At 43.0% G+C, this 72,089-nt stretch overlaps 1 protein-coding gene and 1 long non-coding RNA gene across 3 annotated transcripts; both read left to right on the forward strand.

Annotated features, from left to right (window-relative positions):
* Positions 1-20,755: 20,755 nt before the first annotated feature.
* On the forward strand, positions 20,756-44,825 carry AK2 (adenylate kinase 2). 2 transcript variants are annotated; one of them, XM_072609820.1, is made up of 8 exons: positions 20,756-21,101; positions 32,225-32,350; positions 35,411-35,521; positions 35,674-35,768; positions 40,114-40,186; positions 40,907-41,102; positions 43,416-43,470; positions 43,938-44,825. In XM_072609820.1, the coding sequence occupies exons 1-7, from the start codon at positions 21,000-21,002 to the stop codon at positions 43,442-43,444; spliced, it is 732 nt and encodes a 243-aa protein (XP_072465921.1). In that variant the 5' UTR covers positions 20,756-20,999; the 3' UTR covers positions 43,445-43,470; positions 43,938-44,825. The 2 variants fall into 2 exon arrangements, with proteins under 2 accessions (XP_072465921.1, XP_072465922.1); XM_072609821.1 differs by lacking the exons at positions 43,416-43,470; positions 43,938-44,825 and adding an exon at positions 42,822-43,387.
* Positions 21,114-25,352, forward strand: LOC140504619 (uncharacterized). Its single transcript, XR_011967164.1, has 2 exons — positions 21,114-21,552; positions 21,958-25,352. It is a non-coding gene; the product is annotated as an uncharacterized lncRNA (long non-coding RNA).
* Positions 44,826-72,089: the final 27,264 nt, after the last annotated feature.

Genomic DNA, 72,089 nt, shown 5'->3' on the forward strand with positions numbered 1-72,089 from the left:
TGCTTGGCACATTGTAGACACTTAGTAAATGCTTATTGACTGACTGGTAGCTCTGTAGATGCTTATTGACTGACATGAAATGCTGGGTAATGGATTGGGTAATGGATTAGAGTAAACCTGACCCTTATAATTCAACTCAATTAAACGTTTATTGAGTGCTTACTGTGTGTAAGGCAGAAGTGTCAAATCTGCCTCCTGTAATATTCCTAAGAACACTCTGATTAAAATGTAATTGAGAAATATTTAACAAAATAAATAAAAATACAATAGAATATAGATAATGTTAATCTGTGGTTTTCTAAGTCAGTATTAGAGGGTGGAGGAGAATCCTAATGCAAGATTTAGTGCCTCTATTTCCACTTGAGTCTGATAACACTGATGTAAGGCATAATAGATACAAAGACAAAAGCAAACCATCTCTAACCTCTAACTCAGGTTCCCAAAGTGGTAATACTTCTCCCCAGGGGAGCACTTAAATGATCCAGGGAGGGGTTGCAGTAGCCTCAGGTGCAACTAGGGGGCATTGAATAAAAACAAAGGGTGGTAGAAGCATAAGGAAAGACAAGAAGAGAAGAAATTTTTGAAAAACCATTCCTACATGTTTCATCTCTTGTGTAACAGAGTTAAAGTCATACTAATTACATTATTTTCCAAATAAACACACAAAATGCAAATTATAACCCATCAATGGTTAAGTCTGCTGACAGATCTTAACAAGTAAGTGTTGGCAGGCAAGCCTGTGTTGTGCAATGTCAGGAAGTCCAGCATGCATCATCAGGAAGATGTGCATGTAATAACTTCTTTACGATACAATACTATACCATACATATACAATATGTATACAATACTATACTATACATATACAATATACATATACAATACAATACAATACTACATAGTTACATGACCCAATATTGCATCATAAAAATTTCAAGACAGGAAAAAACCAACAAATTTACAATAAATTATCAAATTTAAGATACATCATTTTTTAAAATATATATTATCTTTTTAAAAACCATTAAAGGGTTAAAGAAAGTTGATTTCCAGGGGAGTGTTGAATACTTTTTTTAAAGGAGGCAGTAGGCCAAATAAGTTTGGGAACCTCTGCTCTAGTAGCTTAAGTTCAACTAAGATGGGGGACAAATAAATAAAGTATCAGGTGCTCTAAAGGTCTTAGAGTGATTAGCTTAAAATACAAATATGTACGTATGTGTGGGTGTGTGGGTGTGTATATATATATGCACACACACACACCCACATATATATATATACACACATTTATATGAAGTTTGATAGCAAAAAAAAAGCATATTCCAGACATGGGAGGACAGCCTGATTACATGAAGGTGTGTGGAGTACTGAAGGTTAGTGATGGAAGAGGTGGCAGGGACCTGGTGGGTGGAGAGGGAAATGAGATTCTAACATTCCCACGCTGCCTTCTGGTGTAACAAACAAAACCCACAAATGCCTCTTCTTGAGTTCTCTGAGCCTAAATCTCAGGCCTTGCCTCTGACCAGATCGCTTTCAAGTCTCATTATGTAGAGTTTTTGCTTTCCACTCTGCTTCTCTCTTAAGTGTCCCCTGACTCTGACTCTTTCTCTCTTGCCAACTGGTCTTCTGAGTTCCTGGTATTATTGCACCAGAGTCCTAGAGCATCTTCTGTTGTGGGACTCCTCTTCCTCCTTCCTTCTTCCTCTTTCCTCGCCCCCCCCCCCCCCCCACTTCCAGAAGGGAGAATCCACACATGGGAGGTCTTGGATCAGCTGAAATAGAAGTTTCAATTCAACACATTTCTTTGCTTTAAAAGTTAGAGAAGTTAGCATATAAGTTGTTCCATCTGGGATCTTCAGCTCACGCTATGGGCAATGAGTTTTTGTCTGAGAGCTAACCTAGGCTTTATCTAGATGTCCTCATCACAGACTCTGCCCCTACCCAAACACTAATTCCTCAGCCCCTGGCATACCAGGTATAGCCACAGCACACAAAATGACCAGTGAAAGAAAGGTCTATCGCAGTGCTCAGTGGTGACTTTTCTGATGGTCTACAAACTGGAAAAGATACAGAGGCACACCCAGGACAGGAAAACTTCCCAAGAAACCTAGACAATGTAGCCATATAACAATAAAATATAATGATTATAAAAGCAACTACTACTTATGCAGTGCTTTAAGATTTGTAAAATGTTTTATATGTTATCTCATTGGATCTCCATAACAACTTCTCAAGGTATTTATTATACCCGTTTTCCATATGAAGAAACTGATGCTAGCTGAGGTCATGTGACCTGTGCAGAGTCACACACAGCTAATAAGTGTCTGAGGCAGGATTTTAGCCCACACCATTCTGACACTCAGTCCTTTGCTCTAACCATTAGACTACCTAGCTGCCTATCCTCCCTGACTTCTGCAGGGTACCTTGTTCTGACCTCACACTTAAAACAACCAAATCTTCCTGAAGGGAGTAAAGATTAAGAGCCCATGGTATACCAGGCACCGTGCTAAACATTTTATAAATATTATCTCATTCGATCCTTGAGACAACTCTGTGAGGCAGGTTCTATTTTGAACTCTATTTAACAGTTGAGGAAACTGAGGCAGACAGGAGTTAAGTAATTTGCCCAAGGTCACACTGCTAGTAAAAGTATCTGAGGCTGGATTTGAACTTATTCCTAACTCCAAGTCCAGCTCTCTATCTGATGTGCCACCTAGCACTAATTTAACAATCTCTTGGTAATGATAACCTCCCTTCTTTCCCCTTCAATACCATAATCAATGCTTCATCTTCTATTTCCATGGCCTGACAAAATGGTAGCTTGTATACTCACAGAGCACTCTCCTGGTTCCCACACGTCACTTCTTTAATTAGAATTCAGACACACGTTTGCTGTATTTTGTTTATGAAAAGCTTTTAAAATGTTGCCAGGACCAAGGATCAATGTTTATTAAATTGATAATTGCACATACCCTGGTATCAGCATCACTAAGAGTGCATTCCATTAGTGAAAACTGCTGTCATGTTTTTATTTGTTCTGTATTCAAGATTTACTCTTCTAGCTAGATTCATGGCTCTCTACATCAACATCAGGGTCTTCATTCTAAGCAGGCTCAAAGATTCAGTGCTAGAGGGGACCTGAAAGGATCAAAACTAAACTTCTCATTTTGCAAATAGAATCTTGATAGGGACCTTAATCAACAAGACAGGATGCTGACATCCCCATCAACTGTACCTGAAGTGATCCTTTGCTTGGGACTTTGAAGGACTCTCCTTCTGAAGATGGGGATACAATGAGAGGCAGTGTGGTATAACTGATAGAACACTGGACCTGGGGTCAAAAGAACAAGGGCTCAGATTCTACCTCAAGACACTTATTATCTAGGTGTCTTCCCTGGCTTCCTTCAAGTCCCAGCTAAAATCCCCCCTTTTATAACAAGACTTTCCCATTTCCCCTCAATGCTAGTATTTTCTCTCTGCTAATTTTCTCCAGTTTATGCTGTCTGTAACTTGTTTATACATAATTGTTTCCAGATTTTCTTCCCAATTTGATTATGAGCTCCTTGAGAGCAGCGAATATGTTTTGTCTTGCTTTGTGTCCCCCAACACTTAGAACATTAGGCACTTTATAAATGTTTACTGTCTGATGACTTCCCTGGGTCTCAGTTTCTGCCATTGTAAAATGAGAGGATTAGATTCAGTGACCTTTAAGGTTCCTTCTACCTGTGATCCTTGACCCATTCATTCCTCTTTGAGAGGACTGAGGTTAGTACTTTTTGATCCATTCAAACTTCATGCCAGAGAATCCCTGCCACCAGTACCAGAGATAAGAACCCAGCACATGGTCCCAGAAATAGAGCAACAACAAGGCACTGAGACAAATATAGAAAAGCAGAGCACTAGATTTTGCCCTGCTCCTCTAAGCTATTTGGATTTTGCAGGTCCAGTGAGGAAAAGGGTACCTTTCCAGCAGCCCTAAATCCATTTCCTTTGGAGGGAGAATCAGAGGTTATTCACAATAGGCAAAGAGGGCTTCCGGATTCTTATTGGTTCCCATGAGTCAAGGGATTTTTAACTCATAGATTTAGAACTAGAAAGGACCTTAGAGACCATCTGGTCCAATGGCCTCTTCAGATAAGGGAACTAAGGACCGGGAAGTTAAGGTTATTTGCCAAAGCTCATATAGATACTAAGTATAAGAAGCAGGATTTGAATCCAGGTCTTCATGATTTCAAATACAGCACTCACTCTACCCCATTAGAAATTCTTTATATTTTCTACATTAAGGGCTACAAGGAATCTTTTATATTGTTTAATATATTCTTTATTATAAAATAGAAGCTGTTGTACTTCTACTATATGTTCTTACCCAGAATGCATACAGAGGCACTGAGGATCCTCTTGTCCATATTAGTCAGTTGTATACTCTGAAGTTCCCAGAGGAGGCTGAATGGGGACAAAATAAGCCAAAGAGAACAAATTCTTGGATGAATTCAAAACATGGAACCCAAACCATGTAGACACAGAGCTTGGGGCTCTGGGCCACAGTTTGATGATGAAACTGAGACACAGAGAGGTCAAGTGACTCGTCAAAAGTCACATACATACTCAGAAGCAAAGCAAAGTTTTGAACTTGAATCCTTTGGCTCCAGATTCAAGGGTTTTAACCCATTTTGATCATGGATATTGATACAAAAACAATTATGATAAGAATAAAATATTTATACATTTGTTTCATTGTTTTTTTCATTATTGCTTCATGATTCAATGGAACCATTTGTTTCATTGGGTGCATCCAATGTTTCATTTTAGATCAATAAGAAACTAACTTTTCTGTCATCAATTTCAACTTCTCTCTCTCTCTTTCTCTCTCTCTCTCTCTCTCTCTCTCTCTCTCTCTCTCTCTCTCATGTGTCTCTGTCTCTCTTTCTTTTACGGCTCTCTGGACTAGCTGAATGCACATAGTATGTGTAAATCACACAAACAGCATACCGGATGGGTTTACTGTGTGTACTTATCTATTATTTCAACTTTTTTCTTCATAGAACTCCTTACAGTATTTTGCCCAACCCCAGGGTTTCATGGAACACAATTTGAGAAATATGGAATGGTCCCTATTGAGCATATATTCCTAAGAAGTTTAATCTCCTTAGATTCAATCTTGATATTCTCACCTGTTGAGATTTTTTTGGACCATGATTCTGGCATTTAATGTGTTAGCTATCCCTCACAACTTTGTGATACCCACAATAGGTATCATCTCTATCTTCATCTATGACCTTCAGAGAAATGTTGGCCAAAGAGACCAAAATCAGATTGTTCCACTAAAACCTCCCTCCAGCTTGACATTGATTTCTTAATCAATCCTGTCTACCAGTATCTCCTTGGAAACTCATGACTGGAATTTAAGAATTTAAGTGATTGATAAGAAAGCTTGATTCTTCACAACTGTATTGCACCCCATCCAAGGTCATGCAGTTATAACAAAAGGTCAGGTGGCAGGGGAGTACAGAGAAGGGAGAGTTAAGGAGCAAGAATCTTTCACAGCAAGAAAGAAAGCAAAATCTCTGGCCTAGGAATTAAAAATCCTAGGTTCTAAACCAGGCTCTCCATCAACTAGCTAAAAATCCCTTCCACACTCTGGGCCTCTAGAGAAAATCATGAAACTGCTGCCCCATTTGACTATAAATTTATGTTTTTTATCCTCAAGTGATGAGACAGCACAATAGATAGAACTCTGAGTCTGGAATCAGAAAGGCCTGAGTTGAAATCTTGTCTTAAACACTCACTAGCTGTGTGACTATGGGAAAATCATTTATTCTCTGTTTCTTTCAGTTTCACCATCTGTAAAATGAGGGTCATAATTTCACCTGTCTCCCAGAGTTATTGTCCAGATCAAATGAGATAATACTTGTAAAGCACTAAGCACCTACTAGGTGGACCCTCACTTCAAAATAACAGTCCTTTTATTTATCTCTGATCAACTCCCTGTCATAGTACCCAGAGCAGATGTTACAAATCTCTCTTCCTCAAGCCCCAGATTGATCCCAAAGTCCTCTATCTCTTATGAGCTGACCTTGCCTCCTACTTGACACTGAGAAGACTAAGGCTGTCCACCATACCATCTTGTTCTCCACACTAGACTTTAGCTCATCCCCTCCTCCTTTCCTCTCATCTCAGAGGAGATTTCCCAATAGAGTGAATTCCTCCACCCTTGATCTCAATCTGACTTCCTTCTGTGTCTTCTGGGAACTTGCTTGATTTATAAGTCAATCTCCCCACCCCAACCTTGTGTGTGTCTGTCTGTCTTTCTCTCACAAAAATATTTATACTCTGAAATCAGCAAACACATCAAATCTTGATTAATTCTTTTATTGATTTTCAAGACCTAAGAAAGTGTTAGTAATGCAGATTGAGCTTTTAAAATGTTTATGTCCAGGGAGGAACCAAGATGGCAGAGTAGAAAGATACACATATGCTAGCTCCTAACCCACAGCCCATAAAATACCTGTAAAGAAGGACTCCCAACAAATTCTGGAGCAGCAGAAGCCACAGAACAATGGAGTGGAGGAGATTTCTGTCCCAGAGAGACCTGAAAAACTGACACGAAAGGTCCATCGTGCACCGGATCCAGAGCAGAGCCCAGCCCTGCCTTGGCCACAGGGCAAGATCTAAGCAGGCTTCAGGGACAGAATCTCCAGCAGCAGCGCAGGTCCCTCCACCCACAGGCACCAAAGGTCAATGAGAGGGTCTTTTCAGCTTGCTGAGAGGGGAGTGGGGTGTCTCCATAACTCAGGCCCCCTCGGGAGGCAGCAGCAGAGGTAGCAGCGGACAGGGGCTCCCAAAGCAGGCAGGAGCTCAGATCCATTGTTGAAGGTCTCCACATAAACCCCTGGAGGGAACTGAGCCCCTTGTGGTGGCCCTGCCCCAACCTGAGCACCTGAACTTAATCTCACACTGAATAGCTGCCCCACCCCCGCCAAAAGCCCTGAGGCTGGGAAGCAGCATTTGAATCTTAGACCCCAAGCACTAGCAGGGTGGATCTGGAGATGAGGTGGGGGTGGAGAGGAAACTCAGAAGTCAAGTAACTGGCTGGGAAAATGCCCAGAAAAGGGGAAAAAAATAAGACCATAGAAGGTTACTTTCTTGGTGAACAGATATCTCCTCCCATCCTTTCAGATGAGGAAGAACAATGCTTACCATCAGGGAAAGACATAGAAGTCAAGGCTTCTGAATCCCAAACATCCACAATAAATATTCAATAGGCTCAGGCCATGGAAGAGCTCAAAAAGGATTTTGAAAATCAAGTTAGAGAGGTGGAGGAAAAACTGGGAAGAGAAATGAGAGAGATGCAAGAAAAGCATGAAAAGCAAGTCAACACCTTGCTAAAGGAGACCCAAAAAAATGCTGAAGAAAATAACACCTTGAAAAATAGGATAACTCAATTGGCAAAAGAGGTTCAAAAAGCCAATGAGGAGAAGAATGCTTTCAAAAGCAGAATTAGCCAAATGGAAAAGGAGATTCAAAAGCTCACTGAAGAAAATAGTCCTTTCAAAATAAGAATGGAACAGATGGAGGCTAATGACTTTATGAGAAACCAAGAAACCACAAAACAAAACCAAAAGAATGAAAAAACGGAAGATAATGTGAACTATCTCCTTGGAAAAACAACTGACCTGGAAAATAGATCCAGGAGAGACAATTTAAAAATTATGGGACTGCCTGAAAGCCATGATCAAAGAAAGAGCCTAGACATCATCTTTCATGAAATTATCAAGGAAAACTGCCCTGAGATTTTAGAACCAGAGGGCAAAATAAGTATTCAAGGAATCCACCAATCACTGCCAGAAAGAGATCCAAAAAAAGAAACTCCTAGGAACATTGTGGCCAAATTCCACAGTTCCCTGGTCAAGGAAAAAATATTGCAAGCAGCTAGAAAGAAACAATTCAAGTATTGTGGAAATGCAATCAGGATAACACAAGATCTAGAAGCTTCTACATTAAGGGATCGAAGGGCATGGAATAGGATATTCCAGAAGTCAACAGAACTAGGACTAAAACTAAGAATCACCTTCCCAGAAAAACTGAGTATAATACTTCAGGGGAAAAAATGGTCTTTCAATGAAATCAAGGACTTTCAAGCATTCTTGATGAAAAGACCAGAGCTGAGAAGGAAATTTGACTTTCAAACACAAGAATGAAGAGAAGCATGAAAAGGTAAACAGCAAAGAGAAGTTAAAAGGACTTACTAAAGTTGAACTGTTTACATTCCTACATGGAAAGACAATATTTGTAACTCTTGAAACTATTCAGTATCTGGGTAGTGGGTGGGATTACACACACACACACACACACACACACACACAACACAGAGTGAATTGAATAGGATTGGATTATATCTTTAAAAAATGAAATTAAGTAGTGAGAGAGAAATATATTGGAAGGAGAAAGGGAGAAATGGAATGGGGCAAATTATCTCTCATAAAAGAGGCAAGTAAAAGACTTTTTAGTGGAGGGGAAAAGAGGGGAGGTGAGAGAAAAACATGAAGTTTACTCTCATCACATTCAACTAAAGGAAGGAATAAAATGCACACTCATTTTGGTATGAAAACCTATCTTACAATACAGGAAAGTGAGGGAGAAGGGGATAAGCAGGGTCGGGGGGATGATGGAAGGGAAGGCAATGGGAGGAGGGAGCAATTTGAAGTCAACACTCTTGGGGAGGGACAGGATCAAAAGAGAGAATAGAAGCAATGGGGGGCAGGATAGGATGGAGGGAAATATAGTTAGTCTTACACAACACGACTATTGTGGAAGTCATTTGCAAAACTACACAGATATGGCCTATATTGAATTGCTTGACTTCCCAAAGGGAATGGGTGGGGAGGGAGGGAGGAAGAGAAGTTGGAACTCAAAGTTTTAGGAACAACTGTCGAGTACTGTTCTTGCTACTAGGAAATAAGAAATACAGGTAATGGGGTATAGAAAGTTATCTGGCCCTACAGGACAAAAGAGAAGATGGGGACAAGGGAAGGGAGGGATGATAGAAGAGAGGGCAGATTGGTGATAGGGGCAATTAGAATGCTCGGTGTTTTGGGGTGGGGGGAGGGGAGAAATGGGGAGAAAATTTGGAACCCAAAATTTTGTGAAAATGAATGTTAAAAGTTAAATAAATAAATTTTTAAAAAAATGTTTATGTCCAGACCTGGTGGTTAAAACATTTACCAGCACACCTCTCTATGGTTCTATAACCATTGCTTGAGCTCAACAGGAGTACAGTATGATAGAGAATTGTCCCTCACTTATAACATAGGAGTATCATTGTGTGGCTAAAAGGGAGGCAGAACAGATATCTCTAACCTTTTTCTGACCACCCTTCTCCAAGGGAACCTTTATTTCCTGCCAGGAGAGAAGGTAGGAGATAAGGGCCAACAGAAGCCTGGCCACCACTCTCCTCAGTGAGAGGAGGTACCAAGCTAGAATAATATCTATCTGTTCTCTTCAACAGTATTAGTCTAAGGGATGTGATTTCTAAGTTTAAGGTAACTTCTGACCACTGAGTGGTATGAGTCTGAAAAGACTCCCTGGAGAAGTGGCACCTAAACCAAGCTCGGAAGGAAAGAAGGGAGTTGCTTCAACAAATGGAGACAGAGATGGAAGTGGGGAAGACAGCATAAGCAAAGGCAAGGAGATAAAAGTGGATGGAATGAAGGCCAAGGATGAAGAGTCTTCCTGTTTGAATAGAAGACAGAATATGAAGGGGAGTAGTATGAGATAAGTTTGAAAATTTATCCCACAGTCCCCTATGGGGAAAAAGTTTAGAAAGGTAGTTTGGGGCCAAGTTATAGAAGGCCTTAAATTCCAGGACCAGGAGTCTTTTTTGGCAAACTATGGGGAGCCACTGAAGGTTTTTGAGTATCTGAGTGACACAGTCAAAGCTGGACTTTAGGAGAATTCCTCAGGCAAGATGTGCAAAATGGAGTGGAAGGAGAAAACACTACTGTAATAGTGTAGGCAAAAATTCTTCCCAATATCTCAATGGCCTTTCAAACTCAACATATCTAGAACTGAATTTATCATCTTCCCCCTATATCTGTTCCTGCTCCCAATTCCCCTATTTCTTTTGAAGGCACCAACATTCTCCCAACCACCTAGGATTCAAACTTCAGAAATATCTTTGAAAAGCTTCTTTTTTTCTTCCTCTCCATCCCTATAATTGAACCAGTTGCCAATTCCTGATGATTCTACCTTCATAATATCTCTGGCAACCATCCCATCCTATCTCTCTCACCCTAGCTCAGGGCCTTATGATCTTTCATGTGGATAATTACAATGATCTCCAAAATGTTCTCATTCCTTCCATCTTTCCTCTCTTTCATTGATTTGTAACCCACAACTCAAAGGCTATTTGAATAAGACTCTCCTCAGTGGTGGAGATTAATTATTAAATGTTCCACATCTATGTAAGGACTAGAGTTGAGAAGAGCAGAAGAGAAGAGACTTCCTGGTCTTCTGTTTCCAGTTTTGAGAGAGCAAACATATGGTTCCAACCTCTCTTCATGTCCCCAAAGGAGAGAAAGACTCTGAGAAGAAATCAACACATAGAAGAGTTTGACATCTCTATCATGTCCCTATCCCCAACTTGCTAGACTAGAGACTTTGGGGAATTTTCTCTGGGGTGAGATCTAAGACTTTCTTGATTGAGTTATTTTGCTTCCAATAGGAGAACCCATTCATTTTGTACTGGCTGATATATATTCTCCTGTGTCAACACTCTCTGATTTCTGTTTGTTATCTACTTGGATAAATGATTTATTCACTATTTGCTATGTATGTTAATTGTAGAACTAGCTTTTAGTGGCAAGGGTGTCAAGCCATTGATATACAGTTTGGGGCACTCCTTCCTCATTAAAGGATAGTGATCAGGAGCACATCTTGAACCTAAAAATGACTTGCCCTAGATAATAATATTTAAGGAAGCAAAAAGATATAATTCTTATCTAGTATCCCCTCTCCCTGGGGAAAGCCAGCCTCTGGCATTAACTTCTTGTTTGCCCTCTAGGCAGGAATTAAAAATTGCCTTGAAGAAGGTTTGAGAGAAGAGACTCTAGAGATAGTGGTTCTTCCCTTGCTGTGAGCAACGTCTAGACAGACCCATGAATACACATAAACCACATGGGCAAAGCAAAACAGCACAAGCCCATGTCACCCCTTTTATATCCTTCACAAAGCTGCAAAATAATCTACCTAATGTACAAGAAGGATCATTTCATCACCACTGAAAACCCTGTAGTGGCCCCTTATTTCTGATAGGATAAAATGCAAACTCCTTGACCTGGAATTTAAGGACTTCTGTCTTCTGGCTCCTTTCTACCTTTCCAGTCTTTTTTCATTCTGATCCCCTTTACACACTCAATGGTCCTACCAAAGTAGACTGATGATCTCATCCTACAAATTACCACCTCCAGGAACTTGCATAGGCAGTTCCCATTAATTGAAACACATTTCTACACTGTCTAGGTGAAATCCTTCTTTTCCTTCAAGGTTCAACTAAGGTAATACCCTTCTACTCCTGATCCCCCCACCAGAAACACAACTCAAAGTGTCACTTCTTCTCAAGATACCTTAAAGTGTTTTTTCTGGACTTCTCTTTTGATCTTACATATTCTATGTTGCATATTGTTTTTCTTGTGTGAACATTATATTCCCCAGTAAATTATGAGTTTCTTGAGATCACTTACTATATATTTGTTCATTTCTTGTTCATTTGTTCATTTTGTTCACCTTACAAAACACAGGACCTTATACATAGTAAGTAATTAGTGAACCCTGGGTTCAAGTCTGATGCATTTACATGAGATTCTCCTCTTTGGCAGAATGATTGTCAAATGCTCAGTGCCTGTATCAAAGGTGGAACTACTGAGAGTTTGGGAGAGGAAAGAGCTCTAGCTTCCAGCTTTGAGAGAGGATGCATGAGGCTCCAAACTCTCTTCAGAGAGAGATCCCTGAAGAGAAAAACTTTGGAAAGAAGCAGACTTATAGAGAAGCCAATGCCCCCACAAGTCTTTGACCTCCATTTTGCTGTACTAGAAACCTTGGGGAATTTTCGTATGAATAGGATTGGGGACTACTGAGACATTTTTCTCCAAAGAAGAGAGCTAATTAACTATGAATTGTCTGATTTATTCTAATCTGCATAATTTCTCTTATTTCTATTAGCTATCAGCTTGGATAAATTGGTTAATTCACTATTTGTGATGGTATGTATAACTAACATTTACCAAGAACAATAATGATAATAACAGTAATAGACAACACTTATAAATCATTTACTATGTGTCAGGCATTCTGCTAAGCACTTTACACTTATTATCATATTTGATTCTCATAAGAACCCGGAGAGATAAGTGCTATCATTATCCCCATTTTACAGATGAGGAAACTGAGGCAAACAGATTAAGCAACTTGCCCAGGGTCACGCAGGGCTTCCCCACGGAGTCTAACTTTGAGCATTTACAGGCAGAGCATGTGTTTTTGCTATTAATGTCATAAGTATTTTCCAGGAAACTGACAGGTTCCATGGAAATCTGCTTTTTACTGCAATGATCTCAAAACAGCAGCTGTTCCTAAAAGACTGTGGGTATTCAGAATGATGAGCAGATGTCTAGATTTAGCCATACTTTCGTTATTTAGAAACCACCTTTCAATTTTAAATTGAACTGAACAGAATTGAATGTCAGAAATGGAAGTTACCTTACAAAAGAGGACACAGAATGTCAGCATTGGAAGGGATATTAGACCATAAATTGTAAAATGACGGAGTTGACAAGATTAAAACATAGAATGCCAGAACTGCAAGCAAGCTTGGGATATAGAGCATTAGAGTGGGGGAGGAGGGGCAGGAGAAAGGGAAGGAGAAGGAAGGTTAGGGGGAGGGGTGCAGTTCATCTCCAACCAGAGACAATCTGTGCTTCCCGATCATCTCCAGTCCATGTTGGCATGAAGGTCATTAATCTCATCCTCCTCTTCTTTCTCCTCTTGGATTCTACCCCTAAAACTACCCAAGCCTCTGGAAATTGAGCTTCCACCATATCTTACCCAGATCCAGGACGTCCTGGACATTTCTAAACATGCCTTCACGTACACTCACCCCATGCTATTTTCCAGCTATCTTTTATGTATTTTCTTCCCTAGTTAGACTGTAATCTCCTTAAGGTCAGAGTCTGTCTTATGTAGCATATGCTCTGGAGTCACTCACTCAATCTCCAACTCAGACTAGAAGACTGGGTCCCCAGAACTCATCCAGTATATCCCTCAAGGCTTTTGGGGTTAACTATGAGGGGTTGGGGTGTGTCTTTCTAATGCTCTATAGTACATAGGCCCCCATAAGTATGATTCCTCCCATGATTATAAATTAACACTAATTATTAAGTGAGACAATTTTGTTGCTACTGCTATAGTTCAGATGTTTTCAGTCTTCTACAATTCTTCATGATCCCATTTGGGGTTTGATTGGCAAAGATACTGGAGTACTTTGCCATTTCCTTCCCCAGCTTATTTTATGGATGAGGAAATTGAGGCAAACAGCATTAAGTGACTTGTCCAAGGTCACACAGCTAGTAAGTGTCTGAGACCAAATTGGAACTCAGGAAGATAAGGATTCTAGGTTGGGCATTCTATTCACTGTGACATTTAGCTGTCCCCAGACTTAATTAGCTTTTTAGAAAAGGGTATTTTATGAAGATAGTGTAGCAGGAACAGTTAGCATAAAACATTCCCCAAAAGTCTATGACATATTTTCCCATAAGTACATACAGAGTCCAGGGGAAGGTTTAAAGGGCATACTTTGGCAAAAGAATAACTTACCATTTCTGGAAATCCTTCTGTTAGAATCTTCAAGATTGGTATTTTCTTATTGCTAACATTTATATAAAGCTTTACTGTTTGCAACGTGCTTGACAAATATTTTACAAATTTCACAAATGAGAAAATTGAGGCAGACAGAAATTACTTGACTCACTCAGGGTCACACACCTATTAAGTATCTGAGGCTAGATTTGAACTCAGGTCTCCCTGACTAGATTTAGCATTTCATCACCAGGTGTGTAACTTTTCTGTTAGGCTCTTTGTGGAGGCTCGAATCTGCTTTCCTCATCAAAACATTTGTCCTTGACTCCAGATACCAACACTTCCATCAGTCATTCCAGGGATGTTGCAAGGACACTGAAGAAAAAATCCAAGTCCTTCACACACTGAAATTCACAAGGCCCCTTTGGCCATGGCATGAAGCGTAGCCCAAAACCTAGGCCAAGGCCTGGGGTCTGACGTTCTGCTGTTCTCCCCACATCCCAACTGAAACCTTCTCAGGGGTTTAACTAGGACATCTCTCTGATGCCAGGCACTGGCATCTCTGTGTCTAGCTACCTTGATCTTTCTAATCAGTCCTCAGGGGACATGACCAAGACCCTCAGTCAACCCAAACAGACCTCCCACAGTACCAAGGGAGGTGTCCAGGCCACGTTCTCATCTAGTGAAAAGCTGAGATGTGTTCTTATCTGATAAGTATATCTTTTCATTTGTTTTAGGTGGAGTGAGGTGATTTTATGGATTGATTCACCCTACCCTCCACCCTTCCATCTGTATAATAGAATTTCAGAGTGGGAAGGGATCTCAATGACCTCAGTCTGGACCTACAGAAGAATGCCCAGGACAACATGTCTGAAAAGCAGCCATTCAGCCTTTCTATAAAACTCTTCTCCCCCCTCCCTGAGGAAAGCCCACCACCTCCTGAGGCCCTTCTGCTTGGGAATGAGTTCCAAGTTTTTCCTTATCAAGCAAGAATTTGCCTTCCTGCAACTCCCACTCGCTCCTAATTCTGTTCTCTTGGCCACATGGAACAAGTCAAATCTCCCATCTGCCATGACAGCCCTCCTACTATTGGGCCATTTTCCCTAATGTCATGCATAAACTCGCCTCTTTGTTGCTTCCACCCATTGCTCTGGGTCCCACCCTTTGGGGCCAAATGGAAGAAGTCCATTCCCTCCTCCATGACAGCCCTTCAAATACCTGAAGATAGTCATCATTTTACAAGTCTGCCCTTCTCCAGGTTATAAAAATCCCCCATTCTTTCAATTAATCCTTATTTGGCATGGATTGAAGGGCATCTACCATCCCGGGTATTCTCCTGTGGGTACTCTCCATCTTCTCATCATCCTTCTTAAGCTATGGCACCTAGAACTGAACATAATACTACAGATAGTTGTAGGACTTATAGCTGGAAGAGATCTCAGAGATAATCTAGTCCAACTCGTAATAAGAAATAAGGGAAACTGAGGCACAGAAGACAGAGAATTGTCAAAGACCACACAGTAAAACCTAGAGATCACTTACCTCATCAGTTCCCTAAATGCAGTCTGCTGATGCCTAGGGGCCCCTGAGACCCTTTCAGAGGGTCCATGAGGTCAAAAACATTTTCATAAAAATACTAAGACATTGTTTGTCTCTAAAAATACTCCCTTTTCCAACTACAATTCTGTGTAAGGCCAGATTTGCTTCATATATTTCAACCAAAACAAAATATCCCAAAAGATTGAATGCAGAAGCAAATATGAGAATCCAATTGTCTTCCAGTTAAACCAGATGTTAAGGAGATATTCCAAAATATGTAAAATAATGCCACATTAAATTTTTTTGTTTTGAAAAATGCACTTCTTTTTCACAAAAACATATTAACATGTCATGGATTTGTTACTGTTCTTTTCAATGAATTAGTAAGTATTTTCAAAATGTATACGTTTTAATTTCTAATAGAGTAGTTATCAATAGATATAATCCATAACATTTGGGGTTCTCAATAATTTTTAAGAATGTAAAGGGTTCCGGAAATCAAAAAGTTTGAGAACCTCCAATTTAGCCCAGTCCCCTCACTTGACAAACTGACACATAGAGACAGGAAAGGACTTGACCAGTAAACTAGTGACCAGGAGCTGAGCCTAGAACTCAGATTCTCTGACTCCATATCAGCGAGTCTACAAAGCATTATTAAGGGCTCACTTTGTGTCAGTCACTGGGTCAAATACTGGAGATATATTGAAAGGCAAACAGAGTCCCAGCCCTGAGGGCACTCACATTCTAATGGGGGAGAAATATTTAAATAATTTAATAAGTACAAGATATATACAGAGAAGATGGAACATAATGGGAGAGAAGGGACTTGCAGAGGTTGGGAATGAGGAAAGACCTCCCGCAGACTCTGCTTTAGGGCAGAATTTGCAGAATCTTAGAGCTAGAATCATCATAAGATCAAAGTATTTAAAGATGGAAGCAACTTCAGAGATCATCTAGCCTTCTTCATGATCTACCTTCCCATTTTACAAAGGAGGAAACAGAGGCCCAGGGAAGTTGTGATTTACCCAAAGTCACACATATGGTAAGCAACAGAGCTGAGATTCATGCCCCTCTTCTCTGCCTACCACTTTTACTTTTTTCCCAGTGCCCCAACCAGATTTCCTCTGGGAAGGCAGTGGCTTAGTTTGGATTGCCTAAATACAATAGCTCCTTTAAGTCTTGAGTCTCCTTTATCAAAGGCTGTGTGATATATCCTTAAGAACAGTGAATCTGGAATCAGACAGCCTGGGTTTAAGCCTTAATGCTGTCACTCACTGGATTTGCAACTTGGGCCAAATTCCTTTTTCTCTTTGAGCCTCAGTTTCCTCATCTGCATAATGAGGGGATCGGATCTATATAACCCTTCTATCTCTGATGGCCTCATATTATGATACTGTGAATTCCAGTGGTCAAAACTACTCAGCAGCTTGGCCACCTTCCAATTCCAGGACATCCATCTTCCCCGGACCATGCCTTACCCACTGAACAATCAATTTAACAGGGTGCGGACGCTGTGTATGCTACAGCTTCTTGGAGTCACAGGTGAGAGTTGGGTGGAACAGGTAAAAACCAAATGGGAAAGCATCCCTGAAAAAGGCTCTGCAGCCATCATACCAAAGGTACTGGTCCTCCCTGAACACATCTTACACCCCTCTCGTGCCTTCCCAGGCACCAATGGAGTGAAATAGGGCTGTGTGCTTGCTCCCATGCTTTTAGCATGATGTTTTCAGTCATGTTGTCAAATGCTTTCAAGGAGGATGAACACAGAATCAAGGTCAGCTCCTGCACTAATGGTAAATTCTTCGATTTGAAAAGGCTACAAGCCAAAATCAAAGTGAAGGGAGTGTTGGTGCATGATTTTCTGTTGGCAGATGACTGTGCACTCAATGCAGTCTCTAAAGCTGAGATGTAACAAAGTATGGATCAATTCTCTGCTGCCTGTGCTAATTTTGGCCTAATAATTAACACCAAGAAAGCACAGATGCTCCATTAGCCACCACCTCTCTATCCATACGTGGAACCATCAGTTACAACAAATGGAGAAGTTTTAAATGCTGTAGATAAGTTCACCTACCTTGGCAGTATACTTTCCAGGAATGTACACATTGACAATGAGGTTGATGCATGCATTGCCAGAGCCAGCTCAGTGTTTGGGAGGCTCTGAAGAAAAGTTTGGGAAAGAAGAGGTATTAGACTGACTACCAAACTGAAGGTCTACAGAGATGTTTTGCTGACCTCATTGTTGTATGCCTGTGAAACATGGACAGTCTACCAGCACCATGCCAGGAAATTGAAGTGCTTCCATTTGAACTGTCTTAGGAAGATTCTGAGAATCACCTGGCAAGATAAGATACCAGACACTCAAACTAAACTGCCAAGCATTCAGACTATGCTTCAGAGAGCACAACTCCAACGAGCTAGCCATGTTGTTCGCATGCAAAACATATGCTTGCCCAAAAGAACTATTTTATGGAGAACTCACATGGGGCAGGCGATCACAAGGTATCAGAAGAAGCAATACAAGGACTTTTTCAAGGTCTCTCTCAAGAACTTTGGATTTAATTGTGGTACATGGAAGACACTGGCATAGGACCACTCAGCATGGTGTGCCGACATGCCCACATCAGAAAAGGTGCTGTGCTCTATGAGCAAAACAGAATTGAGACAGCACAAAGTAAATGTAGGATACACAAATTTGGAGTATCCACCCCAGATGTTCACATGGATGATCTGTGCCCAATCTGTGGTAGAGAATTCCGAGCTCATATCGGTCTGATCAGCCACAGTCAGACACACTGAAACTTGACTTTATAGTGGTGATGTCATTTTGGTCCTCTTCGAGAATGAAGGACAACAACCAACCAACTAAACAATTTCTCTGTTTTATTTCCTGTGGCATTTAACAGAGCCCTCAACTCTGTCCTTTCCCTGTTCAACCTCTAACACAGACAACTACCTTGAGAATGCTGCTTGTCCTTCTTACTCAAAGAATAACACTGATACCATGTCTGAATCAAGGTACAGCTGTGGCCAGTCAGTCCAATATGAGCTCAGAAGGCTCTACCACAGGTCGGGCACAAATAGTCTATTTGAACATTTGTAATGGTGATGTCTCTAAATTTGCACATCTCGTATTTCTTTTGAGTTACTGCAATTCTCCTTTGCTCGCAGAGCACAGCACCTTTTTTGATGTGAGCTGCTTGACCATCCTGTGCCAGCATCTCCAACATCTCACATGTCTTTCTTCAGAGATCTTGAGAATGTCCTTGTATCACTTCTTCTGACCTCTGTGTGAGTGCTTGTGTGAGTTCTGCATAAAATAGTCTTTTTAGCCCAATGTACATACGTTTGGCATTTGGGCTATGTGTCTAGCCCATCAGAGTTGCACTCTCTGCAGTAAAGTATGAAAGCTTGGCAGTTAGCTCAAGAGAAGACGTCAGTGTCTTGTACCTTATGTTGTCAGGTGATCGTTAGAATCTTCCTAAGACATTTCAAATGGAAGCATTTCATTTTTCTGGCATGACATTGGTATACTGCCCAGGTTTCACAAGAATACCAGAGTCCCAAAGTCTTTTGCTACAGGGCTCTCTCCTCACTAGTAGGAATCAATTCCCTATACCTTTTGGAGGATGGTCTGGGGAGAGGTAGAATCGATGAGAGTTCTCTTCAGTCTCTGAAGTTTTCTTTGACCTTTTCAGTTCTCTTTGGATTTCTCTTCCAACTTTTGAGTCTCTTCAGGTTCTTCTGGCTCCCAGCTTTCAGAGAAAAAGTGATGATGCCTTCCCCACTTCAGGTTGCTAAAGGGAGAAAAAGACTGGGAAGAAGCCAACATGAGAAGAGTTGGTGGTCTCCATCATGTCCCTGTCCCCACCTTGCTACACTAGAGAATCTGGAGAATTATCCCTTTGGGTGAGATCTGAGACACTTTCAGTTGAGTTACCTCATTTCCAATGAGAGAGCACCTTCAGTATTGTCTGATATATATTTTCTGGTATACATATGTATATGTATATGTATATGTATATATGTATATACACATATATACATATATACATATATATATACATATACATATATACATACATTTTCTCTGACTTTTGTTATTTCTTTGAATACATGTCTCTATTAAGGGCAATGTGTATTCATCATGGATCTTGTATTTGGTGGGAAGGGAGTCATCTTGGATTAAAGGTTGAGTCCTCCTTTCCTGATTCATGACAAAGCCATCAGAAGTTTAGCTTAATCCTGAAACCCCTTCCCCTAGATAAACAATATTTAAGGGAACATACATATACTTCTAGCCAAAAATTCTGTCTCTGAGGAAAGTAGAGTGTCCAAACTTCAGGCCCCAAACTCTTGCTTCTCCTCCTGACAGGAAATAAAATCTTCTCCCATGGGCAGCATGGGGGGTGTTGTGTGACTTGAAGGGAGGCAGAAAAGATATCTCTAACCTCTTCACTACTCCCATCCCCCCACCCATCTCCAAGGGCTTTGGAACTGGTCCTTTCGGGTTTTAGAACTTGATGTGGAGATTGCCTAGAGAAACTTTAATTCTTGCATAATCCTATCCAACGCCCTCTGGGTGTTCTGCTGCGTGGAGCATTGGCTTTTGCTCCACAGCGGTGGAGTTGTGCATTGAACTTTAACCTACCAGAGGTGGCTTAAAGACACAGTCTGAGAAGATAATAAAAACCTCCTAGTATATAGTACTGTAGTAGCTGGATGTCCCACTCTCCCAGCAACCTTGGATGAGTCACTCAGCCTAGCTGAGCCCCAATTTTCTCAGTGAAACTAAGGGTAAATGTTCAACAACCGGCTTTCCAGATTTAATTTGCACCATCAACATTTTTCTTCATTGCTTTCCTAAGTCTAGACAATCAGCAAAGCTCTGACAGGTAGCATTTGTGGCTCCTGGTGGGGGAAGGCTCTTGGTTCAGTGAACTAAGAGATCTCTAGGGTGCTTTCAGCAATTGTTCCACTCTCCGTGACCCCATGAAGGGTTCTCTTGGCAAAGATCCCGGAGCGCTTTGCCATTTCCTTCTCCAGCTCGTTTTACAGATGAGGAAACTGAGGCAAACAGGGAGAAGCGACTTGTCCAAGGCCACCCAGCTACTGAGCATCTGAGGCCTTTCTGACTCCAGGCCAAGTGCTCTCTCCACTGCCTCGTGAGTTTAGCTAGGATCTATATTTATTTATGGGACAGAGGGAGCCCCAACATATTCTTGGAAACGGGGACTCGAACTCGCAGCCTACATCTCGCTCCTTTGCCAGCCCGCTCCAGACAGCCTCACAGTTCTCCTCAAACCCCTCCTACTCCGAGAGAAGCTGCCCCGCCCCTTCCCAAGGTCTTCTCCAATCATAAACGACCTCTTACACTGTGTCGAGTTTCATTGGTAAAGAGAAGCGTCTGTCGCCGATATGGGGGCGGGCCTGTAGTCTCAAGGGACGTCTCCAGGACCCAATGGCGGCGTCGGGCGGGGGGCGTGATCACCGGTGCGCGTGGCGACTGGCTTAGCGTGACGTAACGTAGCGTAACGTAGCGTAGCGTGCGCGGCGGGACCAGGCTGTCGGAGGACTTGGGAGCACGGCTTTGGGGTCGAGGCGGAGAGTGAGGGACGATGGCGCCCAGCGTGCCCACGGCGCCGGAGCCGAAGCCGGACTCGCCCAAGGGCATCCGCGCCGTGCTGCTGGGGCCGCCCGGGGCCGGCAAGGGCACGCAGGTGAGCGGCCGGGCCGGGCCGAGCCCAAGGTCAGCTGGGGGTGGGGTGGGGGCCTCGAAGCCAGGGTCCAGACGGGGAGTAACGGAGTTGGCGGGGGCGCGCGGAGCCCGAGGGCCTGGGTTAGAGCCTGAGGCCGGGCCGGGCCTGGTCACGTGGCCGCGTGTCAGTGCCCCAGGCGGCCTGGGGCCTCCGAGCCCAGTGCCCTCACCACCTCCTTTTCCCCCGTTGGTGACAGGCTGTTGAAGCCTGCGGGCACATTCTCCAGGCCAGAGTTTAACTTAGACGTATAAAACCAGCGCAGATAAAGCGAGTGAAGGAGCCCTGGCGTCCGGAGATCGGCTGTGGGGGAGGGGGAGGGAGCGAGCCCCTCTAGCCGGGTGAAGGGGTGTCCTCCTCTGGGCAGCCCAGAAGAGAGGCCCAGCCTGGCCACGCGGGGGTCGAAGCCTCCCAGGTGGACGTGGTAGTCATGGGGGGAAAGGGAGGGAGAAGCTAAGGAAAGAGGAGGGGAGGGCGAGGGGAGACATACCCCTCTGCTTGAAGGTCTCCAAGGAAAGGGATCCCCCCCTCCCCCACTGCAGCAAGCCTAAATTTGCCTTTTGGCAGTTTCCCCCAGGTTGAGTAAAGGATATAAGGGAAGTCAGGAGAGTGGTGCCGAGGGAGGGGAGAAAATCACCCCTGGAATGAGGGGTGATGGGCAGTGTCAGAACTGGCTTTGGGAACTCTGGCACAACTGGGCTGCTCTTTCCCTCCCCAGTTCTTGTATTATCCTCCCTCCTGTCCCTTTGCTTTTGCCCTGGTCCAAATGAATTCCCTTCCCCCCCCTCTTCATCTTTGTTGAAAAACCTCTTTCCTTCAGGGGCTGACTCAGGTGCCACCTTTTTCCTCCAAGCCTCCGATGAGGTAATGTATGTAAAGCACACACCTGAAAGTGCTGTGTAAATGTCAACTGTTATCGCTTTTATGAAAATGAATCACTTCCTCTAATCTCTCAGAAATTTATCTCTTCACACCTTTTATTCTAGTTAGGTGTAGGCATCTTCTTTCCTCTGTATTAGATGGTAAACTCCTCAAGAGCAAGGTTTGTGCTGTGTGTGTGGGTTTGTATCCCCAGTGACTAGCACTGTGCTTTGCACACAGTAGTCTCTTAATAAATGTTTGTTGAATATACAGAAGGTAAGAACAACCAAAAAAGACTGTTGGATTGGAAGTTCCAGAGGTCATTAACTATCTTGAAGAGGCATTTTCAGTAGTGTGATAGAAAATGAAAAGTATATTTCAGTGTCGAAGAGAAAACTAATCCTAGAGAATTGTAGTTCTGGGTTTGGACAGCTTTTTCCAGAAGTGTTTTCAGTGAAGAGTAGAGAGTTGAGACGACGAATGGTTAGAAGGGAAGTCTTATAGGAATGGGCAGAGTTGAACATGTGCAAAGGAAGATGGGTAGTTGTTGGCCTTGGCCAGGTCACTGGGACTCAGGGGCCTCCTTTGCAAAATGGGGGTTGGGGGAGATTTGGCTGTACAACTAAGTAATTGGTGATTCTGATCTTCAGAATCTCTAGGTTGATCTTTTACTCATTAGCCAGGTCAAAGCTATCTGGACACATGAGGACTCCAGGGCTCTTGAGCTAGGATTTCTCAAGACCTCTGAGCCCTGGCAAAAGGGAGGGTGTTGGGGGCTGATCCACTTCCGCTTAACTAGAATCATAGATTTTTAGAATTGGAAGAGATCTTACAGACCACCTAGTCCAATTTCCTTCATTTTGAATTCCTTAGGGCCTCACATAGTAGACATTGAATAATTATTAGTTGAATTGAATGAGGCAGATTGTGTTGGAAGGATGGAGAGCATAAGGGTGAGTAGGGAAGATTTGTTCATGAAACTTATTGATAAAACACATTGTTCGTTGACCTCTTGTTATGCTTAGGGTAAGGCTAGAATGTTGCCTTACTACATTCTTAACTGCCCTTCTGGAAGATTCAAGCTGGACTCCTATTACCCTACTACACTTAACCTGAGATTCTGTTTGAGGGTCTCGTACGTTGGCATTCCCCTACCCTGCAAACTTTGGTTTAGAAACCTGAGGCCTGAAGCTCATTATTGTAGCAGCAAGGATTGGTGGTCTGACTTGTGTGGTAGGGGAGGTCAGGGTAGCTACAAATAGGTACAAATCAATGGTTTCTTATTTAGGCTTTTTTTCTTGCCATTATTTTTCGAAATTGCTGTGATAAGGCGTAACTCACATTAGCAGAGCATTTTAAGATTTGCGAAACACTTTCTTCAGAACAATCCCCTGAGGTAAGCAGTGAACTGAATCTTTGACAGATGTGGAAACTGAGGCTCCAAGAAGTTGAGTGATTTACCCCAAAATCACAGTCAGGATTCGAGGCAGGATTGGAACCCAGTTCTCATACCTCTCAAGTCCAGCCCCTTCTCCACTGCACCAGAGAGGTCAAAAACTTAGCCCCTGGGCTTGATGTGTGGCTCAGGACACTCTGAGTGCAGCCCAAACTAGATTAAAATATAATTGGAAAATATTTAATAAAATAGATAATAAAATCAATATATGCCTCTCAGGGTTCCGTATGTACTGGTTAGTGACCCCCATTACTTTCTGAGTTTGACACCACTGCATTACACTATAATGCCTCTTATCCAGAAATCATCCTTTCCTGTCAGGACAAAAGGTGAACTATTAAAAACAAATCATGAAGTTTTCAGAAGCTTTCATACCAGTGACCTGGTGATAAACCCTTAAATACTAGAATTCTCGAAAATAACCGAGATTTACTTGCAGTAGTAACTTGTGAGGATGACTGTAACATATCTCTTTTTATCATCATTCTAAAAAGAAATCATTAGAAACTCAAAAATCAAGAAATCTCATCTTCCCAGTCTAAATAAACACGGAAAGTGAAACTGCTAACTGAAAAACTTACTTTGTCTTCTAGTGCTAAACTGGTAGAAAGATTTTTTTTAATGGTTGTTGGGTTTCAAATAGGAAATCTATTTTAAAATTTTAAAAATCAATTTTAAAATTGCAAATATGTCATTACAAGTATTCACTTTTGTCTGACTTTTGTGATCTCATCTGGGGTTTTCTTGGCAGATACTGAAGTGGTTTGCCATTTCCTTTTCCAGCTCATTTTACAAATGAGAAAACTGAGGCAAACAGGGTTAAGTGATTTGCCCAGGATCACACAGCTAGGAAGTGTCTGAAGCTGGATTTGAACTCAAGAAGAAAAATGAGTCTTCCTGACTCCAGGCCCAATGTGCTATCCACTGTGCCACCTAGCTGCCCCATCATAATTATAGACTACTTCTTCTCCAAATGTGCCCCATACAGAACCTGAGTTAACCTGTCATACCACTCCAGTTGTTTTTTGTCCGCATACACCTTCTTCAGCAAACATAGCAGCCTTGTACAGTTGATGGATTCCTTCCCCTTCAACCAGAATGGTGGTATGTGAATTTGCCAACAGTTTCTGGTTGCTGTTGACATTGTCCCAAAAGCCACCAGTACAAGGTGCAATTCAATCCAGCAAACATGATTCTGTCCCAGATAGCTCTGTAGCACAAAAGCAGCTATTTGCCTCCTTCAACTGTTGAACTTTCACAGTACAAACTTTTTTGTTTTGTTTAACTTTTTTCCCTGTGTCCATGAAAGTGCTGTCCGGTCTCTAATTGTGGTTAGAGGTGCTCCTAGCTCGCTAGGTAGGACTTATGTCTTACCATAAAATATTTATAGTTAGAGCTAAAAGAGATCTTCAAGTTCAACTCTAGCCTCATTTTACAGAGTAAGAAACTGAGACCCAGAAAAGTTGTGGCTTGTCCAAGATTACCCAGGTAGCAAGTAGCCGAGCTGGTTTTTGAACCCAAGCCCTCTACCTCCAAATTCAGGCTTTCAGTACAGAACCAATGATGGACCACCAGCTTGGCTGCAGAGCAAAGGATTTTTCAACAACAGAAGCCATCTTGAGTCACCAAAGGATTGTGATCTGTTCCAGTGACAGTATCCACCCCGATAAAATCCTGACTCTGAAGTGGGGAGAGGGGAAAATGTATATTTCATATGTGTACTGTACTAAGTTTTCTTGGCCACAAAGTTCTCATTTTAGAAACACATTCTAAGCAAGTCTGTATTCAGACTAATACATTAAGTATGTTTATATTGTTAATGTAATTATGTTGCTTAGTTGAAAAAAATTTCTAGAATACATAAGCTTGTTTTAATTAAATAAAACAACTTCAGCTTATTTTTTGTGATAGTCTTTTCCTTCTAGTGATACCTTGTGCTTCCATGACACTTTGGCTATCATACCTGGCCTCTTTTCATCCCTCTAACATCCCGTAGAGGTAGGGAGAAAAGAGATTGTTATCATCCTCCTTTTGCAGAAAAGAGAATTGAGACTGCCCTAAAAGAATGAGGGACTGCCCAAGGGCTCCCCAACAGAAAGGGAAGGACCCACATGGTCAGGACTAGAGTTGAGGCCCCTGACTCCTGATCAGACTTCCCCCACTTCCACCAAGACACCTCTAAGAACATCCACGACTGTGCTGTGATTTCTTAGGGCTTGGAGAGGATTCCCATTAGAACCCTGGGGGAGAGAGGGAAGAAGTAGAGTCTTCCCCATGGCCATAAAATTCATAAGTATGGAGCCAAGATTCAGAGTCAGGGTCCACCCTCCCAGGTGTTCTGTGTGTTCCACACCAGGTCTCCTTTCAGATGGGGTCAGAGTAGTCATGATTAAGCTATGTCATGTTTAATCTCCTGATGACTCTACAGCTATCGGTTTCGTAAAAAGAGTAATTCATTCTTCTTATAGAGTTATTAGCAAAAAGCTGGGAAATATTAAAGAGAATTTTTCTTATGTAGTGAAAACCTAAAATGCAAGCCACTCCCACTTGTGGGTTACAATGACGTGTTTGGAGCTATTCCAAGCAGTTGTACTTTTTGTAGGACTAGTTATTAAGTCCTTTAGGTGCCTGTGTGGTAGGTTCTGATGAGATGAAAGCACAAAATAGAGTGTCTGTCCTGGAGGGCTTATATTCTGGCTGGGGAAACAAAATAGATACATAAAGATAAATAGCTGGACTTTTAGTGCCGTATAAGCAGCAGGTCCATCCTGTAGTATCCAGTTCATGTAGCCTTTTCGTGAATTTTTCCTCATCCCAAAATCTCTTTTTGCTTTGAACTAACATGGTATTTCATACCTCTCATTCATATCTCATATTCTCTTTCACACCTCTTTTAGTTCCCTTTCTGGACTGACCCTGAGGCTAGGGCTGTTTTCTTCTTTCTTGTCTCCATCCTAACGCTTGATTTGTCAAGGAAAAGACCTCAGTGTTGGCTCAGTGAATGTACAAACTGGAGTGGGAAGCAGGGTGAAAGGAAGTGATTTGTGGAGCTGGGTTCTGGAAACACTAATACAGAGGCAGGTGGACTGGTTAGTTTGTAACAGTGGCTGTAAGGAGCTGTGGGAGATAAAGAATAACTGGATTTGCATTCAGAAAACTTAAGTTTGAATACTGGTTTGCCTGTGTGATCTTGGACAAGTCACTTAGCCTCTAAGGGCCTTTTCAACTCTAAATCATGTTCTGATAAGTATGGAGGGAGAGATAGATTATGGAAGGCCTTGAATGCCAGGCCTAAAGAGTGGGGAGTGAGACTCTATTGAAGGCTTTTGATTGGTAGGGTGGTACATAGCTTAAGAATATTGTGGCCTTGATTTTGGAGGGAAGAGAAATGGGATCTAGGATTATGCTTTCAGAGACTTAATTATAGTAGTTTAGGGATGAGGTCCTAGACTAAAGTCTTGGTAAGTGGAAAGGAAGAGGTCCATGGAAGCAAGATTACCAAGAATCGATCACGTTCATTCTTCCTGACTACTGATTTGTCAGCTTGATCCAAGGTACTGAAATTATTGTACTTTTTTATTGGGATTTGGGATAGGGCAGTTTGGAGGAGTACCTTTCTGCCAGCTTCCTAGAGGTCTTGTGGCTACTGCCTCTGTTGTTGATAACCAGAACACAAGATGACTCAGTGACTTAGGAGTCACGAGCTCAGGTGGTGAGTGTAGAGCAGATGGTGGTCATCAGGCACGTAGGAATAAGAACCTGGGTTTTATTTTAGAGGCATGACGTGGTTACAGTCAGGTTGTTTTGATGAGCAGACAAGTGCTGTTGCTCTGATTTTCTGTAGTTTCCCTCTATAGGATAGTTGAAGGATCTCTGGATTTGCAGTGAGCCCCTTGGCTCAGATTGCAGATGTCTTCAACCTCTCTGGGCCTTGGTTTCATTTTATAAAATAGGAGCGATTGGATTAGATGATCTCTAAGGTCCCTTCCAGCTCTAAGACTGATCAACAATCTAGAGTTAGAAATTAACGTTAGGTACCCCTAACCCTCCTTTTCAAGGTCTGTTGTTGACACACCAGCCCGGCACTCATTCACTTGGAACAGAGCACTGACAGTTGGATGCCAGTCATACATTTGGGGGAGGGTAAAATAGGAAAGTCAGTTCAGTTGTGACAGTTCTTTTCTGTGGTTTCTCTGCCTTTCTTATGCCATGAGTAAGCATTGCCTCTCCCTGGAGTTGATTTCAACAAATGAGGAGATAGATTAACAGAAAACTCTGTCCTCTTTTGGTATAGGGTGTGGTAATAACCCATTTGGAGAGTGTAAGAGGCTTTCTCTTGCCCAATGGTCCTAGCCTATAGTTATTGCTCAAGGTGCCTTATTTTTAACACTTTAAAATCCAGTTTTCATTTTCATTTTACTTTAATTTGTTCTTCTGACTAAATTAGTCTGTTAACTGAAAGCTAGAATGAATAGCACCAGTTTGCTACATGGGTCTGGCGGGGGGGGGGGGGGGGGGGGGGGGGGGTCGGGGAGCTGTAAGGCAGTGTGGTATAGGAGAAAGGGGGTTGGTTGTCCTTCCTTCTTGAAGAGGACCAAAATAACATCACCATGATAAAGTCAAGTTTAAGTGTATACAGCTGTGGCTGATCAGACCATTAAGAGCTCGGAATTCTCTGCCACAGATTGGGCATAGATAGTCTATGTGAACATTTGGGGTGGTTACTCCAAATTTCCTTTGTGCTGTCTCAATTCTGCATTGCTCACAGAGCACAGTACCTTTTCTTATGTGGGCATGCCATGCTGAGCAGTCCTGTGCCAGTGTCTCCCATGTCCCACAATCAAATCCAAAGTTCTTGAGAGAGACCTTGAGAGTATCCTTGTATTGCTTCTTCTGACCACCATGTGATCACCTGCCCCGTGCAAGTTCTCCATAAAATTGTCTTTTTGGCAAGCATACATACATTTTGCATGCAAACAACATGGCTAGCATGGTTTGAATGCTTGGCAGTTTAGTTTGAGCAAGGACCTCAGTGTCTGGTACCTTATCCTGCCAGGTGATCCTCAAAATCTTCCTAAGACAGTTCAAATAGAAGTGATTCAGTTTCCTGGCATGGCAGTGGTAGACTGTCCATGTTTCACAGGCATACAACAATGAGGTCAGCACAACAGCTCTGTAGACTTTCAGTTTGGTAGTCTCTCTCCCAAACTTTTCTTCAGAGCCTCTTAGACACTGAGCTAGCTCTGTCAGTGAGTGTGTCAGCCTCATTGTCAGCGTGTGCATCCCTGGAAAGTACACTACCACGGTAAGTGAATTGATCCACAGCATTCAAAACTTATCCGTTTGTTGTAACTGATGGTTCCACATATGGATGGTGTGGTGGCTGATGGAGCATCTGTGTTTTCTTGGTGTTAATTATTAGGCCAAAATTAGCACAGGCAGCAGAGAATTGATCCATACTTTGTTACATCTCAGCTTCAGAGGCTGCATTGAGTGCACAATCACTTGCAAACAAAATCATGCACCAACACTCCCTCTACTTTGGTCTTGGCTTGTAGCCTTTTCAAATTGAAGAACTTGCCATTAGGATGGTAGTTGACCTTGATGCCATGTTTATCCTCATTGAGAGCATTTGACAACATGACTGAAAACATCATACTAAAAAGCATGGGAGCAAGCACACAGCCCTGTTTCACTCCATTGGTGACTGGGAAGGCAAGATAGCATTGTCTGTTATCTAGAACCTGGGCAAACATGCCATCCTGAAATTGATGTACAATACTTATGAACTTCTCTGGGCAACCAAATTTTGACACAATTTTCCATAAGCCCTAACAACTAATATTGTAAAAGGCCTTGGTCAGATCCACAAACGTTGTGTACAGACCTCTTTTCTGCTCCTGGCATTTCTCCTGGAGTTGTCAGACAGCAGACACCATATCGTTTGGTCCTCAGCCCTTTCTGAAGCCACACTGGCTCTCAGGTATATAACCATCTTCCAGGTGAAGGATCAGCCTATCAAGGAGGACTCTAGCAAGAATCCTGCCATCAGTGACTAAGAGAGAGACTCCCCTGTGATTATCACAGGACAATCTATTCCCTTTACTTTTATAGAGATGGACAATAGAGGCATTCTTGAACTCCTGGGGAATAACCTCTTGCCGTATAACCTGGAAAATTTCAGTCAGCTTTGGTATGAGCAATGGTCCCCCTACTTTGTACATCTCAGCTGGAATAGAATCAGCACCAGATGCATTGCCACATGAAAGGAGCCTAATGGCCCTCAAAACCTCTTCTTCAGTTGGAAGTTCAGCTAAGGAGGGGTTGACTTCAATCTGAGGTAAACTGTCAATGGCCTCAGCATTGATTGATGATGGTCTGTTGAGAAGGGGGTTATGCTAGAGGCAGAGGACCTGGAGTAGAATCCTGGGTCTGTCACTTACTACCTTTGTGACCTTGGACAAGTCATCTATCTCCTGAGCCTGTTTTCTCATCAATAAATTGATGGGGTTGGATTAAGTGAGCTCTGAGTTTTATAAATCAGAGCATGAGAAGAAAGAACTAGGAATGTTTAGCTCAAAGAAACCTCTTTAGCCCTGAATCCCATCACCTATGACTAAGTGGAAGAATTTAGTCATTGCTTATCTTCAAATATTTTTCAATCTCTCATCTTGTGGAAATGGGATTAAATTAAATTTATTCTGTATGACTTTAAATTTTAATTAGGACCAATTATTGGAAGTTATAGTGAGGTGAATGAGAAAAACTGTCAGGTGGAGTAGACTACCTTGGCAAAGAATGATTTCCTTATCATTAGAGGAATTTAGGCATAGGCTAGAGAACTAGGACCACTTGGTACTATCAGAGAATAGATACCTATATGATAATTTGAGGGGCAGAAAGCAGGTTATACTAGGTTAATCAGGAGAAGCTTCACAAACAAGGACATCGAATCTGAGTGGTTCCATAAAGGAACCAAGAATTCTAGAAAGTCAGAGTTAAAAGGTTATGTGTTCCAGTTAGGAGGGGACCAGCCTGTGCATAGGCCTGGAGGTGGGAGAGGGAGACCCAAGTTCTAGAAGCAGGAAATATGGCCACTTTAAAAGTGCTTGGAGGTGAATAATGTGAGATAAGTCAGGAAAGATGGGCTGCAAGCAGTCCATGGAAGGACTTCAGAGGCCAAGCTAAAGAATGTGTGTTTCATGCTAGAGGCAATAGGGAACCACTGCAGATATTTCCTAGAAGAATCGTTTGTTGAGACCTGGGTGGCCTTCAACACCTGGAAGTATTTTAACATTTCATTTGGTCCAAGCCTGCTAACTTGGGTGAAGACAATAATAGTATCGATAGCTAGCATTTATATAGCACCTGCTGTGCGCTGGGTACTGTGCTAAAACACTTTACAAACACCCTGGGAGGTAGGTGCTGTTATTATCCCTATTTTATAATTGAGGAAACTGAAGCAAACAGAAGATACGTGACTTGTCCAAAGTCACACAGCTAGTATGTGTCTGTGGCTGGATTTGAATTCGAGTCTTCCTGGCTTATCACATTTGCCGATGGTGTTAATCTGGGAAGGATAACTAATGAGTTGAATGGTCCAAAGAGACAGTGGAAATATATTCAAGATGAATAACATAAATTGTAATGGGCATAAATGTAAAGGCCTGCCCTTGTGTGGCTGGATCATTCTACCCAAATGCCAAATAGGGAAGTAGAGTTAAAGAACGATTCCTGAGGATAGTTGTAGTCAATTACAGCACATACAGTTTGAATCGGTTGTGTGACATGGCAGCCCAGAAAGGCTGCCCTACGGAAGCAACATGGTGCTCAGATCCGAGATAGTCACTCGGTTGTGCTGGGCCTGGTCTGACCACATCTACAGCAGAAGGGAAGTTGTTGGCACTGCATTTTAGAAAGAACAGTGACAAACCTGGAGGACTTCTGGTGAGAGGGATATTTGTTGAGGGGATTTGAAGCCTTTTGTCCTGTGAGAATTAATTGAGTAAACTGCAGAGGACAATTCCCTAGAAGAGATAAGATGGGGGAGGGCATGGTGAACTGCCTTCAGTTACTTGAAAGGCTGTCTAGGAGCTAAAAGGTTGAATTTGTTCTGTTTGGCCCCAGAGAACAGAATTGAGATCAGTGAGAAATTGCAGGGGCAGATTTCAACTAAACTGAAGGGGAAATTTCCTCAAAATGAGAGTGGTCCAAAAAGCACCTCCTCTGCCTGTGAAGCCCTTGCCTCTGAAGACCTGCCTTCCTTCTTGTAGAGGCCAGATGACAGCTCCCTGGGATCCCAGAGAGAAGCCTCCTCCGTGCCTCAGGTTCTGGTTGGATGAGATGATCCCTGAGGTTCCCCCAGCTTTGAGATTTTGTGATTCTGTCTACTTGCTAGGCTGTGACAGTTCCTGTTCTAAGTTTCTAATGTGAATAAGTTGTGTCATGTGGTAGAGTAGTGGCATTGAACCCAGAAGACCTGGGTTCCAATCCTGCCTCCACTACTTGCTACCTTTGTGACTGGAGAAATTGCTTCACCTCAGTCTCTCCATTTACTCATCGCTAAAATGAGGGACTTAGCTGTCCTGTAGGGCCCCTTCCAACTCTGAATCGCTGATCTACCAACTAGATTTTTCCAATTAGGTGTCCTCCCAGTACATGAAATAGTACCCAATCTCGGAATTTCAGGTGCCTTCCTGTGTGATGGTATCTAAAGAGTGTGATAACAGCTCCTTGCTTTTTCCTCTCCTCCTCCTCTTTCCCCCTGCAGGCTCCCAAGCTGGCTGAAAATTACTGTGTTTGCCATTTGGCTACAGGGGATATGCTGAGAGCCATGGTAGCTTCTGGCTCCGAGCTGGGCCAGAGACTCAAGAAGACAATGGATGCTGGAAAACTGGTAGGTTGGTGGCCTTGTGTGTTTACAAAACAAAACTATTTTTTGCCATCTTAAAATAACAGACAAGTCACATCTGCTTTGATTGGTTCAAGTTTTTCTGAGAAACAGAAACCTAATGAGATTAGTTCTTGGCCTTTGGTTTATTCTGAATATCACTTTGTTTACAATGCTCTTGAGGTCCTTTGCAGTGAATAAGTAAAAGATGTTTAATCTTTTGTTCCTTCTTCCCCTTCCCCCATACGCTTCCAGGTCAGAACTATCAAAATGTTTTTACCTATTAGAGACATAGTATTCAATGTAGTAGCTTAAAAGCTTACCTATTAGAGACATTGTATTCAATGTAGTAGCTTAAAAGTTCCCTTGATGAGAGATTTGTTTCTGTGACTTGAAAAGATTTTTGATTTTTGTCACCTGCCCTGGCACATGAAGACCTCTCTAAGGCTTATTGGGGTTGGCTTCATGAGCTACATAGATGGCACTTCTCTGTCTTCCCCCTCTACTTCTGTCTCCTGTCCCCAGTTGGTTTATATTTATTTATAAATTCTTAAAGTCGCTTAGTCACCAAAGTTCTGATGACAAGCCTCGAATTCCTAGCCAGGCTGATGAATTACAGGCACAGTACTGGGCCCACATTCAAAACTGACCCTGCTTGATAAAACCAGCCAGAGCTTGTACTCTGTCATCATAGACCAAGGTCACCTTCAGACTGTGACAGAGCATCGAGTTGGGCCCTTTGCAAAAGGTTCATTTTCAGTATATGTTAAAATTTTCACTTCAAGTCATAGGACATCCATGTCCAAAAAGAGTCCTACGTGCTGTCTAGTCTCAACCTCCCTCACTTTGAGTAGGAAAAAAACCCTGAGAGGTTGTTCCTCAGCACTTCATTCCTGTTATGTCACCTAGCTAAAACTTGGTTTTCCTGCCTTTAGTCCAGCATTCCTTTTACTATAATACACTGTGTTGATCTTTCAATGGTTTGTTCTCTTATAATTGATTTTAAAGAATTTGTGGTTCAATTCAAGTTCAGTAAACATTTTTAGCAACCTTCTATGTTGAAGATATAATTATGACAATGGTATTCCAAGACTAGGCCTCCAGGAGATCTTTTTTGCCTATTTATCCTTTGTTTCTAGTGGACTTTAGCTTCCTAGAGTCTTAGAGGGAGGCTTTGGGAGAATTTCCCTTTCCTTAAGAAAGAGAACACTTGGTGATGCAATGGCTGTCTGTAAATATCTAAAGGCTATCATCTGTGGCCCCAGAGGACAGGACAGGGCTTAGTTGGTAAGAGTTAAAGGGAAGCAAATATTGGCTCATAGGGAGCAGAGCTGGATTGGACCCTGGGGCCCCCCTGTCATTTTACAGATGAAGAAACTGAAGCTGAGTGCTAGATTTACCCAGGGTTACACGGGTGGCCTTTGTCAGACCCAAGATTCTAATGGAGCTCCTTTGACTCCTTGATCTAGTACCTTCCTGCTGTCCTCAGGGAAATAACCAGTTACCTGTCAGAGCTGGCTAGTAGCAACATGAACTTCCTTGGGAGGCATTGGCCTCCCTGGCACTTGACATGTGAATTCGAGTTGAGGCTGGGTGTCCCCAGTTAGAGTCATGAAGGATTAGGGCTTGTACTGGGTGATTGCTCAGGTCCCTTCTGACTCAAGATTCTGTGCTTGCTACGTCATCACTTGCCTTTGAAACAAGTTGTACCCAAGAGTTTTTCATGCTGATGTGGGCTCACTTTTCCTTTGCCCTCTCTCTGCCTCTCGTCAGCATGGCCTTGAGTCACATTGGAAGGTCTTTGTGGACTTTGGTGCTTAGCAGGAGGGCCTTGGGGGACATGGCAGTGGTGCTTATCTCCAGGCTGCCTTCCTCTCTAAGCTTGTACTTTGCCCCTGAGTTGAGCTGGCCTTGGCAGATCAGGGTATTAGCTGGCATACTAACAACCCCTGCGTTGCTAGTTTGGACAGGCCTTTTTTATGCAGACGTCTAAACTTGGGACCTCTGCTCATCTTGATTTTGAGGACCTGTATTTTAGGGGTGAAGTAGTTGCAGAGTTCCTCATGTCTGCACTTGAATCCCTGCTCTGCTGTTACTGCCTGTGTGACCTTGGACAAGTAACCTCAGGAAATGATTCTTTCAGTATAATTTGTTTCCTTTGTGATCATGTTTAAAAAGAGGGAGCACCCTGGGCTAGACAGTCTGTAAACTCTGAGTTCTGTGATCTGCAGTATTAACTTCATAGCCATGGTTGTTCACATGACTATTTCCTTGTTTCCCACCTAGTTACCCACATTTATCTTCAGTACTGGCCTGCACCCTTAGTCTCCTACCAGGGTTCCATTACTTGGCCTTCTCTGTGTCAGCAAATCCCTGATAGGATATCAAGCCCCTTCTTGCCCAGCAGACTCTGTGGCACCACAAGTAGAAAGACCCAAAGGAGAGAAATTGTAGGCCTGGCATGGTATGGCCCTGGAGGTGGGAAGGCATGTGCCTTGTAAGGTTCAGACAAAACTACAGAGAGATTGGATCTACCTCCAGATGGGATCTGTCAGAGAAACTCACTTCCATTTTCTCAGTTCTCTTCCACATCAGGGAACACTGAGAGCAGCCTGCACTGCTGCACTCAGGTCAAGGATATGGTGTTAATATTTAGTAATTGGGCCTGGAGTGGCCAATGGCAACTAAGGTAACCAGCCCTTCCCCCTACCCCTCCTCCTTACCCTTCTTGGCTGGAAGGTGGCTTTCTAGTCCCCACCAGAGGGAATCAGGAGTCCTTGCCCCATTCCTACCCTTAGGCCTACTTCCCTCTTCCCACTGTTGGTAGGCCAGTCCCCTCCAGGTTCCCTTTTTGCAGTGCCCTAAGAATTCCTGGACTTCTCCATTTGTCTTGCACCTGATGTGTTGACTTTATGTCTTGACTCCCCTAGTTAGAGGATAAGCAGAGACTCTGTCTTCTTTTTTACTCATATCTCAGTACTTACTTAGAGCAGTACATGTATTAACTTACTCGTTCATGTCACCAAGTTGATAGATGAAAAATGTTGTTTCTTCTCTGACTTTCAGGTGAGTGATGATATGGTCGTGGAACTGATCGAGAAGAATTTAGACAGTCCTCCTTGCAAGAATGGCTTTCTCTTAGATGGCTTCCCTCGGACAGTGAGGCAGGCAGAAATGGTACGTGAGCTTTTTCTGGTGTCTTGGGGTAGGGGGCAGGCCTGAATATGACCTCTGGCTCCTTTAATAATCCAGTCATTTCTTAAGAGAAGATGGGGTCAGGTGATAGCTCCAGAGTTTAAGTGTACTGCATCACTCTTACTCTCTTGCAGCTCGATGACCTCATGGACAAGAGGAAAGAAAAGCTAGATGCAGTTATTGAGTTCAGCATTGCCGACTCTCTGCTTATCCGGAGAATCACAGGAAGGTATTTGCTTTCCCTGTACCCCCAGTGCCATCCACTTAATTCCTAAAACCCCAGCTTTCAGACTTTTCTGGTACTTTGTCAGTCCGTACCAAAGTGGAGTGGACCCAACCCCTTTCAAAGAATGCTGTTGGAACATGAGGTTCCGCTGCATCCTGGTGTATGACTGAGAAAGAGATTTATTGACTTGGTTCAACTTCTTGAAGGTGACCATACCTCCTGTGGGCTTCATTTATGAGGTCAGGGAAAGAGGAACCAAAGGGTCAAGGTCAGGGCCAACCCCTAATCCAGCCTATATATCACTTGGAGAAATGGGGGAGTTCATGCTCCCAGCCGTAGTTCTCTCCATTCCCTAAAGTGAATCTTAGGAAGTAAGAGCAACTGCTGGGATCTCTGTCTTGGACAAGGGTTTATATGGTTAGTGTTCTGATGTAGTGCCAGAGGTCAGGCACATCAAGGGGAATTTCTGTTGATGCTCAGAAGACCTCAGGCCTCTGGACTGATCCTGCAAGAACCTCAGAGGAAGAGTGTGGATAAAATGAGTGGGTTTATTCAGCATATACTGCCAGGATGTGCTCAGTGAAGGGAAGGGATGGCCACCAGCAGGTGTGGGGCAAATTGTCTTTGGGTAGAGAGTAGTGCCAAAGAATTAGCCATACGTAGGGCTTTAAGAAGGGTCAGGGTGGTCCCCTCATAAGTGACCCTTAGTGAGGATGCTAGTCGTAATGTCCCACCAAGGCAGGAGTATTCTCAGCTAGAGATAGTATCATTTGGTTCATGATGGGTGTGGGGGGTGAATCAAGAAATCAAGTCCTAATTTGCTAATTGGGCAACCCTAAAGTGTCAGAGGAGGATCCCAGTAGTGAAGGAGCTACCTCTCAAAGCATCCCAGGTGTGGTCCATATAGTTCACTACACTTGTATTTTTATTTGTCTTTGAAATGTTTCCTGTCTTATTTCACCAACTATATCTTGTAAACTTTTAAAGTTTTGTAGAACAGGAGCCGAGTTTGACACAACTTTGTAAATCCACTGCCTAACATAGTGCTGTGTTTATAGTAGACATAATACTTGTTGGCTGATCCACAGACCAAAAGGGATGAAATTAAAGGCATCATGGGGGCTGGTATTTTAATGGGAGGCAAAGACTGGGAGAAATCATTCAAACCCAGTGAGAAAAGAGCTTTTGTTTCAACCAGTCTATAAGCATTGATTGTCTCCTGTATGCCCAGCACTATGCCAGACATAGAGAATATAGAAGTATAAGACATCATCTCTCCCCACACTCCAAAGAGAAGAAACTTCCTATATTCTCAACACGTAGACATGAAGGCCTCATTGTTGAGAGACCAGTGTGAGCTGGGCTACAATTTCCAGAGCTTAGGTTTCAAACACATGGCAGCCAGAAAAAGCCAGCATCCACTAGCCCTGCAGTAAAAGAAGCAACAGGAAGGGGGAGTCTCCCTGCATGAAGCTTAGCCCTGCTTACAGCAGCTCTGTGAACATCCTCAAGTGCATCCAGAGGAATGTGACTGTTATGGCAAGGAAACTTAAAGCTATGATACTTGATAGATAGCGTTGTATTGTGTCCTGGCAGAATGGAAGCTGCCTGAGCAGAAACTTTTTTAAAAGCTTTTGTCTTTGCAATCAGCCCCTCATAAAAAGCACATAATAGCTGCTAAGTCCACAACTGATTGAATTGAATCTCATTTGAACCTACCAACCACCCTGTAGTTTAGATAGTAGAGATATTATTGTGTCCATCTTCCAGATGAGAAGATACTGAGTGAGGTTCAGGCAGTTTAAGGGACCTGCCCAAAGGCACACAAATAGGAATTGTCACAGCAGGATTTGGGAGGAAAAAACTAGAGAAATCATTGACCAATGAGGCCAGAGCCTGAAGGAGGGAGAAGAGCCAGAGGACTAGCTTCTTATCCTGAATGACTGAATGAATAGTGGTTCTGCTGGAGCGAACCTGAGAGCTCAGTTAATTCAGCTACCTCATTTCATGAATGAGGAACCTAAGGCTGGGACAGGTTAGCCCTTGAGTGGGAATTGTCTTGAGTCAAGTTTGGGACATAGGTGTTCTGAGCCCAGCTCAGTGGAATTCTGTTATACCAGTTTGGTGGAAGTGGGCCAGAAATGAAGCAGGGGATGCAAACAGAATGAACACTTTTGGATCTTGATGGCAGTTAGAGGGACATCCTGGGAGGGAAATGTCCCTTCTTAGGCAATAGGAAGTCTAGGACTGAAATGCTAATAAATGCAGGTTGGAAGTTAGAGACTTGGGTGTCTCATGTCTAGAACCTGTTGTTGAAGTTATGAGAATTACTATGAAACAAAAAGTGTAGTAGCAGCAGGTTTCTGATTAAACATTGATTTAATGGATCTGTTTGGTCCATCAAGATTGTTAAAAATGAGATCTTTCTGTCCATATTAGGTCAGTATTCGTGGTATCACTTATTGTCAAAAACCACCTGATATTATTTTCTTGTCAGGTTGGCTTTCCCCTCTCCCCCCAACTCTGTTGCGCCGCAGGCATCCCCCTTCTATGGAGAAAAACTGAAGTGACAGAAAGGCCTGCCCTGCAGTCTCTGGGCATTGGCTTAGAATCATGTAGTCTTATCCTCTGAAGTCTACAGTAGGGAATGTCATGAGGACATCACAAAAAGCTGCTCTGGCCAGCATCTGAAATGCGTAGGAGAGATTCTCAACTGGGCAGTATTAACTTTGGGCCCAAACTCAGAACCTGAGCTGGGGTTTAAATTCTTGTTTGTGAGCAGAGTGGTTTTGAGCATGTGCCTGGATGGGGGTTTGCATGGGGTGGGGGGTGGGGCGTCACATCTAGATGTGTGCAGAAAGAATTCGGAATGAGTAACTCTGCATGTGGCCAACCTTCTTTCTTCCATCTGTGCTTCTTGAGGCGTGTAAAAGAATTTTGAATTCAAACTCTTACCTCTCCACCCCTGCCCTGAAGCCAGCCATTAGATAAGAGAATTTAAAGTTGGGACACATCTTAGAAATAGTCATGCCCAGCCTTCCCATTTTATGGATGAAGAAACTGAAGCTCAAAGAGGTTCAGGAAGGATCGAAGTAGCCAAGCTGAGATTCAGGCCCCCAAGGCGCTGCTCACCTCCCAAAGATTCCAGCATAGGGATAGTCTTGCTGCCCTCCTTCCTCATTGTGATTCTGCAGCACTTAAATCACTCAACAGAAATGTATGTGTATGTAAAAGAGTCCTTCCAGACTTGAGGAATGCATGATTAGTCATGAATCCACCCCACAGTGCTGCCTCCTCCCCAGATGCATAGATGTGGCTTCATAGATCCCTTGTGGCCAGCTTGTCTCTGTTCTCACATGCAAGTCTGTGCTTTTAAGCTGGGAAACACTATGCTAATGTACATCAGGAGCCTCCTGTTCACGTGCCCTCCACTGGAATGGCCAGCTTTGCATCCTCAGTCAGCTCTGAGAACACTGATGAACCCCCTCTTTCCTCCCCCCCAAACCTGTCTGATGTGCTCATCGGGCCTTTGACAAAGGAAGCCACTGATTTGAATTGCGATATAAGAGGCAGTTCTGAGGATGAGACTGAACCTTGGTGGTTGTAGTTGTTAACAAAACAAACATCAGATATAGATATTGTTTTGATTTTTTAACCTATGTTCCAATGGTAAGAAAAATGCAAATTGAGCCAAAGAGAGAAAATTTTCCTTGAATGTAAAGCTTCAAATACAGCTTAGCCAAATTTTCTTTTTAAAAAAGCCTTAAAGATTACCGTTTTAGAGATACATGATAGGATCGTAGACTTTAGAGTCCATTAAATCCAATCCGTTTATTTTACAGATGAGGAAAAAGACACAGTTTCAATGACTTGTCTAGGTCCCCAAAGGAAGTGTAGTGTTTGAGCCTAGGTCTTCCTGACTTCAGCGCCCTATCCACTATGGGATGCTGCTTTTCAGTATTTTATTTGTGACAGCTTTGAGTTCAGGCTGTTATTGTCTTTAGAATTACTGTTTATGTTACTCTTTTTTGTTTAAATACATGTTCTCCTAAGTTTTGCTAAATTTTCTAAGTTTATTTTTTAATTACATTCAGAGTCCAAGGTTTTGGTTTTAGGGTTTTTTTTGTTTTGTTTTGTTTTTCATTTTTGATCATGGCATCTCAGTGAAGAGTCTCCTGTGAAGAACCCCTGTAGTCATAGTTTCTGCTTAATTAGTGTCCTTGAACCCCAGCTTTTTTCAGTGTGATGTTCATCCTGGAGTGCACAGAGGAATGACCGTGCTGGGTCCACTCTCCCAGCCCAGGTAGGAAGATGGCACCTGGGCTCACCTTCATTTAATGTTTTTCAGGCTGATCCATCCTGCAAGTGGCCGCTCCTACCATGAGGAGTTCAACCCCCCAAAGCAGCACATGAAGGATGATGTATGTGAATTTGGGGGGGCAGAGTTTCCTGGTTTTCTTTTGAACTGCCTGACAGTACTTACTGCCTGAAATTTTTGTGTTTCCTGTCCCTTCCCCAGAAGTTAAGATAGGCATAGCTCCATTGGAGAGTTCAGAGATAGGAGGGAAAAGAAGAGAGGTGTGGAAGTGAAGACTCCAAAGAGAGAACTAGCAGTGTTCTTGGAAGTTAATGATCTTGTGTTGGTCTTTACATTTGGAAAATGTGATATTTTAAGTTTAATCCAGGGAGGAGCGGGATCCAAGCCTAGGGAGCACTCATATAAACCCTTAATCCTCCCATGCCTGGTAGATAAGTCCCTATTGGTCAGAGGCAGCCTTATTTGCAGGCAGATTTCCTGAACCAGGTCAGTCTTACTCAAAAAATAGCAGAACTTTTAGGTGTAAGGGTCAGTTGGCCAGTCTTCTGTCAGAGTCTCAGAGCATCTGAGGAAGGGGAAAGCTTAAGAGATCATTCAGCTCCCTTTTTCCCAGGGGAGGAGGTAGAGAATCAAAGAGAAATGGCTCACCCAGAATCACACAGGTAGTAAGTAGGAGAGCCAGGGCTTGGAGAGCCATGTTTTTCTGCTGTAACTGGGGAAGAGGGAGGACATAGGAAGAAAATCACAGTGGGGGCAGGCGGGATCCACTTTGCCATTTCTTGTCATAAGCCTGGCCTGCTTACTGCCTTCTTCCTGTTCCCAGATCACTGGGGAGCCTTTGATTCGACGTTCAGATGATAATGAAACTGCTTTGCAAACCCGCCTGAAGGCATACCACTCTCAGACTACCCCGCTGGTGAAGTACTACAGTAAACGAGGGATCCATTCTACTGTGGACGCATCTCAGTCCCCAGATGTGGTGTTCGCCAGCATCCTGGCAGCCTTCTCCAAAGCAACGTGTAAAGACGTGATTATATTTATCTAAGGGTCTTTTCACTTAGGGCCCACTTGATCCTCCATCTGTCTCTACTTGGAGAGAATGCAGAGTGAGGCTTGGTCCTGCCAGGAAGACACAGTGTTCAAGCTGTTAATTAAATCAGCACTTGATCATTTCTTTGGCATGTGTACAACTGTCATGTCATCATACGTAATGGTGCTCGCATGTGTGTGTATGTGAGAGAGAGAAAGAGAGGGTGAATTTTGTTTGATCAAAAGGGAAAGCAGATAATTCTAGCTCCATTTAGAACATACTCGTTCCCGCTCAACCCCAGTGTCTGAGTATTGTCTGCTCATCAGGTGACTGTTCTGAAATGTAAGAACTGGAAAGGACCCTCTCATCCAATCCCTTCATGTGAGTCAACTGAGGCCTTGAGAGAGAAAGTGGATTGATTATGCAGAGCTAGGCTTATGGCCCCAAACTGAGATCACAGTAGAGGGGGCTGGTGACATAGCCCACCTAATCCTGCTGTCACCATTTTTTGAGTGAACTTGCTGACACAGAAGTTCTGAAAGCCAGCACCGAGGAAAGAATGTATTACTGTTACTTTGTGCCATTTCAGCAGGCCAGCCACACTACTGTGGACCAGGAGCTGAGAGTGACGGGTAGAATTGTCTTGTTGGGATATGGTGGCCACTGATTACACACATAGAGGCACCTGGGTAATTAGAATTATAGCCAGGAGGATCTAGAGCAGGTGAAAGCACCATTTGGATCTTGTGGATTTCCTGTCATTTCCTAAGGGTACAAACCAGGAACAAGAGAGTGATATAGCCCCGGAAGGTTTATAGAGTGCTTTCCTAGAAGCATGGGTAGTGTGAGAATTAGCCTCCTTTTACAGAGAAGGAAACTGAAGCCCATAAAGGCAAAGTGACTTACCCATATTTACACACCTGGTAAGTGTTGTGGCTCTGATTGGAATTCATGGCTCCTGCTTAGAAGCCTAGCATTTTATCTGTTACACATAGTATAAAGCGTGCTTCTAGTAACAGCCATATCCCAAAAAGCCTCCTGTCTCCTTGAGGCAGTAAGACAGTGGTTTGTTCTGTGTTTTGATGACTGAACATGATAAAACAACCTAGATGAAATGGATGATCCTTTCACATTCAGACCAGCCCCCCGTACTCTTTGATGGCCAGGAGTGTGGACCACCTCCTCTCCTTCTGAAACTCTGGGCTTCTTATCCCTGCGTTTGTTTCATTGCTATTGTTTGAAATAACGAACTCCATCATGAGACCCAGAAATGGCAGAATCTAGAATCTAAAACCCATTTTCAGTTCAGTAGTTGAAGCAGTGAATAACACCTCCTGTCCTTCCCACATTTGCTGATTCATTGGAACATAGCTTCAGTACATAGCCCTGATCTAGCTGGAGATTTTTCTTCTTTGTCTGTGGGTTTATGAGAAGGCTAGATCCCATCAGTTTGGCTATTCAGCCCTGACTTAGGAATATTATTCACCCAGCTTTGTCTGCTGTGAATGTGCCTGTGTACTCTGGTTTTTGCTCTAAAGGCTAACATTCACTCCTAACTCAGAAGTGAAACTCAGTCTAACTGTATATGCTTACTGGAAAACACATGATTAGTAAGAAGATTACAGAAGGCACCAAAGTGAAAGTAAAACAATCTTGATGCTGGGTTTTTCCCCAGACTTAAAGACCTTGTTTCTTCCTTTTCCCTCAGCACCTGCCAAGGGTCACATTCCTGGCCAAAAGGCTTGTGGCTCCTGTGACTGGCTGGCCTGCTGAGATGGCACAAAGAGCCATCCATGTGATTTCTGTGGTCACTGACAGGCTTGCCAGTTGATTGTCCCTGTGGTTCCTCTCTCCTTGCCTCCCCCCATCCCCCAGAGTGGACGTGTACCTTCAGTGACTGCTCTGTTAGGAGTTAGGGAGAGCTTGGGCCTTAGGATTGTCTAAGAAAAGCAGCCTGGGCCAGGGTGGCAAGAGCCCTGGGTCAGCTTGACCCACCATCGCATTCTGGAGCTGCAGGCACAGCACTGCCCCTCTCTTGGCTTTAGTTTCTATGTCTGTAAAAATACTTGACTCACCTATGTCAGAGTTGTGAGGAATGAAGAGAGGGGTGTTGTGACTCTTCTTTTCTCCTACTAGATTGAACCTCATGAGGGCGGGGACTGTTTCTTATCTAAACTTTGTATCTTCCCCAGTGCCTGGCATGGTGCTCAGAGTTGTTCAGTAAATGTTTGTTGAAGTGAACTTCCATTTAGAGCTGGAAGGGACCTGTGACAGTCTCCATTCCTACCCCTTTGTCTTGCAGGTGAGAAAACTGAGGATCAGAGAAGTTAAGGGCCTTGCCCGAAACTACACAAGTAGTAAGTAGTGGGGCCAGGGCTCTGACCCAGCTCTCCTGGTCTTCCTCCCACCACCCGCACTCTGCATTTTGAAAATGTTAATGATAGGGTTTAGAGCTGGGAGGGATCTCACCATTGAGTCCAGTCCCTCATTTGACAGATGAGGAAACAGAGACCCAGAGTTGGGAAGGGGCCATGGTAGTAAGTAGCAGAGCCTGCATTTGAACCCTATTCCGATTCCCCTTCCAAGATGGAAACCATCTCCCTATGGAATCCCAAAGCACGGCTTTGAATTTTCCTTTGTCATTAACCCTCCTAAGCCATAGCTTAGCAGCCCCTGAGGCATGAGGCATATACCTGGTACACTTGTCCCATTTAGCTCATTGGGTGACATGGGGCTTGACTTTGTATGCCAGCCTCATTCTGGTTTGCTTGGTTATTTTTTAAAATGCATTTTGTCTTCTCGTGTTTCCTTTTTTTTATTTCAGCCAAATGACTGCAGGCCAGGCAGGACCACACCGATGCTGACCAACTTCAGAGCAGGAATGCGAGCTTTTAAGTGTTGGGCAGAGGGGAGGGGTTGGGGATACAAGTATTGGGGGGAGATTGTTTTAGTGGGTCATTGTTTTTCCCCATTCAGGAGGGAGTTTTATAAATAGTAGTTAGTTGGGAGGTGTGTTACGGGAAGAGGAATGTACATTTTTAAAGCTCCCCAGGTGGAGGGTGTGGGAAAGAGGAGGGAGGCCTAGTGTCAATTCTGCAGGATCCCTTTCATCCAGGAATGTGATTGTCATTGAAAAGCCATTAATTTAAGACCGCCGTTGTCATTGATGGACCTCTAAGCTTGCCAATGACTCCCCCTGTGGCCTCCTCTATTCTGTACCTCATAACAGGGTAGGTTTTGGTTGCAGACCTTAACACCCCATATAATGTGACCAAATAACAGTCTCCATATTGGGAAGGGTGGTGAGGAATGTCTTGACAAAGGTAGCAAGTTTAATGGGACTCCCAAGGGTGAAGCGAGGGAAGGTTGATTCCTCCCAGTCTACTTACCTCTGACAGTGATGAACTCCATTAATCTCAAGGGAAAAGCCATTATCAATTGCTGTCTGCCAGTGTGCGTCCTCTCTTCTTGCCTTCTCTCTACACACTGTGTAAAGAATCTTTTTTCCTTTAAAAAAACTTTGAAGATTGTCTCATTCCAAAGAAATTCCTTCCCCTTTCCAACTCTTGAGGCTGAAACACAGCAGCCCTGCGGTGGTGTGTTTGTTTTTAAAAAAAACAAAAACAAAAAACAAGGTGCCTTTCACCTTTAACTGACCAAATGCTGCTCTTTTTTTGGCCCTGGAATCAATAAAATGTATTAATCATTTGTAGCCCTATGGTGATGTTGTCTCTGGAGCTGGATGTGACATTGGATTCTGAGTTGGATTTGTGTATTTTTTTGGCAGTAATTCATTTGCCACAGAAGGCTGAGGCCTAAATACTTTGAAGAGCTTTTACTTAGACTTTTTGCTAAGTGCTGAAAACCCAAACCTCGTTTGACCTTGAGTTTGTGAAACTCCTTATTTGTGGTCTGTCTTCTGAATTCAGAGTTTATCATCATTCTCCTACCCTGACAAAGAAGGACTTTGTGAGTTACTGTGGTCAGATGGCCCCTCACCTCGTAGCCAGGTGCCTCTCCAAACTTAGTGAGTCTGGGCTAGCTGATTTCATGCCAGCCTTTTATGTCAAGGTTTCTCACCCTAATAGGACTTCCTGTGTTTGGACACCTTCATGATGCCCCTCCATACAGCAGTGGGGCCCTGGAGAAGGACATTAGCCTCAGGAGAAGGAGACAGAGAAAACCTTGGCTAACTCGAGTCCATAAATAGCTTCTTCCTTTTAAATCTGACCATCATTCAGCAGGGGAGTTTTCACAAACTAGACCATTCCTAAATTGCTGAGCTAGATTTTCCACTCTTTGCCTTTTCAGCCTTCTCTCTAACTAGGGAGATGGTCCACTTGTCTGTCCTGGTTAAATTCCCTACTCTGTGCCCATTCCATATTAGGGAGGGAGGGGGGCCTAGACTTTTTCCTTTATGTATGGACTGAATATTCTTATTTGTCCAAGACCATTTCAGAGGGCTTTCATGCAATCACTACTTTAAATCTGACCGGGTGGTGTTGAGGATGATAACCTCAAGAAATATAGGGATATTTGGAGAAGGGGCAGGTTTCAGGGTTTACCAGGAAGGAAAGAGCACTTCCATTTTGGACATAACCTAATCTGACATGTCAGTGGCATGTCAAGACTGAGGTCAGAAAAGAGATGAGAAGTGAGTCAGTGGGTTTAGGATTCATCTACATGGAAATAATTAAACCCACAGCTGCTAGTGGCAGAGGGACAGTCTGCATATGGTAGTGAAAAGAGACTGTCAGGTACACCCATTACTAAAGAGTGATCAGAGAGCAGATCCTTACAGAGGCATCTCTGTTTCTTTTAGCACCCAAAGCTGGAATGATTGGGAAGTAGGAAGATCCAGGATGATGGGAAGTTGGTTAAATAAAGTATGGGCTCTAGGTGACAGTGGGACAGGAAGGTAGGTAAAGCTATCCGCTGGAGGGGGAGGACTGGGATGGGGGGAGAAACAGAGCAGAGAGGAACGAATTTTTTGACTCAAATGATTGAATATCAGGAATAAGGAGATGAGAGTTTGCCATTGGATGAAGGGAAAGCCAATTATTTGACCCCCACCCTCCAGGCTGTCAGCTTCCAAGTGAACTTGGATGCTCACTCCAAACAGAAGAGCTAGTGATGTTCAAAGCATGAGATTCTGTCCAGGCATCTGAGTCAGCATATAGCTTATGTTTTAGTCTCCTGGGCCATCCTGAATTCATTTTTGGCTACCATCAAATAACCTGAACTCCAAGATGGCAGGAAATGAGGCATAAATTGTCTAAGACCTTTGGAACTCTGAGGTCAGGTTCTCAGGTGGCTGCATGACCTCTTCAAAATAAGAATCCCTCCTAGAAGTGGTCGTCCAGCCTTTACTTGGAAACCTCCAGTGCTAAGAAATTCACTGCCACCAAAGGCAGCCCTTTCTGCTTTGGAGTATGGATACTTTACTGGTTTGCTCATGCTAACTGAATTCTGCCTCTTCATTTCAACTCATTAGTCCTAGTTTCACTGAGCAAATAAGCTGAGTTCCTCTTTGCCCTGACAGCCCTTCAAATATTTAAAGACAGCAGGCATGTTCTCTGTATTCCCCAATTACTCATCCAATGAGCACATATTAAATTCTAGGGACTGCTTCTAGATTCTGGGGATACAAAGAATACTGGGAAAGCCTTTCTATTTTAGCTTTATTTGTTTTAGGGGAGATGATAAGAGCAGAGAAAATAGGAGACAGTAGCTGGGGGGTGGGGATCAGAAGGAAACAGGATTCAAGTAGAGAGGAAGGGAAGGAGTGCACTACAGGCACAGAAGAAAGCCAGTCCAAAGTTTTGGGTGGGAGATGGAATCCTGAACAAGACAATGGAAGAAATGACTAGCCCAGGCTCGTACCACTGCTAAGTGTCTGAGGCCAGACTTGAGCTCTGGTCTTCCATGACCAGGCCTAGAACTCTCCCCACTGTACCACCTGCTGCCCTAAGGGGCAGTAGGGCATTTGACCAGACCATATTATGTGTAGGGGAGTAATGTGTAAAAAGGCTGAAGAGGTAGTGTATGGCCAGATTGTAAAGGGTTTTTGATGCCCATGAACAGGAATTTATATAGGGACACCATGGAAATGGTTGTGTCGTGGGGTGACACTGTCAGTCCTACTCTTCAGAGGAACCGTTTTGTCTGCCTTTTGGGAGGTTGGATTGAGGTGGACAAAGAACTAAGGCCAGCTTTTGTAATGAACACAACTAGGATTTACGTAGCTCTTCATGGTTTGCAAAGCACTTTAGAAGAAATATTTTATCTTCACAACAATCCTAGGCTGTAGGTTCTATTATTGTCTTCTTGAAGGGATGCCCTCCAGCTGAGGAAAGTGAGACTGAGGAAGAGTAAGGGATTTGCTCAGGGTCATACAGTTAAGAAAGTGAGGCAGAATTTGAACTCAGGATTCCTTGATTCCGCATCCAGCACTCATCTACCAGGACAAATAGCTACCTGAATGTATGGAAAGTGCTTTATGAATCAAAAAACAGCAAAATATCAGCTATATCTGGAAATGTTTGTATAGAATCATGGATCTAGAGCCAGACAAGATACCTTCCTTCTCACCACTTTGACTTGCTTCCTTAGGACATTCTACTTGAAGCTAGAGGTTTATGAAATTGGGGAAAGTTGGGGGGGGGGAGAGACAATTGCACGAGACTGGGTAGGGACTGTCTTTGTCACCAGAGACCTCAGAGGTTACCACGGAGAGAAGCAGCACTCTGAAGAAACTTAGTAACATCCCCTTTCCAACTAAAGCCCATTGAGGAAAGGACATGCTTTTTATAGCTGATGGGTTTTCATTATTTATAACCCCAAAGATAACATTGTTCTTTTGATGTAAATCTTGAAAAACACAGGCATCTGTGTGGTTAGATGTCTTTCTTACAGTCTACGATAATCTTGCATCTTGAAAAAGGCAAGTTCCAAAGGACAGGGCAGGGGGCCTTGATTGCCCTTTGTGAAAACGAAGGAAAGCTGAACCTTTGTGTGGAAATAACTAGAAACCAAGCAGCTGCCCATCAGTCATGGACTAGCTGAACAAACAGGTATGTGAATGTAATGGAATATTTAAAGCATCATGAAGGAAAATGAATAGGAGAAAGTCAGAGGAATGGAAGGACTTGTAAGAACTGTAGCAGAGAGGAAGAAGCAGAATGATGAACACCATGTGGAACGTGAATGAAAGGAACAATAAAAAGAATTTGGTAAAGATCAGCCTTTGTCTTGGGGGAACCCAGGAAATTCACCTCCTACCTTTTGTTGGCTGGGTGCGTGTCCCAGGGAAGGTGGTGGAACGCCTGTGGAATGTTGCCTACGCCATCATCAGTTGGTTTTACTTGTTTCTCCTTGTCACCAGAGACAATTCCCTGGAGGAGAGAAGGATCTACCAGGAAATGAGGACATAAAATGAAAGGCTTCAACAGAAAGGGGGGAAGGGGAGGGAGGGAGAAAGAAAGGAAAGGGAAAGAGAGACAAAAAGAAATTGAGTAAGGGAGCTAAAATATTTAGTGGCAAAAAGTGGAAGAGATATAGCAAAGAGGTGAAGGCTCCCTTCTCTCCCGTGCTCAATTCACAAACAGGTACAACATGATGCAAGACAGGAATCGTGACAGGAATCAAGTGCTGACTTGTGAAGCAGAAACACAATTACGTAATGATTAGAACAATCCAAAAAAACCAAACAAAAAACCTCCCAGTACAGACTTCCTCTGAGGTTCCCTTCTCTGGAGGTCTTCAAGCATAGGGTAAATGACCACTTGTTGGACATGTAGAGGAGATCCCTGCTTTAGATATGGGTCAAGTGGGATGGCCTCAGAGGTCCATTCCAACTAGAATCTGCTGCACTTCAGAGAACAAGGAGCAAGATCAACATGGACTGGGCAGGAAAGAACAGAAAATGCTGGGTGCTGAGGAAACTTCATTGTTAATGGCTCCAATTCCCATTTCACCCGATGTGCTGTCAGCATTCTGACTGTGAGCAAGGGCAGCTGTTGTACCGCAGAACAGAGCAGAGGGGTGGTGTACCAGAACACAACCCCAGGAGTTTTCCTTCTGTTAATGAGGCCACCAGCTGCTCTAACAGGCCAAGTACCAGGTGAGGAGGTGATGGGGAAGAGGCCAACAGTCTGACAGTCCTTGCATCTCATGTGGCCCTGAAGGTGGGATGCCAAGGGATCAAGAGCTCTGTGCGTCAGCATCCCTGTGTCCAAGGTACACACCCATTCCATACGGCCATAGCCTCTCTTCTCCCTTGAGGGCTGATGCCCAAACCCTGTGTCCTACAAGGATGCTAATTATGTTCATGACCCTGGTGCCAGGAGATGATGCAGAAATTACCTTGTGGCTTTCTTTGAACAAAGTGGGCCCATCCTGCTTTTCCAACCTTATTACATGTTACTTCTAGCCAGTAAAAGAAATCATTTCCCTGATGTCATGGTCCTCTTCAAAAATGAAGGACAAACACGACCTGTGAGGAAATTGAGCTGCCTGAATGGGGCCCCAGCTAGCTAGGTAACTCAGCTCATTCTCTCGCTCTCCTTCTCCCTCTCCCTCTCTCTCTCCTCTCCAAAGGAAGGTAAATTTTGATGGCCAGAAGCTGCCCAGTTAATTTGGGGTTTACTGGCTAGATTTCTTTTCTTTTCTCTTTCTATTCTTTTTTCTTCTTTGTTTCTTAATTCTTTCACAAAACCTTAAACCCATTTCACTCTGATGACCATAGATTGGACCACAATAGGTACCTGCCCAAGTTCCACTGAATGGCTGTACTTTGGACCCTCCTGTCTTAGAGTGAATGTCAATGGCAACCCTGAGGTTCTTGCTCTCCCAGCTTGATTTTTTTCTTTTTTCTAATTAAAGGAGCCATCTCTTGACTCACTTCTTAAAGAGGCCTATTTACTGAATGAACATTACCTCACTCTAAGGAAGTGCCTGAAAAGGCCTTAGCCTAAAAGGGTCTCCCATTGCATCCTGAGCCATCTCCAGTCATCCTGATGAATATCAGACCATTGGACCCAGATGGTTCTGGAGGAGAAAGTAAGACTAGTGACCTTGCACAGTCCTCCCTCACTCAAATCAAAGTCAACTGCAAGTCATGTCATTTCCCTGATGTTAGGGGGTCATCTTCAAGAACGAAGGACAAATACAACAACACATTACTTCTCCTTGCCTCACCCTTTAGTCCAGCCAAGCTGGTCTTAACATCTAGCATGCCCTCTCCTACCTGCGTACCTTTGCCTTGGTTGTCCCCATGCCTGGGGTGGCCTTCCCTCTCCCTTCTGCCTTCTAGCACCCCTGATTTCTTTCTAGCCTCAGCCCAAGCACCCTGTTAATCATCTTCCACTGGATGCCAAATGGACTCCATTGGATCGCTGCCAAAGCGATCTCCCTGAAGAACAGGTCTGAACACATTGCCCTCCTCTTTCCCTATTGCCTCTAAGATCAACTATGAAACCCTTAGTTTGACATTTAAAGACCTTCACAATTTGACCCCTCTCTACCTTTCTGGTCTCCTTGTACGTTACTCCCTTACACATACTTTTTGCTGTTCCTCCCACATGGTCCTTCATTTCCCACCTCCTTGCCTTTATACTGGCTGTTCCCAGAATGCTGTCCCTCCTCAACTCCACCTCCTAACTGCCTCTCAAATCTCTTGAACAAAAGATCTTTCCCTGCTTTTCCCCTCCTCTCCTGCAAATGCTTTCCATCTGAGATTACCTCCCATTTACACTGTTTGCATGTTGCCTACCCCATTAAGATGTGAGTTCACTGAGTACAAGGACCAAGTTTTTGTCTTTCTTTGTATCCTGAGTACTGGCACACAGTGGGAGCTTAGTAATGCTTGTTGATTGAGCTAGACAGTTTCTCAGATCACACACACACAGACACACACACACACAGACACACACACACACACGCACGCACACACGCACGTACGCATGCACGCTCTTCCTTGAAACCTGTCCAGTTTGGGATGGGGCCTTCTAGAGTCTGCACAGCACTTGCATAACCTTCAAGAGCCCAGGGTGACCTTCAAAGAAAAGCACATAGTACAATCCAGCCTAAAACGCTGCTCACCCAAGCTAGACCAGGCATGGGAAGAATCTGTCACCTGCCTGATGGGCACCACAGGGATACAGGAGAAATTCAAGGAAATGGTCCTTGCTGGCAAAGAATCTACTCAGGGAGGCAAGAGTTATTCATTACAAAACAACAAACACGAAAAAAATAGTTGTGTTTTATTGATGCCTTTTGCTTTACATCAGTCATTTCCAAATATACCATCCCACCCATCCATCCACCCACCCCCAGTGAATCTTCCCAGGGAACAGAAAAACAACAAAGCAAAGCCAACTGTTACAGTGACCATATCTGGCATCAGATGCCACATTTCATACTCATCCTCCCCCACGTCTCCAGCAAAGACAAGAATCTCCTCACCTCTTCTCCAGGAGCCAAACTGGACATTCCAATTATACAGAAGCATGTGGCCTTATTGTCAGACAGCCAACAAGCATTTATTAAATACCTACTGTGTGCCAGGCACTGAACTAAGCCCTAGGTAGACAAAGAAAGGCAAAAGACAATCTCTGTCATCAAGGAGCTCACAGATTAATGGAGGAGGTGATATGCAAACAAGATGGAGACAGGATGCCCAGGAGATCATCAACAGAGGGAAGGCCTTAGATTAGGATTTCCTTTTGTTTGCAATACCGTGGTTATTATTCTCTTTGCTTTCCTGGGCCCCATGGCACCCATTCATACAAGTGTGCCCATATTTCTCTGAATTCCTCACATTAATCGTTGAGTTTTGCAGCACAATAATGTGCATGATGTTCATATACTCTGCCAGAATTTAAATGTACAATTTTAGGGGTCCAGCTACGGCACAGGGCAGCTGGGTGGTGCAGTGGATTAGAGCCTGGAGTCAGGAAGACTCATCTTCCTGAGTTCAAATCTGATCTCAGACATTTACTAGCTGTGTGACCCTGGGCAAGGCACTTCACCCTGTTTGCCTCAGTTTCCTCATCTGTAAAATGAGCTGGAGAAGGAAATGGAAAACCACTCCAGTATCTTTGCCAAAAAAAACCCATATGGAGTCACGGAACATAATTGATAAGACACAACAATGGCATGTGAGTGCAGAGGTTTATAGGAAGAGGAGAGAAAAGTGCAGTAATGAAAGAAGCTGTCCTGGAAATGAGACTTGAAATGGGCCTTGAAGGATGCTTAGTATTTGAAGGAACTGGGAGGAGCAAGAAATACCTTCCAAGAACCTTGTTACAGAGAGACCCCGAGGCAGAATGAGTAGCCCTGTCTGAGACACATGAAGGAAACCAGCCCCAATACAGCAGTATGATCATAGGATTTATAGCTGAAAGCAATCTCAGAAACCATCTAGTCCACCCCTTTCATTATACAGATAAGAAAACTGAGGCCCAGAATGACTGTGACTTTCCCAGGTTTACATGGGTAGTAAGTTGCAGGAAGAATCTTCCAGATAAAGGGAACCTTATGGGTTGGAGCCTAAGCCCCTGACCTGAGATCCTGGGCTCTCTTCATTTTGGGACTCAGGGTTCAGAAGATGAGTTCAAATGCCACCCCACCCAACCACTTCCTAGCTATTTTACCCTGGTCGGGTGACTTCACTTAACTGTGCCTCAGTTTCCTCATCTGTAAAATGAGGGCATCAGATTTAGCCTCCTCTAAAGTCCCTTTCAGCTCTAAATCTGTGTTCCTATATGGAGGCAGGAGAGAGCATTCAAGAACAGATCAAGCATGGCCGTTTTGTAGGAAGGTTAATGTTCTAACTAAAGCTGTCCACCAAGGGAACAAGCTACCTCTCAAAGTAGTGAGCTTCCCATCACTGGAAATATTCAAGGAAAGGCTGGATGCCATAGAAAGGATACCTGCATTGGGTGGAAGAATGATCTTGGAGCTCCTTTCCTGTTCTGAGGTTCTAAGGTTTTCTTAGTAGAAGGATTATTGACTCCAGCCAAATTTCTACTGTCTGCTTCCAATCAAGCAGTTTGACTAATGTTACAATAAGAAAAGCAGTCAGAAAACGTGTGAATAAGCAGCAAGATGGCACTGGACCTGAGTTCAAAACCTGCCTCAGACACGTGCTGGCTGTATGATGCTGGGCCAGTCCTTTACCCTCTCTCAGCCACAGTTTCCTCGTTTGTGAAATAAGGATAATAGTAGCTCCTGCCTCACAAGGTCATCGGGAGGATCAAATGAGAAAGCATATGTACAACACTTTGCCATTTCCTTCTCCAGCTCATTTTACAGATGAGGAAACTGAGGTAAACATGGTTAAATGACTTGTCCAGGGTCACACAGCCAGTAAGTACCTGAGACTGGGTTTGAACTCAGGTCTTCCTGACTCCAATCCCAGCATTCTATCCTACCCATAAAGCAGTACAATAGCTATTATTACCACTATCATTATTCTTCTTATAGATCCATTCCCCATTCTTATAAAAATGTCACAGAATTTCAGAGATGGAATAGGTGTCTCTAGGGTATCTAATCCAGCCAGAACCTCCAACCTATTTGAGAAAGAGTCATTCAGCCCCCTCCACCTGGAGCCCTGCAGCGACGTGGAGCTCATTACCCTTTCAGGTAGCTGATTTCACTATTGGACATCTCTAATTTGTAGGAAGTTGTTCTTTACATCAAACCAAAATCTCCCTCTCAGTAATTTCTAAAAATAAGAGAATTGCAAGTAAAAATACACACACACACACACACACACAGACACACACACACAGACACACACACAGACACACATACACACACACACACACACACACACACACCCACTCTGAGATTTCACCTCTTGCCCAGAAAACTGCAAAGATGGCACACACACACACACACACACACACACACACACACACACACACACACACACACACACACACACACACACACACACACACACACACACACCCCGCTCTGAGAGATGGCAAAAGATGGAAATAATATCTTACACGCTGCAGGGAGCCAGAAAAATTAATGAGCTCGCCAATGCTGGATGACCTAGGCCTGGGTGCTGCTCACTTGGAAACCAGAACGCAATGCCCAGGCTAGGTCTGCTTTGAGTCTGAGCACTGCACTCTTGGTGATAGCTGAACCCACCACAGCTCTCAAGAAAGGCTAACAGCCTGACTGTTCAAAGCTGACCAGCCGTGTCCTACTTTGATATTAAGGGAGGTGTTTGCATTCTGACAGGGAGACAGGAAACAATTCTTTCTACCTTTTGTTGTGCCAAGGTTCTCAAGCTGTTCCCTGGGCTTTCTGCTGGCACTGACCTCCTCTTCCTGTGCCACATCTGGGACCCCCCAGAGTGTTCTGTGAGGCAGGGGGAATCCTCAAACCTCTACCTACCAGAGAATGTTAGGACTCCCACCTCCACCTTCCTTCCCTAGAGGATCATTTGGCAGGTTCAGGAATGGAAGCAGAGAGGTGCTCTTTGGACCTCCGTAGTGGTCTGAATCCAGGCCAGACCTGCATCCTGCACCAGGCCCCAGCTCCATCACATGCTCCTGGAAGCCAGGGAGCCGTGAAGGGCTGGTGATTGTGAGGGTTCTGTCTGAGGGCAGTGAGCACTTGTCATCTTGTTCAAAGACCTACAGATCAGCAGACAAGGGCCAGGCTCTCTAACACATGCAAACTAGGGAGCCAATTTCACGAGCTCCTATGGTACATTTTCCCCTAAGAGCTAAAAGTGTTTTTACATCAATCTTCATGTATTCTTTTTCTCTTTTTTTCCACATTTAATACCTTTTATTTATATCTATTTTTTTAATCAGAAAAACTAAATGTGTGAAATGGAAATTTATGGTTTTACATTGAATCCTTTTTCCGTTGTGCTATATACATGAAAAATGTTCTTTTTTATGTCTTTTTGTATTTAAGTTCAAAATGAATTTAAAAAATTAAATACCTCAAAATCATTTCCTCACATGCTTCTCCCATTGAATCATCCCTTATAACAAAGAAAAATTGGAACAGAATTCACCCCACAAAGTGGCTGTGCCTGATGGCGTATGCAGCATTCCACACCCATAGTACCCCAACTATGTGTCCTCCTCTTTTCTCTCGCTCCAGCGTTGATCACTGTAATTTAATCTGAGCTCAGCAGCATTCTAGCATAGTGACAAAGAGTGGTGCCCCCTCTGTGGAGTGAGGCTTCACGTCTGGCAAGACCTATAGTTAGGTGTGTGACTCAAAGAGAGAAGCAGCATAGACATCTCTAGCCCCTTCTCTCCCCACTTTTCTCCAAGGGACACTTTCATTCCCACCAAGAGGGGAAGCAGGAGGTTGGGCCCAGTCTACCAATTTAGAAGTATATCTACCTGCTCCTTTAAATATTGTTCATCTACGGATCAAAGTATATTATTTTCTCTCTTTTTGCTTTTTCTTTCTTGTGTTTTTTCTTTTTGTTCCGATTCTTCTTTCACAAAATGACTTATGTGGCAATATGTTTAATATGATTGTACATGTGTAACCTATATCAGATTACATGCCATCTTGGGGAGGGGGGAATTTAGAACTCAAAATCTTATAAAGGTAAATGTTGAAAGCTAAAATAAATAAATTTTTAAAAATATATTGTTCATCTAGGGGATATAGTCAGGTTCAAGTTAACTTTTGATCACTTTGTCATTTTGGAGGGGAAGGAGGGTTCCAAGCTCTATATCCAAGGCTTGACTCCTTCCCTACCTAATACTAGTTCCACAATGAACACATATAATGAATAGCAAAGAAACCCATTCATCCAAATCATAACAAAACAGAAATCAGTAAAGGTGTATGTACAGGAAAATACATACCAGATAATGCAAAGTGAAGGAGCTCTCCCACTGGGAGTGAGATAACTCAACCAAGAGAGGGCCCTAGTTTTCACTCAAAGGGAAAGTCCCTGAAGTAGCAAGCTGGCAATACGTCCATAGAGGAGACCACCAGCTCCTCTCATGTCTTCCCAGAGTCTTTTCCTCTAGCAACCTGAAGTGGGGTTGGCCTCTTGAAGTTGGAGACCAACTCTACTCTTGAAGAAAACTTGAGGTTTAACTTGTCCCAAGAAGGAGGGACAGAGTTGAAACTCTGTGTCTCTTGCCAACTCCACCCCACCCATCATGGAGGACAGGCCCTTCATCTCCACCAATAAGGAGACAGTCCCATACCAATGGACTTTGGGACAGGGCTTTCATTAGTATCACATTTATTCTTCCTGCAGAATCTCAAAGATCACCCAGACTAACTCCTGCCTGATCTGGGATGCTGTCTATAATGTCCCCCTCTACCAAAGGATCACCAGCCTCCGTTGGATGGTCTCCTTTATAGCAGCTTTCTGATTGACTTAATTGGATTAATTCCAAAGAGTAACTGCTATTTCTTGGATTCTACGAACACCAACAAGCTGGTGAGAGAGCTGGAGTTCAGGCCAGAGAAAAACCGGTTGGAAGAAATGGAGATGTTAAGAAGATTTATGGGGTATATGCTCATTGACTTCAAATACCTGGAAGGCTATCATGAATAAGAGATTCAACTTGTTCTGCTCGGCCCAAAGGGATGAGCTAAGAGCAGTGGTTGTAGAGACAAAAATATAGGGTCAAGTTTCCTAATCAGAAAACTTTACTAGCTGTATGACCCTGGCCAAGTCACTTAACCTCTCTTTTCTTCTGTTTCCTTGTCTGTAAAATAGAAATAATAAAAATACCAGCTACCTCCAGGGCTGTTAGGAGGATCCAATGAGATTTTACATGTATATACAGTGCTTTGCAAACCTTAAAGCTCTACGTAAAGTGGTTGTTCAGTCATTTCAACCATATCCTGCTCTTGTGACCACAGTTGAGGTTTTGATGGCAAAGTTACTGAAGTGGTCTGTCATTTCCTTCTCCAGTTCCTTTTGCAGATGAAGAAACTGAGGCAAATGGGGTAAAGTGATTTGTCCAGGGTCACACAGCTAGTCAGTGTCTGAGGCTTGATTTGAACTTGGGTCTTCCTGACTCTAGACCTGGTGCTTTATCGACTCTGCATCCCTATCTGCTACTATACAAATGCTAGCTGCTACTACTAGCGCTACAACTTCTACTACTACTACTATCATTATCGTCATCATCATCTCTTAAAAGCAGATGAAGTAATAAGACAAAGTTCTACTTTTGGAATGGGTTGCTTCAGTAAAGAAGGAGTTCCCCATTATATACCCTCCACTTCAAGTGGAGAATGGATAGCCACATTTTGGGGGTGCTTTGGTTATAGTTTGTCCCACTGTCCAACCAGCTCCTCAACTCTGATTCAGGGATGCTTTAATAGGTCATATATGGCTTCTATATCCAGAACAATACAGATTTTCGGAGCTGGTCTACCCGGTCTCCCTACCTCCTTATTCTGTGCCCCACTCCCTTCAAAAGCTCCCAAATCACAGTCTTACCTATTTGGAAGTGAGCTCAGCACTCATCTAGTTAAAACCACACTCCCAAAAAGAATCATCCCTGCAAGACACCAGACAAGAGGTCATTCAGCTTTTTCTTGAGTTCTCCTAAGAAGCGGCAATCCACTCCCCACTTCTGGATAACTCATGGGCAGGAAATTTGGGAATTTATTTTGTTTTCCCCAAACATCAAGCCTAAATCTGTTTCTTTGCAAATACCTCCTGCTGCCAAATAGAATACTAAACAGAACAAATCTATCCCCTCATTCATATAGCAGCCTTTCAGGTATCTACAGACACATTAAGCAGAGCTAGGAAAACAGGACAGACAGAGACAGCAATGGAAATGGAAAGAACAAAATGCCCAGTCCCTTCTCTGGCATTCATCTGACCCCTCCTTGCATTGCAATTTTTGGGGTTACATGTGGATTCCTCCCAGCAGGCTCTGAATACATAAGTGTTTCAGGAATGCTGGAAGTGCTTTGGGGAGGCAGCAGAGTGAAGGATTTGGAGTTAGCCAACTGAGGTTCAAAACCCATTCTCTCCGTGTACTGCCTTCCTAAAGCATAGGTATGACCATGTCACTCCCCTGTTATTATAGACAGAAACACAGATTTACACCTGGAAGGGACCTAAGATGTCATCAGGTCTAACCACCACATTTTACAGATGAGGAAACTGAGGCCCAGAGAGGTTACATGGCATAGGTGGTAGGTATCTTAGCACATAGTAGGTACCTACTTAAAGCCTTTTGATTGATTGGTAATTGTGAAAATACTGGCAACCTAGACCCTGCCAAATTAAGCAAAAAATTGTGATCCTGGAAGTCAAGGCATGCTACAACTTTAATCTCTCAGGGCTTCAGCTTCCTCATCTACAATATGTAATGTAATATAATATAAGGTTAATATATGTATATACATACATACATACACACACACACATAAATGAGAAGTAGCTGGTTTGGGTGAAAAGATCTCTGAGGACCTTTCCTGCTCTGTGTCCTATGAGCCTAGGATCAATGAACTGGTTTGAATTGAATTGAACTGAATTCAATTGAATTAAACTGATACTAGTCAATTAATTAGACAGGAGAATGAAAAAATGACTCCCCAAAGACAAATCACCCCCTAAACTGAGCTGTCAGTTGCAGACCTTGGGAACTTCCTATGACTAAGAAAAAAGCCCTATGTTTTGTTTTGTCTGATAGCTCTGGCTAGGAGTAGTTTGGACACCTCCCAGGATCACTGACCATGACCCTTGGCAGGGGATGGCCCCTCTGCCACGTGTTGGAGCTGACTGGTGGCAAAGAGTTAGGGGGTGGTAAGGAAGCTGAGATAGCTGATTGGGAAGCTGCCCTTCAGGGATGTCAGCATGGCCAGGTCTGGCTCCACTCCATCTAGCAGGCTAACCCAGTGTACTAGAGTGGAAAGAGCTTTTGACTGGGAAACGGAATATTCTAGTACTGGTTTTTCTGTATTTAATAATAACCCCAGCTTTCATTTCTAGAGTGCTTTATGGTTTACAAAACACTTTCTCACAACAGTCCTGTGAGGGAATCCGTGCAGGTATGTATTTCTCCCACCCACCCCAGGAGAATCAAAGGCTTCCTTGAGGGCATCCCCTAGAACTTCAATGGTTCTTCCCATTTTGCAGATGAGAAAACTGTGGTACTATGGTACACCAAGGTTAAATGACTTGCTCAAAGTTTAGAGAATAAGTTTTTTGGCTTGTAAGCCAGAGTCCTTATCACTACATTATCTTATGTGACCTTGAGCAAGTTACTGTCCTGTTCCTGATCCTACTTTCCTTCTCTGTAAATTGAAGAGGTTGGACTATATTAGATAATGAATAAGGAGTCTGTGATAGACCAGATGTCCCACTCCAGCCCAAGACACAGTAAGAAGCACTAGCAGTGAACCACACCCTTAGGAGACTATGGGGACCTAGTAATCAGGTGAGAATCATTCTTCCACCCCATGCTCCCCAGAGCATGTGATCCTGTTCTAACCAGAGTATCCATGGGAGCAGTCTTTTGTGGCTAGCACCTCTGTGAGCTCCTGAGTCATCAGTCAAAAGCTGAAATGCCAAAGAAAAGTCCTTTACTGGACAGACCCTATGGTATCCCAGCCAGAGACAGACTGACCTTTAGAGAGAAGCACAGAACCAGTGATGAAGCATGCTGCCCACCTCCAGCAGAGAAGGGATGAGCTAAGTGTGCAGAATAAGACATGTGTCTTCTTCTTCTCCTCCTCCTTCTTCTTCTTCTCCTTCTCCTTCTCCTTCTTCTCCTTCTCCTTCTCCTTCTTCTTCTTCTTCTTCTTCTCCTTCTCCTTCTTCTTCTTCTTCTTCTCCTTCTCCTTATTCTTCTTCTCCATCTTCTCCTTCTTCTTCTTCTTCTCCATCTTCTTCTTCTCCTTCTTCTTCTTCTTCTCCATCTTCTTCTTCTCCTTCTTCTTCTTCTTCTTCTCCTTCTTCTTCTTCTTCTTCTTCTCCTTCTTCTTCTCCTTCTCCTTGTTCTTCTTCTCCTTCTTCTTCTTCTTCTTCTTCTCCTTCTTCTTGTCCTTCTCCTTGTTCTTCTTCTCCTTCTTCTTCTTCTTCTTCTTCTCCTTCTTCTTCTTCTTCTTCTCCTTCTTCTTCTTCTCCTTCTCCTTCTTCTTCTTCTCCTTCTCCTTCTCCTTCTTCTTCTTCTTCTTCTTCTTCTTCTTCTTCTTCTTCTTCTTCTTCTTCTTCTTCTCCTCCTCCTCCTCCTCCTCCTCTTCCCACACAGGAGGGAAAGGGAGAAAAAAAACAATCATTGAAAAAAATTAATAATTAATTTTTTAAAAAGCATGGTTGTTCCTTCCTGCCAAGAAAACAAGTCTGGGTCTGGAGTCAGATCACCCGGATTTTGGGTCCCCAGCTCTACCCTTTCTTACCTGTGTGACCCTGGGCAAGTCCCTTAAGGGACTTCTAGACCTCAATAAAATGATAGTTTTGCACTAGAAACTCCAAGTGCCCTTCCAGCATTTATTTCCTTGCTCAAAGGAACAACCCCCCTCTCTCAGCTTCTCTGGAGCAGTAAGACCTAGGGTGGAGGCTACATTCCCAGAACTCCTGGGCTCTTTTCCCAGTTCTGGCTGGCCCTGGTTAGTAAAGAAGGCTCTCATTAGCTCAGACTCAGATAGTAAAAAGATCACTTTGGAATCAGAAGCCTTGCATTGAAGTCTGAGGTCTGTGACTTAAAAGCTGTCTGACCTAGGCAAAGCCATTCCCCTCTCTGGGCCCTGAACTTTTCTCATCAATAAAATAAAGGTGTTGTACCAGATCAGGAATTCTTTTTTTAAAAAAAATTTATAAAATGTATTCATTTTCAATTCTCAACATTCACTTCCACAAGAATTTGAATTCAAAATTTTCTCCCCATCTCTCCCCACCCCCACCCCAGGACATCATGTACCCCATCCACCCTTTCCTCCATTCTATCCTCCCGTCTATTACCCATCCTTCTTCTATCCCCCTTTCCGTCTATTTTCCTGTAGAGCAAAATAGATTTCTATATTCCATTGCCTATATATCTTAATTTCTAGTAGCATGCTAAAATAATTTTTAACATTCATTATTAAAGTTCTGAGTTCCATATTTTCTCCTTTCCTCCCTACCCACCCACCCTCATTGAGAAAACAAGCAATTCAATATAGGTCATACATGTGAAACAATACAAAACACTTCCGTAATAGTTATGTTGTAAAAGACTAACCACATTTCCCTCTGTCCTATCCTGCCCTCCATTTTTTTCCATTCTTTCCTTTGACCTGTCTTCCCACTATAGTGTTTACTTCTGATCATCCCTTTCCCCAATTTGCTGTCCCTTCTATTATCTTCCTTCTCCTATCCCCTTCCCCCTTGCCTTCCTGCAGGGTAAAATAGATTTCCATATCCAGTTGAGTGTGTGTTATTCCCTCCTTAAACCAAATCCTATGAGAGTAAGATTTACTTATTACCTTTCATCTCCCCTGCTTCCCCTCCATTGTAAACACTCTTTCTTTCCTCTTTTATGTGAGATGATTTGCTACATTCTACTTCTCCCTTTCTCTTACTCCTAGTACATTCCACTCAAGAGTAAATTTTATTTTTTTTACGTATTCTCCTTTCATATTCAGTTCAGCCTGTGCCCTCTATCTCTCTGTATATATAACATATATATGCACATATATAATATATACACACATACATATGCATATATACATACACATATGCATACACACATATACCCATGTACATATACATACCTACATATAAATAATATGCACATATATACATACATACCCATACACACACATATATGTATATATGTATTCCCTCTAAAGACCCTAAAACTGAAAAAGGTCTCATGAGTTAAAAATAACATCTTTCCATGTAGGAATGTAAACACTTTAACTTTAAAAGAGTTCCTTAAGGCTTCTCTTTCCTGTTTACCTTTTCATGTTTCTCTTGATTCTTGTTTTTGAAAGTAAAATTTTCTATTCAGCACTAGTCTTTTCAGCAAGAATGTTTGGAAATCCTCTATTTCATTGAAATTCCATTTTTTTCCTCGAAGTATTATACTCAGTTTTGCTGGGCAGGTGATTCTTGGTTTTAATCCTTGCTCCTTTGACCTCTGGGATATCATATTCCAAGCCCTTGGATCCCTTAGTGTAGAAGCTGCTAAATCCTGTGTTATCCTGATTGTATTTCCACAATACTTGAATTGTTTCTTTCTGGCTGCTTGTAATATTTTCTCCTTGACCTGGGAACTCTGAAATTTGGCTACAATATTCCTAGGAGTTTTCCTTTTGGGATCTCTTTCAGGAGGTGATTGGTGAATTCTTTCCATTTCTATTTTACCCTCTGGTTCTAGAATATTAGGGCAGCTTTGCTTGATAATTTCTTGGAAGATGATGTCTAGGCTTTTTTCTATCATGGTTTTCAGGTGGACCAATACTTTTTAAATTATCTCTCCTGTATCAGTTGTTTTTCCAATGAGATATTTCACATTGTCTTCTATTTTTTCATTCTTTTGGTTTTGTTTTATAATTTCTTGGTTTCTCATAAAGCCATTAGCTTCCATGTGCTCCATTCTAATTTTTAAAGAACTATTTTCTTCAGGGAGCTTTTGAACTTTCTTTTCCACTTCGTCAGTTCTGTTTTTTAAAGCATTCTTCTCCTCATTTGGCTTTTTGGACCTCTTTTTCCATTTGGATTAGTTTATTTTTAAAGGTGTTATTTTCTTCAGCATTTTTTTGGGTCTCCTTTGGCAAGTTTGTTGACTCACTTTTCATGATTTCTTGCACTGCTCTCATTTCTCTTCCCAATTTTCCCTCCACCTCTCTTACTTGATTTTCAAAATCCTTTTTGAGCTCTTCCATGGCCTGGGACCATTGCATATTGGGGGGGGGGGGGGAGGTGGAGAGGTTTGAATGTAGAAGCTTTGACTTTGATGTCTTCCTCTGATGGTATGCTATGTTCTTCCTCATTCTAAAGGATGGAAGAAAATACCTTTTCACCAAGAAAGTAACCTTCTATACTCTTATTTTTTTCCCCTTTTTAAGGCATTTTCCCTGCCAATTACTTGACTTTTGAGTCCTTTGTCAAAAAGTGGAGGGTATACTACCCTAGGCTTCAGAGGTTTTGTGCAGCTATTCTCTGAGATACCTCTAGGGACCTGTAAGTTCTCAGTTCCTCCAAGGTGGCACAGTGAAGGGAGAGGAGTTTACTCCTCTCCTGGCCTGCACTCTGGTCTGTGAGCAACCACAAGGACTCTTCTCTGCCCTGGAACTTCGAGTAGGGTTCCCTCTCCACTGCCACCATCAGCTCCACCATGCCAGTGGCTCCTCCTTACCCCAGGACTGCCACTCAGGACTGAGACCCAGATCGGTCCCTCGATTCCTACAGATCTTTAGTCCCAGGGCTCCAAAAGTGGATTCTACTGCCACCCTGGTCTGGGGCTGACATCAGATTGTGCTCCCCTCTCACCCAGGTGAAAGAGTTTTCTTACTGACCTCTGAAGCTGCCTTCGGCATTTGTGGGTTGAGAAATCTGGGAACTTCAACAGCTACTGTGATTCCCCATCCTGAAGTCTGCTCCAGTCCTGTCTGTGCCTTGTGGCACATACTGGGCTGCACTCCACTCTGAGCCTGGTGTGATAAATGCTTCTTATAGGCCTTCCAGGCTGTCTTGGGCTAAAAATCTGTTTCACTCCATTTTGTGGCTTCTGCTGCTCTAGTATTTGTTTAGAGTCATTTTTTACAGGCATTATATGGACTATGGGGGGAGAGCTTCTACAGGTCTGTCCTTCTACTTTGCTATCTTGGCTCCACCCCATGGATCAGGAATTCTTAACCTTGGGTCCATGAACATGTTTTTTGTAAAATATTTTGATAACTACATTTTGATATAATTGGTTTCCTTTGTCACTCTATGTTATTCTTTATGCTATTTTATGGTATTCATTTAAACTCATGATTCTGACAAGGGATCCATAGGCTTCACCAGGCTGCCCAAAGGGTTCAGGACACAAGAAAGGTATCCCAGAACTGAGGAAGATCCAGATCCTAAGATAAAGCCTCTTCTTTGTATCCAGGCCAGATTGCTCACATATCCAAAGGTAGAATTTCCTAGGCCTAGCCTTACTTCCACTCCAAAGGAAGCCAAGATTGGGGCAATATCTCCAAGGCCTCAGAAACTACTCCCTCCTTACAAAGAACAGGAAAGAAAATGCTGGTAAAGTTGCAGCTGCTCCTTGGGTACCTCCCACCTCCATCACCTCTTGCCTGGCCCATACCTGCCTTCCCCATGTCATTATTCAATTTTCTAATGAATCTTCACCTTCTTTCCTTCCTCCCTCCTGCTGCCCCGTGGGGAAACTGAGAAAAACAAAACCATAGTTACAAACATGTATAGTCAAACAAAGCAAATTCTCATATTGACCAGGTCCATCAGCTCCTCTAATAGATTGTGAGCTCATTATTGTGAGTGCTCCCTTGAAATTGGGTCTACCCACCTGACTCTTCTGACTCTTGTCCAGTGCTCCCAGAAATCCACCCCAGAGAGACCACTGACATGCTGGGGACTTTTCTCAGGTTCTTTGAAATTACATGTAAACTGGTTAGTCTTTGATCTTCACTTGTAAGTGGACCATCATTTTCCCCCATCTTATATTTCTCTGATAACATTCTTTGTACCATTTGCTGCTTCTCCTGCAAAGTCCTTATTCATAAAGTGCTGCAGGCCTCTTCATACCTACCACCTCCATCACCCTTTGGGCAATCCTAGATTTCAATTTTTAGAGACTGTGGGGCCCCATGATTTGCAGCTTAGCAACATCACTAGAAGAAAATAAACATTCATGGAAACTGAGCCTAAGATCTCAAAGGAACCTCAGAAGTCAACTGTTTCAACCTACCTCATTTTACCCAAGACATGTGACTTTGCTGAGGTCACATGTTAAAAAACAAAAAAGATGGGCCTTTGTTCCAGGAAGAATCTTGGGATCAGGAAAAATTCACAGCTTCCCAAAGGCAGTTCAAGCTCAATCCTCAATAGCTGGCTGAGAATAGTAATGGGGAAAGCTCCCAGAAATACTGCCACCACAAAGGAAGAAAAATCAAAAAAAGAGGAAAATGACTTATTTGGAAAAAAAATATTTATAGCAACTCTTTTTATGGTGGCAAAGAATTAGAAATAAGGAGGTACTCACCAATTGGGGAATGGCTGAACAAGTTATGGTATGTGAATGTGACAGAATACGATTATGCTGTAAGAAATGATGACAGAAATGGTTTCAGAGAAATATGGGAAGACTAGTATGAACTGATGTAGAGAGAAGTGAAAACAATTTATATAATAATAGTATTGTAAAGATAAAGAAGACTTGTAAACTCTGATCAACACAATGACCAACCAGAATTCAAAAGGACTCATGATCCCACCTCCTAATAGAGAGTAATGGACTCCTGGTACAGATGGAGCCATATTTGGTGAAGGAGGTATGGAATTGTGGGAATTTATTTTACATGACTATACATGTTTATAACTATGGTTTTGTTTTTCTCAAATTCTCAGGCAACAAAGGGAAATGATGGTAGAGAAGGTGGGGATTCATTTGAAAATTGAATAATGATTTGGGGAAGGCAACTGGTGATGCCAGGCAGGAGATGATGGAGGTGGGAGGTGCCAGAGGGTGTTTCATCCATCAGATATGCCACACCCAGAAGTGGGTTTAGTGAGAAGAATATAGCATCCACTTTAAACTTTTGTCCACAACCACCACCCCAGGGATCAGGTGAGTACATAGAGAGGAAGCAATCTCTTATTCAAGACTGTTTTTGCAATTCTGTCTTTGCTATACTTTCACAATAAATATCCCTCTGTAAAAGCTAATTGATAACACTTGGTTATTTAACAATGAGAAGAAATCTACTAGTCAGATTAGTATTGAGGAGATGATAACTCATCAATGATACTGGATGGGAACTTGTAAGTGATAGCACTAAAGAAAAAACCACAACACCACAGGGTTACCCCTAAAATCCTAGGTGTCCCAGAGCCTAGTGATGCATCAATAATAACAAAAGCTGACCTTTATAAAATGTGTTTAAGGCACTGAGAAGCAAAACAGTGTAGTGGAAAAAAAGTTGGTTTTGAAATCAAGAAGACCTGACCTTAAATCCTCTTTTTTCTTCTTACTAACTGTGTGGCCTTAACCATTCTGGTTCTCATTTTCCTCAACTGTAAAATGAAGGTCCTCTTGGACAAGAAGACCTCCCAAGCCTCTTCCAACTTTGAATCCATGTTCGTATGAACTTATGACCTTGTGAGGAAGGTACCTGATATTACTATCCATAATTCTAAGTAAGGAAACTAAAGAACTGAGAAGTTAAGTGAATAGTTCTAGACAATTGATTAATATTAATAATAACAAAAATGGCAACTTAAGGTTTATAGAACATTTTACTTACGTTGTCTCATTTAATCTTCACAACAATTTTATGAAATAGGTGCTGGTGTCACTATTTTACCGATGGGCTCAGAGAGGTTAAGAGTTAAGTACCAGGAGTTAGAAACTAGATGTCTTCTGCCTCCAAATCCAGGCTTCTTTCCTATAGTATGATAGGATCCTGGGCTTGAGATCTGGAAGGGTCCTCAAGAGATGATCTTGTCACAGGAACATAGACTATCAGAGCTGAGAAGGGCCTTGGAGATTTATCCCAACTCCCTTGTCTTAACGGATGAGGAAACTGATGTAGTCAGGGGGAGTGACCTACCCAAGACCACACACATAGGCTCACAAAGGAGCAGACTCAGGATTCCAAGCCAGGATGAAGATCTGGAATATCCTTTGTAAGGTAGAGTAACGAAGCCATTTTGGTTGAATACTAGTGTAGGGGAAGGTGAGTCACGTATAATAAATCCAGAAACATAGGTTTGGGCTGGGTTATAAAGAGGTTTAAATGCACTGCACATAGGCACTCAAAAGATGAACAAAGGTGGGCTTTAATTTGTTCTCCTCTTGCAATGGCATGGTGGGTAAGGGTTGGAAGATAATAATATCCTAGGGACCTGGGAGGACCAATCTCTTCCAAAGCTTTCCTGGAGGACTAATAACTGTTTATAGTTCACTTTGAAGAGGCAAAGTACTCATTACTATGCCAGGCATGGTACAGTGGGAAAGTGTCAGGCTATTAGAAGCCTGGGTGCCAGCCTCACCTCTGCTGCTCACTTATTCTGTGATCCTGGACCTGAATTGTCCCTTCTCCTCTCCCAGGTCTCAGATTCCTCATCTGCAAAATGGGGAAGATATCCCCTACAGACAGGGAAGGGCTCCTCATTCCCCATCAAGAGCCAAGGGCATGGAAGGGATGGGTGGCAGCTAATATTCAGTTGGACAGCCCAGGCCTCCCAGAATCAGAGAAGTCATGTTTTGACTTGTGAGATTAGATGTGGCACAGTGAGAGAAAGTGCCTGCAGGACGATTCTTTCTTTCTTTTTTAAAGACAAGAGTCAGCACAAAGGAGGAAAAACCAGTGGGACTGAATTGAGCAACTGCCTGGGTCAGGCTGAGAAGTCCTCCAGAGACTAAATTGTCCTGGCAGAGGCCCAGCAGTGTGTGAGGTCCTTCCTCCCTCATAGCATAGCCCATAAATCCCTTCCTGCCACCAAGTCATAATGAGGAGAATGGGGATGTACAGAGCCAAGGGCAGAGGAGAACATTGCATTGGAGCTAGAAGGGACTTTCAAGGCCAAATCCAACCCTTTTATTCTACAGATGAGGAGCCTGAGGCCCAGAGAAGTTAAGTACTTTGTCCCTGAGAAGCTGAAGAGTAGGGATGTTATTTCCCCAGCTGGTGATAAAATTTATTTGTGACATTCATTTCCATACCATCAGCCCCTTTCCCACTGTCCAAAGACTATTCCCCACCCTTTTGGTGATTTCTTTTCTTAATCTCTTTATTTTGCCCTTCAAGGCTGTCTTTGGTAAGAAAAATTTTTAATTTAATTTTAAATTTTTAAATTTTTTAAAGTTTATGAATTTTTAAAGTTATGGAAAAAAAGAAAAAATGTTATGGAATCACACTGATCATGGATGTCAATGGGTTACCATGGAGTCAAGTCCTTCCTATGATAGTATGACCTTGACCCAATCACTAAGTCGCCTCCATGAGCCTCAGCTTCCTCATCTGTAAAATGAGAGAGGGGGACTAGATTGCCTCTGGAACCTCTCCCAGTTCTAAATCTATGATCCCATGACTTAACATCTCTGTGATCCTGGACAAGTTACTTAACTTCTTAGACCTTCTGTTTCCTTCTCTGTAAAATGAAAGATTTAGGCTGAACGATCTCTCTCTAAAGCCTTTTCTAGCTCTAAATCTATGGTCCTAAACCACTGAATGTAGAGTTCCTTGGGCTATCATGAGCCACTTACTAGCTGTGCTAATTACTACACTGGGTGACATTGAATAAGTCACTTCATTTCTCAGATCCTCAGTTTCCTTCTTTGTAAAAGGAGGACAATAATCCTTGTTCCACCTTCCTCTTATGGTTGTTGTGAGGAAAGCACTTGATAAAAAGCAAGGAAACATGAGCTGTTAGGATAATTGCCACCTTCTTTAGGTTGACAAATAAAACAATTCCCAGGCTCATAACTCCGAGTTAGACCCCCTATAATAATAATAGCTAACATGTATATAATACCTACTACATGCCAGGCACTGTGAAAAGGACTTCGTGACTATTATCTCATTTGATCCTGCCAACAAACCTGGGGCTATGATTATGTCCATTTTACAGTTGAGGAAACTGAGGAAAAGAAAAGTTAAGTGACTTGCCCAAGGTCATGAGACTAGGAAGTGTCTGAGACTGGATTTGAACTCAGATCTTTCTGACTCCAAGTCTAGCACTCTATGCACTAAGCCACCTAACTGCCTTTAGAGACAAAAGCCATCTTTCAGACAGTTTCCATCCTGGGTCTCAGTGGAAGCATGAAAAGCAATATGGTATGGTCCAAAGAGTGCAGGGCCTGGGGTCAAAAGTTCTAGGTACAGGTCCCAGCTCTATTTGCCTTGTGATCTGGGACAAGTCACACTTCCCTTCTGAGTCCTAGTTTCCCTATCTGTGAAGTGAGAGGCCCAGTCTAGACAGCCTCTGAGGTCGCAGAGGTCAGTTCTCACCTCCTGACAATCTCTGTGAGCCAAAGAGAAACCTCAGTGCCCCAACTGTAAACAAAGCTTCTCGGGGACGGGGTCCCCTAGTGAAGTGAGAGGAAGGAGGGAGGCCTATGTGATTTCCTCTGTCCTTGAGGTTCTATTTGAGGCTGGTTTTGACGGAAGTGGAGAGGAGTGTTCACAGAGGAAAGGGAGGGAGAGGATGCTGTGGGCTATAACTTCTCCCTGACCTGAAGGGCTCCTACAAGTCGAAAAACAGGAAGGAGCTGGGTCCTACATAGAACCTCCTCTGTGCTGCTCTTTCCCCACTGCTCACAAGTTAGACTCCCCCATAGAATGACTATTGTAGGATCAATTTATTCTCTACCAAAGCTTCCCCCTACTACTGGAATATCCCTATTCAATAAATGTTCTCTTTGCTACCATACTGTGTTTCTCACTGCTCTGGTGTTCCCACAATTCAAATGCTACTGTCATTTGCAATTTTGTTCCAAAGAGAATGATTTACTTGGGTACTTAGTAGGTCTGCACTCCTAAATTTATAAGCCACAAGCCCCAATCAATGTGCTTATTTTCAAGTCAGTCAGTAGACACAATTTGCTCAAGGCTAAAGAAATTTACTGAGTTGGCATTATTAGAACAACAAACCTGGGAAATATTCCCTCACAATTACATACATCAGTGGGAAGCAATGCAGATATTTAGGGGACATAGGTGGCTAAGGCAACTCACAACGTCCTTTTCCTTTCATGGTATACTCTTGCTACTCCCACTGGGTACAGCATTTCTACTGAGCAGGTCACTCAACCGGGCCCTCCAAGTCTGTTCCTCTCTGCTGCTCTGCTCTCAGAAGCTGGAGTTTGCTCATTTAACTCACATTCCTCAAAACTGTCTCGGGCCCAGACTCTCAACTGTTCCCCAATAGGCATGAAAATCCTACAGAGCAATGAGCTTCACTGAAAGATGTAAGGCCAATGGGGAAAGGCCAAGGATGAAAAGAATCCCCTCCCTCCACTAAGAGGCAAAGGATGACTCCTTTCAAGAGCTAGGTTCTTCCATAACTGGTTTTCTTCTGCCAGTGCTCTTCTGTTTATCTCCAGCCTAGACCAACTCATTAAAGGGTATGTCCTGATTTTTAAAGGGCCACCAGCTGGGCTTTCTGCCGACCAATAGCTAGCTGCCCTCTGATCCCATCAAGGAGAATGGCACATCTTGCAAAGGGGCAACCAAGTCACCTTTCTTTAAGGCCTTAACACCTCATTGTCTCTATGACCTGGCCCCATTTTCTGTGATTTCATACACTGGACTGGAGGGAATCAATTGATCAGGGACATCCTGATAAATTCCCCTTTATACCCACTTTTCTTTCATTTAAACATTTGCTATCCCCAGCAAATCAACTAGAGCATTTGGGGCATATTTCTCTATAGTCCCAATTCTTAATAACTTTCTAAAGACTTGGGAAGGCTCATTCATTGGCCTTTTGAGCATCTTCCCCCTGTGCCTTATTCTAAATAACCTCAACAAAAGCCATGTGGTACAATTCTTATACAATCCAAAACTTATCACAAAGGTCTAGGTATACCCTAGCCAGTAAGCCTAGAGATTACATTCACCCCCAAATACATGGTTTTAAATTCAACAAGTAAATACCGTCATACAAAATTCTTATCTGTCACCATCTGATCTAGTGCTTGTAAAGGTCTGCCACACTCCAAAAATAGCTTAAAAAAAGAAAAGAGAAAAAACATATTCAAATATCTGGTCCCAATGGAGGCATACACTTAATTCCTAACAGAAATAAGAGACCTAAGGTTGACAGTAAGTCTAACCTTTAAGTGGAAATCAAACTCTCCTGGGTGAAAATTCCTTTGGGTCCCTAAATGTTTCCCCAATGGACCCCTGCAACACAGAGCATTCCAACTGAAGGTCCAGAGAAATATTTCCACAGAGTCCCACATAAAGAATCTGAAATTTCCCCCAATGGACCCCCAAAACTTTTCTGACTTTACAAATGGCTGTTAATTAGAACAAGCAAGATAGCTTAAAAAGAAACTCAACTCCGTCCCAGAGATGTATGGGGTTTCCAAGAAATGATCAAGCTCTTGGGTTTCATTCCTTGGGGCTTCTAAGCCATCAAGAGAAGCTTCTTCCAATGACCTTCAGTCCATCAGGATCCCAAGTGAGGTGTCCAGACTTGTGCCACAATAAGACAAGCAATCTAGTTCTGCCCAAAAATAATTCTAAAAAAAAATAAGCATGGTTGAACCCTACATCGCTCTCTAAATACATTACCAGGTGCCTGTAGTCTAGAGATGAAACACCAATTCTGCTCATATCAGTTTCTATACTCATCACAAAGTAATACAACAGATATCAGTACATGAACATTCAACCATGCAAAAGTTATCACCAAGAAATGAATGAGACAGCCCAGAAATCTAATTACAAACTAAAAACAAAAGAAAAAAGGGGGAAGTCATTCTTTTTTTCAGTTTTTCAGATCCCTGAAAAACTGGAACATGACATGTTGATCCTTGATAGAGAATAGCTCTAGCATGTCCCTGAAAATGCACAGGACACACCAATCATACCCCGAAAGCACCCACTCACACATGCGCCCGTGGGGACATGCACAGGCCTGCACACACACACACACATGCACACACACAGTGCAGTACTTCCTCTGAACTCCTCCTCGTATGAGGCAGGGAATCTGCAAAAGACTTTGTATGAAAATATAGGATGAATAAAAGTGTCTCTCAGTGATCCTCGCTATGGCAGAGACTATTGTGATCTGACCTAGGGCAATAGAATTATATTCCCC

This window comes from Notamacropus eugenii, chromosome 5 (assembly GCF_028372415.1).
Source record: "Notamacropus eugenii isolate mMacEug1 chromosome 5, mMacEug1.pri_v2, whole genome shotgun sequence".
NCBI lineage: Eukaryota > Metazoa > Chordata > Mammalia > Diprotodontia > Macropodidae > Notamacropus > Notamacropus eugenii.

Coding starts and splice junctions, on each gene's coding strand:
- AK2 (XM_072609821.1), top strand. CDS start 21,000: ATGGCGCCCAGCGTGCCCACGGCGCCGGAGCCGAAGCCGGACTCGCCC. Junction 35,769..40,113: donor ATCCGGAGAATCACAGGAAG/GTATTTGCTTTC, acceptor AATGTTTTTCAG/GCTGATCCATCCTGCAAGTG. Junction 40,187..40,906: donor AGCAGCACATGAAGGATGAT/GTATGTGAATTT, acceptor TCCTGTTCCCAG/ATCACTGGGGAGCCTTTGAT.